The sequence below is a fragment of the Zea mays genome, chromosome 10, assembly GCF_902167145.1.
Source record: "Zea mays cultivar B73 chromosome 10, Zm-B73-REFERENCE-NAM-5.0, whole genome shotgun sequence".
Classification (NCBI taxonomy): Eukaryota; Viridiplantae; Streptophyta; class Magnoliopsida; order Poales; family Poaceae; genus Zea; species Zea mays.
The window spans coordinates 143,570,278-143,640,392 of record NC_050105.1 but is presented as its reverse complement, the minus strand read 5'-3'; the positions used below and the strand labels follow the sequence as shown (position 1 = coordinate 143,640,392).

Below are 70,115 nucleotides of genomic sequence, written 5' to 3'. Positions count from 1 at the left end.
CCAAGATCCCCAACGAGCTATCACATTCGGTAATGGAAACCAAGGTTTGGTCAAAGGTTTGGGTAAAATAGCTATATCTCCTGACCATTTCATTTCCAATGTTTTTCTTGTTGATTCATTAGATTACAACTTGCTTTCTGTTTCCCAATTATGTCAAATGGGCTACAACTGTCTATTTACTGATGTAGGTGTCACTGTCTTTAGAAGGAGTGATGATTCAATAGCATTTAAGGGAGTGTTAGAGGGTCAGCTATACTTGGTAGATTTTGATAGAGCTGAACTCGACACTTGCTTGATTGCTAAGACTAACATGGGTTGGCTCTGGCACCGCCGACTAGCCCATGTTGGAATGAAGAATCTTCATAAGCTTCTAAAGGGAGAACACATTTTAGGATTAACAAATGTTCATTTTGAGAAAGACAGGATTTGTAGCGCATGCCAAGCCGGGAAGCAGGTTGGTGTTCATCATCCACACAAGAACATCATGACGACTGACAGGCCACTGGAGCTCCTACCCATGGATTTATTCGGCCCGATCGCTTACATAAGCATCGACGGGAGTAAGTACTGTCTAGTTATTGTGGATGATTATTCTCGCTTCACTTGGGTGTTCTTCTTGCAGGAAAAATCACAAACCCAAGAAACCTTAAAGGGATTCTTGAAACGGGCTCAAAATGAGTTCGGCTTAAGGATCAATAAAATTAGAAGCGACAACGGGACGGAGTTCAAGAATTCACAAATTGAAGGCTTCCTTGAGGAGGAGGGCATCAAGCATGAGTTCTCCTCTCCCTACACGCCACAACAAAATGGTGTAGTGGAGAGAAAGAATAGAACTCTATTGGACATGGCAAGAACCATGCTTGATGAGTATAAGACGCTGGATCGGTTTTGGGCCGAGGCGGTTAACACCGCTTGCTACGCCATCAACTGGTTATATCTACACTGAATCCTCAAGAAGACATCACATGAACTCCTAACCGGTAAAAAGCCCAACATTTCATATTTTAGAGTTTTTGGTAGCAAATGCTTTATTCTTATTAAAAGAGGTAGAAAACTAAATTTGCTCCTAAGACTGTAGAAGGCTTTTTACTAGGATATGATTCAAACATAAGGGCATATAGAGTCTTTAACAAGTCCTCAGGACTAGTTGAAGTTTATTGTGATGTTGTGTTTGATGAGACTAACGGCTCTCAAGTAGAGCAAGTTGATCTTGATGAGATAGGTGATGAAGAGGCTCCATGCATCGCGCTAACGAACATGTCCATTGGGGATGTGTGTCCTAAGGAATCCGAAGAGCCTCCAAATGCACAAGATCAACCATCCTCCTCCATGCAAGCATCTCCACCAACTCAAAAATGAGGATGAGGCTCAAGTTGATGAAGGAGTAGATCAAAGAGTTGAGCCACCTCAAGATGACGGCAATGATCAAGGGGGAGATGCAAATGATCAAGACAAGGAGGATGAAGAACCAAGGCCACCACACCCAAGAGTCCACCAAGCAATCCAACGAGATCACCCCGTCGACACCATCCTCGGCGACATTCATAAGGGGGTAACCACTAGATCTCGTGTTGCACATTTTTGTGAGCATTACTCTTTTGTTTCCTCTATTGAGCCACACAGGGTAGAGGAAGCACTTCAAGACTCGGATTGGGTGATGGCAATGCAAGAGGAACTCAACAATTTCACTAGGAATGAGGTATGGCATTTAGTTCCACGTCCTAATCAAAATGTTGTAGGAACCAAATGGGTCTTCCGCAACAAGCAAGACGAGCATGGTGTGGTGATAAGGAACAAAGCTCGACTTGTGGCCAAGGGATACTCCCAAGTCGAAGGTTTGGATTTTGGTGAAACCTATGCACCCGTAGCTAGGCTTGAGTCAATTCGTATATTATTAGCCTATGCTACTTACCATGGCTTCAAGCTTTACCAAATGGACGTGAAGAGTGCCTTCCTCAATGGACCAATCAAGGAAGAGGTCTATGTTGAGCAACCTCCCGGCTTTGAAGACAGTGAGTATCCTAACCATGTCTATAGGCTCTCTAAGGCGCTTTACGGGCTCAAGCAAGCCCCAAGAGCATGGTATGAATGCCTTAGAGATTTCCTTATTGCTAATGGCTTCAAAGTCGGCAAGGCCGATCCTACTTTATTTACTAAGACTCTTGCAAATGATTTGTTCGTATGCCAAATTTATGTTGATGATATTATATTTGGGTCTACTAACGAATCTACATGTGAGGAATTTAGTAGGATCATGACACAGAAATTCGAGATGTCGATGATGGGGGAGTTGAAGTATTTCTTAGGATTCCAAGTTAAGCAACTCCAAGAGGGCACCTTCATCAGCCAAACAAAGTATACTCAAGACATTCTAAACAAGTTTGTGATGAAGGATGCCAAGCCCATCAAGACACCCATGGGAACCAATGGGCATCTCGACCTCGACACGGAAGGTAAATTCGTCGATCAAAAGGTATACCGGTCGATGATAGGTTCATTACTCTATTTATGTGCATCTCGACCGGACATTATGCTTTCCGTATGCATGTGTGCAAGATTCCAAGCCGACCCTAAGGAATCTCACCTTATGGTCGTAAAACGAATCTTGAGATATTTGGCTTATACCCCTAAGTTTGGGCTTTGGTACCCTCGGGGATCCAAATTTGATTTAATTGGTTATTCCGATGCCGATTGGGCGGGGTGTAAGATTAATAGAAAGAGCACATCAGGGACTTGCCAGTTCTTGGGAAGATCCTTGGTGTCTTGGGCTTTAAAGAAGCAAAATTCGGTCACTCTTTCTACCGCCGAAGTCGAGTACATTGTCGCAGGCCACTGTTGCGCGCAATTGCTTTGGATGAGGCAAACCCTGCGGGACTATGGTTACAAATTAACCAAAGTTCCTCTTCTATGTGATAATGAGAGTGCAATCCGCATGGCGGATAATCCCATTGAGCATAGCCGCACTAAACACATAGCCATTCAGTATCATTTTCTTAGGGATCACCAACAAAAGGGGGATATCGAGATTGCATACATTAACACTAAAGATCAATTAGCCGATATCTTTACCAAGCCACTAGATGAACAAACTTTTACCAAACTTAGGCATGAGTTAAATATTCTTGATTCTAGGAATTTCTTTTGATGTCTTGCACACATAGCTCATATATTATACCTTTGATCATATCTCTTTTATATATGCTATGACTAATGCGTTTTCAAGTGAATTTCAAACCAAGTCATAGGTATATTGAAAGGGAATTGGAGTCTTCGGCGAAAACAAAGGCTTCCACTCCATCACTCTTCCTTCGCCATCGCTCCAAGCATCTCTCCGTCTTTGGTATAATCTTCACTCATATGTTTTATTTGCCAAAGGGGAGAAAGTAGTTCATGCAAGGGCTTATATTTCACTCAAGCGTCCGTTTTTGGCGATTCATGCCAAAGGGGGAGAGTATTAAGCCCAAAGCGAAAGGACCGCACCACCACCCTAATTTTAAAACTAATGATTTTCAATTGGTAAATTTCAAATTGGTATCTTATTGTGTTCAAAAGGGGAAGAACGTAGTATTTTCAAAATTAATATCTTAAAACCCTCTTGAACACTAAGAGGAGAATTTATTTGAGGGGGAGTTTTGTTTAGTCAAAGGAAAAGCATTTGAAACAAGGGGAGAAATTTTCAAAACTTAAAAATGCTTCGCAAAATCTTATTCATTTACCTTTGACTATTTGCAAAAGGACCTTGAAAAAGAATTTTACAAAAGAATTTGCAAAAACAAAACATGTGGTGCAAGCGTGGTCCAAAATATTAAAAATAAAGAAACAATCCATGCATATCTAGTAAGTAAAAGTTATTGGCTCAATTCTAAGTAACCTTTGCACTTGCATTTTGCAAACTAGTTCAAATTCTGCACTTGTATATTTGCTTTGGTTTGTGTTGGCATCAATCACCAAAAAGGGGGAGATTGAAAGGGAATTAGGCTTACACCTATATTCCTAAATTGATTTTGGTGGTTGAATTGTCCAACACAAATAATTGGACTAACTAGTTTGCCCAAGTCTATGAGTTCTACAGATGCCAAAGATTCACAATAAGCCAATAAAAAGACCAAGAAAAAGGGTTCAAACAAAAGAGCAAAGGGACAACCGAAGGCACCCTGGTCGGGCGCACAGGACAGTGTCCAGTGCCCCACCGGACAGTGTCCGGTGCACCAGGGGACTCCAAGCTGAACTCTTCACCTTCGGGAAAACTCAGAGGTGCTCTGCTATAATTCACCGGACATGTCCGGTGCACACTAGACTGTACGGTGTAACGGCGGAGCAACGGCTACTTCAGTGCAACGGTCACCTGCTACAGCATTAAATGCGCGCCAGCGCGCGCAGAGAAGCAGAGCACGCGCGGGTGGCACACCGGACAACCTACAGGGCATGTCCGGTGCACCACCGGACAGCCAGGTGGGCCCACACGTCAGAGCTCCAACGGTCGAACCCTAACGGTCAGGTGACATGGCTGGCGCACCGGACTGTCCGGTGCGCCCGTCAACAGCAGCCTTCACCAAACGGCTAGTTTGGTGGTTGGGGCTATAAATACCCCCAACCACCCCACATTCAAGTCATCCAAGTTTTCACACTTCTACACCTTACAAGAGCTCTAGCATTCAATTCTAGACACACCCAAGTGATCGAATCCTCTCCAATTCCACACAAAGCTTTAGTGATTAGTGAGAGAGATTTGTTGTGTTCTTTTGAGCTCTTGCGCTTGGATTGCTTCTTTTCTTTCTCATTTGTTCTTGTGATCAAAACTCAATTGTAACCGAGGCAAGAGACACCAATTGTGTGGTGGTCCTTGAGGGGAAGTTTTGTTCCCGGTTGATTTGAGAAGAGAAGCTCACTCGGTCCGAGGGACCGTTTAAGAGAGGGAAAGGGTTGAGATAGACCCGGCCTTTGTGGCCTCCTCAACGGGGAGTAGGTTTGCGAGAACCGAACCTCGGTAAAATAAATCCACGTGTCTCACTCTTTATTCGCTCGTGATTTGTTTTGCGCCCTCTCTCTCGGACTCGTTATTATTTCTAACGCTAACCCGGCTTGTAGTTGTGATTAAGTTCGTAAATTTTAGATTCGCCCTATTCACCCCCCCTCTAGGCGACTTTCAAGGTTGACTATGCGGTGACCCTCACTGTCATTGGTGATTTGGAGCCCCTCTGGGCTACGGACGGCTGGCGTGCCGATGACGTGGTAGAACACATCGGAGGGCAAGGCCTCGCCCCTGGCGGCTGCCTTGGCCAATGCGTCGGCCTCCTCATTCTTGGCTCGGTCTACATGTTGTAACGTAAAACCCTTGAATTGTCTTTCGAGGCAGCGGATGGCGGCGAGGTACTGCATGAGTGTGGGGTCCTTCGCTGCATAGTCTTTCTCGACCTGGCCGGCGACTACCTTGGAGTCTGTTCTGATGATGCAGGTGGTGACACCGAGCGCCCTTAGCTTGCGAAGGCCGAGGATGACAGCCTCGTATTCTGCTATGTTGTTGGTGCACCTATCAGACTCCAAAGCGAAGCTGAGGCGTGCTGCGTATTTGTGCTTGATCCCGGTGGGCGAAGTGATGACCGCCGCGGCGCCTGCCCCGCATGGCACCATGCGCCGTCGCAATGGATTGTCCACACTTTCTCTGCGGACGGGTCCGGCTACGTTATTGGCCCGGTCCAGTCGACAACGAAGTCTGCCAGGACTTGCGACTTGATGGTTGTCCTGGGTTCAAATGTGATGTGGTAGCCGGAGAGTTCGGATGCCCACTTGGCAATCCGTACTGATACCTCCGGGTTTCTAAACAGTTCGTCGAGTCCTCTATCTGAGGTGACCCGGACCTTGAATGCCTCGAAATAATGGCTCAATTTGCGCGAGGCCATCACGACTGCATAGGCGATCTTTTCCAGTTCCGTCATATTACATTTTGATGTTGCGAGTACTTCAGAGACGTAATAAACTGGACATTGCCTGGTCGTGCCCTCTCTGATCTGCTCTTGAACCAGTGCTGCGCTGACCGCATGTGGCGAAGCCGCGACATAGAGCAATAGGGGTAGCGAGGGGTCGGGGCTTGTAAGAATCTCCAACTCCGACAGGTACTGTTTTAATGAAGCGAAGGCCACCGCCTGCTCTGGTCCCCATGCGAAGTCTTTTGCGCCGCGGAGTGTTTTGAGGAAAGGGAGGCTCCGCTCCGCGGACTTGGAGATGAATCTGTTGAGGGCGACCATCCTGCCTGTCAGTCGTTGTACTTCTCTGGCTGACTGCGGGGGCGTCATATTGATGATAGCCTGGATTTTGGTTGGATTGGCCTCAATACCGCGGTGTGATACCAGGTAGCCCAAGATTTTCCCCTGGCGAACTCCGAAGACGCACTTTTCGGGGTTGAGACGAAGTTGTGCGTCCCGCATGTTCGTGAATGTTTCGGCGAGGTCAGCCAGGTGGTCTTCCTTGCTTCTGCTGGCGACGACGATGTCGTCCACATATGTGAATATATTTCTGCCGACCTGGCTCTCGAGCACCGTTTTGGTGAGTCGGGAGAAAGTGGACCCGACGTTCTTAAGCCCCTCCGGCATTCTGATGAAGCAATACGTGTCGAAGGGTGTTATGAAGCTGGTGCTTGCCTTGTCCTCCTCCTTCATATATATTTGGTGGTAGCCGGAGAAGCAATCAAGGAGTGACATGACTTCGCACCCGGCCGCACTATCGACGATTTTGTTGATCCGAGGCAGCGGGAAGTTGTCCTTGGGGCAGGCCTTGTTAAGACTGGTGAAGTCTATGCACATCCGCCATTTGTCGCTCTTCTTCTGCACCATCACTACATTGGCGAGCCATGTGGGGTAGGCGATTGGCTCGATGAATTTGGCTTCGAGCAGGCGATGCACCTCGACCTTGGCGGCTTCCATCTTCTCGTTAGACATCTTGCGTAGCCGCTGTTTCTTCGGCCTCACCGAAGGGTTGATTCCTAAGCCGTGCTCGATGATGGAGCGACTGACTCCGACCAGGTCGAGGGCGGACCAGGCGAAGACGTCTTTATTCTTGGACAGACAGCAGAGGAGCCTCTCCTCGTCATGCGAAGTGAGGTCTTCGCTGATGGTGACCGTCTGCTTGGGCGTTGCCTGGTCGAGGGGGACAGTCTTGGTCCCGTCGTTGCTCTGCAGCTGTGCTTTTTCATGCTCTTTGGCGGTTGGATTGGCAGACCCGGGGACTTCACGTTGGGCCGTGAGGCAGTGTACGTTTCTTTGTCCAAGGACGAAGTCTCTTTCTATGTTACGCGCAACCTGTTGGTTGCCGTAAACTGTGATGGCGCCTTGCGGACCTGGGATCTTCATGCACAGGTAGAGTCCATGGATAGCTGCCTCAAACTTGTTGATGGAGCCCCGACCCATTATGGCGTTGTACGGGTACACCATGTCGACGATGTCGAACGTGACTTGCTCACTTTGGGCATTGGGTGCTACACCGAAGGAGAGGGGCAACTCTATTTTGCCGATGGGGAAGGTGCCCTTGCTGCCGAAGCCGTACAGGGGGTTGTCCGAGGGCTTGAGCAGGCTGTGGCTTATGCCCATGCGATCGAAAGCATGGAGAAAAATGATATCTGCCTGGGTGCCATTGTTGACTAAGACTTTGTGCAAGTCCCAGCCTGCCACGCTGCAGTTGATGACCATGGCATCGATGTGGGGGCACTGCGCAGATCGACGTCTCGGGCGTTGAAGGTCAATGGCACGTGGGACCACTTTGTCTGCACGACCAGGCCGGTGACGGCGACGTGGTTGATGCTACGGTAATGGTCCCTCTTCTGCCGCTTTGTGTCGAAGTCAGCGCTGGACCCCCCAGTAATCATATGTATGACTCCGTGATACGGTTGATCGGCGAAGTCCTCTTGCTTTGGGGCGTGGGGGTGGTTGGGGTGGTGGATGTTTTGCTGTTGATGGTGTGGTGGTGGGGGTGGGGGAGGTACGATTTGCACCTCCTGGTGGTGTTGGTATGCGTGGTGAGGTGGAAGTGGAGCGGGGCCGTGGTTGTATGGCTGAGGGGGTTGCTGATATGTGTGCGCGACAACTCTAGGGTTGTCGGCTGGTTGCGCCCGTGCCATCCTGTCTCTGGTGGCCTTCGTCTCTGGGCAGTCTCTTGTGGGATGCGCGCAGTCTTCGCTGTGGAATAGGCAGTAAAATCTGTGTGGCTGCTGCGCACGCCCCCGGCCCTGACCGCGAGTTCCGTTTCCTCGACCCTGGGGGGGATACTCCTGGCGGCGAGGGGCCTCACCAGCGGGGGGCTGGTTGGCGATATTGTGCACCTGCTGCTGATTGCGGCCGTCCCGGCCGGAGTCTGCCTGCGAGGGCCTTGTCCATGTGCGGCTGGACTGCGGAGGGTCTTTGGGCTTCCTCTGAGACTTGACTTTGCGCTGGTGAAGCTCTTCGGATCTGGCGTATTTCTCAAACAGCTGATACAGCTCTTGGAGGTTCCTGGGCGGATCCCTGATGCAGTGGCTGTAAAGGACACCGGCCCGAAGGCCACTGATGGCGTAGTGGATGGCGATCTGGTCATCGACCAAAGGCAGTTGTGATTTGAGGGTCAAGAACTTGCGGTAATACTCCCGCAGAGTCTCTCATTCCAGCTGCTTGCATAGTGAGAGTTCAGCCAAGGCATCCGTGTCTGGGCGGTACCCTTGGAAGTTGAGCAAGAACTTGTCCCGAAGACTTCTCCAGGAGTCGATGGACAATGGGGGCAACCTGGTGTACCAGGTGAGGGCTGGTCCTTCGAGGGCAATGATAAATGACATGGCCATTGTGGCGTCGTCCCCTCCGGATGATGCAACGACGACTTGATAGCTCATGATGTACTGTGCAGGGTCAGTGTTGTCGTTGTACTTGGGATAGGTACCTGCCCTGAAGTTGGCGGGCCATGGTGTCACTTGCAGATGAGGTGCCAGGGGACTTCGCTCGTCAAGGTAGTTGATGCCTTGGAACGCCGTGGCGTGAGGGGTGGCGTGCCCGCGCTGAGGGATGAACAGGTCTTCAATATGTGCGCGCTGTTGGAGGGGTGGGTCGTGTTGCAGGCCGAATTGGCCTTCGCCCTGCATGAGGGCGATTTCTTGCTCAAGCTCCTGAGCCCTCTACTCTTCGTCGTGTATCATCTGTCGCACCTTGGCTTGCGCAGACACGCGTTGGCGCTTGGCCTTGAGGATCTCTTTTTGCTTCTGGAGGTTGCGGTTCTTGAGGAGCAAGGCGCGTAGCTGTAGCTGCTCTTCGGCCGGAACGCCGATGACTTCGCCGTCCTCGGTGGCGTCTGCGCCCTCTAGTGGAGCGAAGCCTGGGGGAAGTTGGGTTCTCCAGAGCTGCAGGTGCGGAGGCAGCCTTCGGTAGTGGGTTGTTCGTTGCGCCGCCTCTTGCTGTTTGCGTCGTCTTCACAGGGCTCTTGGTGGGTGGTGTCGACAAGGGCCTTGCCCTTTTTCTCGGCCAGCCGTGCTGCCTTCGCAGCCTCGTCAGCCTTCGAGGTGGTTCTCTTGGGTGCCATCGTGGGTGGTGTTTTCGTAGCACGAACGGTGGGCGCCAAATGTTGGAACTTGCTCTCCTGGGCAAGTTAATCCAACGGGGGAGCGAAAACAGTGTAAGCAAGGTTTCAACTACGGCCTCGGTCCCATAGACTAGAAAGAACGGCGTAAAACCCGTGGCGTGGCTCGGCGTCGTCCTCAGACTCCAGACTACCGAGGGTAGCTCTTTCATCCACCGCTTGCCGAACTTGTTGAGGTCGTTGTAGATCCTTGGTTTGAGCCCCTGCAAAATCATACCGTTGGCACGCTCCACCTGCCCATTCGTCATGGGATGAGCTACGGCGACCCAGTCCACACAGATGTGGTGGTCGTCGCAGAAGTCCAGGAACTTTTTTCCGGTGAACTGCGTGCCATTGTCGGTGATGATTGAGTTTGGGACCCCGAAGCGATGGATGATGTTGGTGAAGAACGCCACCGCCTGCTCGGATCTGATGCTGTTTAGGGGTCAGACCTCGATCCACTTGGAGAATTTGTCGATAGCGACCAGCAGGTGCGTGAAGCCTCCGGGAGCCTTCTGCAAGGGACCGACAAGGTCTAGACCCCACACAGCAAATGGCCAGGTGATGGGTATCGTCTGCAAGGCCTGAGCGGGCAGATGCGTCTGCTTTGCGTAGAATTGACACCCCCGGCAGGAGCGCACAATCCTAGTGGCGTCGGCCACCGCGGTTGGCCAGTAGAAACCTTATCGGAAGGCATTCCCCACGAGGGCTCGAGGCGCTGCATGGTGGCCGCAAGCCCCCTAGTGTATTTCTTGCAACAGCTCTTGTCCTTGGGCGATAGATATGCATCGTTGAAGGATGCCCGAGGGGCTGCGGTGATAGAGCTCTTTTTCATCACCCAGCAAGACAAATGACTTGGCGCGCCGAGCCAGCCGCCGAGCTTTGGTCTTGTCGATGGGAAGCTCTCCTTGGAGGAGATATTCCAGGTATGAGGTCTGCCAGTTCGGATCTGGCGTGACCCCATTCTGTTCCTCTTCGAGGGGCAAGGCCTCTTCCTCGATGGCCGAGGGTGCCTCGGGTTCGGCCGAGGGTACCTCGAGCTGGGCCGAGGCTTCCTGAGGCTCGGGCGCATCGTCGATCTTGATGGATGGTTGATGTAGGTCTCTGGAGAAGACGTCCGGGGGAACCGTCGTTCGCCCCGAGGCTATTTTCGCCAGCTCGTCCGCAGTCTCGTTGTACCGTCGGGCGATGTGGTTGAGCTCCAGCTCGTAGAACTTGTTTTCTAGGCGCCGAACTTTGTCGCAGTAGGCTTCCATCCTCCGGTCATGGCGGTGGGAGTTCTTCATGACTTGGTCGGTGACAAGCTGCGAGTCGCCTCGAGCGTCGAGGCGTCGGACCCCTAGCTCGATGGCGATGCGTAGCCCATTAACCAGTGTCTCGTACTCGGCCATGTTGTTTGATGCCGGAAAATGGAGGCGAATGACATAGCGGAGATGCTTTCCGAGCGGTGAAACGAAGAGCAGGCCAGCGCCTGCTCCTGTTTTCATGAGTGACCCATCGAAGTACATGGTCTAGAGCTCGGGCTGGATTGGGGTTGTTGGTAACTGGGTGTCAGTCCACTCAGCCAGGAAGTCTGCCAAGACCTGGGATTTTATGGCCTTCCGAGGAGCGAATGATAGCGTTTCGCCCATAAGCTCCACCGCCCACTTTGCTATCCTACCCGAGGCCTCGCGGCATTGGATGATCTCCCCCAGGGGGAAGGATGACACCACAGTCACCGGATGAGACTCGAAGTAGTGTCGCAACTTTCGCCATGTCAGAATCACTGCGTAGAGCAGCTTTTGGATCTGTGGGTAGCGAACTTTGGCCTTGGAAAGCACTTCGCTAATGAAGTAGACTGGCCTCTGGACGGGCAGTGCATGCCCTTCTTCTCGTCTCTCGACTACGATCGCGGCGCTGACCACCTGAGTAGTCGCGGCTACATGGATCAAGAGGGCTTCTCCTGCAGCGGGAGGCACCAGGATGGGTGTGTTTGTAAGGAGCGCCTTAAGATTTCCGATGGCTTCCTCGGCCTCGGGGGTCTAAGTGAAGCACTCGGCCTTCCTTAAGAGGCGATACAGAGGCAAGCCTTTCTCGCCAAGGCGTGATATGAAGCGGCTCAGAGCCGCAAGGCATCCCATGACCCTCTGTACTCCTTTCAAATCTTTGATCGGTCCCATGTTGGTGATGGCCGCGATTTTCTCCGGGTTGGCCTCGATGCCCCGCTCGGAGACGATGAATCCAAGGAGCATGCCTCGGGGGACTCCAAAGACACACTTCTCGGGATTGAGTTTCACGCCTTTCGCTCTCAGACACTTGAATGTCGTTTCAAGGTCAGAGAGGAGGTCGGAGGCTCTCTTCGTCTTGACAACGATGTCGTCGACGTAAGCCTCGACCGTTCTGCCGATGTGTTCTCCGAACACGTGGTTCATGCACCTCTGGTAAGTGGCACCTCTTTGATGAACCCTGCCGCGAGTAGCTTGTGGATCTCCTCGCCTATGGCCCTGCGCTTTTCTTCATCAAAACAGCGCAGGGTTTGCTTCATGGGTCGGACTCCTGCTCTGATGTCTAGTGAGTGCTCGACGACATCCCTCAGTATGCCGGGCATGTCCGAGGGACTCCACGCAAAGACTTCGACGTTTGTGCGAAGAAAGTCGACGAGCACTGCTTCCTATTTGGGGTCGAGCTTGGAGCCGTTCCGAACTTGCTTGCTGGCATCGTTGCTGGGGTCGAGAGAGACGGACTTGACCGCCTCAACTGGTTCGAAGTTGCCGGCGTGCCGCTTCGCGTTGGGCGCCTCCTGGGAGAGGCGTTCCAGGTCGGCGATGAGGGCCTCGGACTCGGCGAGAGCCTCGACGTACTCCACGCACTCCACATCGCATTCGTACGCGTGGCGGTACGTGGATCCGTCGGTGATGATCCCATTCGGGCCCGGCATCTTGATCTTGAGGTAGGTGTAGTTGGGGACGGCCATGAACTTGGCGTAGCATGGTCTTCCCAACACCGCATGGTAGGTTCCTCGAAACCCGACGACCTCAAAGGTGAGAGCTTCCTTTCGAAAGTTAGAGGGAGTTCCGAAGCAGACGGGTAAGTCGATCTGTCCGAGGGGTAGGATTCGCTTCCCGGGCGCAATCCCGTGGAAGGGTGCCGCACCGGCCCGGACTTCGGACCGATCAACCCCTAAAAGTTCTAGGGTCTCGGCGTAGATGATGTTAAGGTTGCTGCCTCTGTCCATGAGGACCTTGGAGAGCCTAACATTGCCGATGATCGGATCGACGATGAGCGGGTACCTTCCCGGGCTTGGCACGAAGTCGGGGTGGTCGCCTTGGTCGAAGGTGATAGGCTTGTCGGACCAGTCTAGGTAGACTGGCGCTACCACCTTCACCAAGCAGACTTCCCAGCGCTCCTGCTTGCGGTGCCGAGCCGAGGCGTTCGCAGCCTGCCCGTCGTAGATCATGAAGCAGTTATGGACTTGCGGGAATCCCTCTTCCTTGCCGCCCTCCTTCTTGTCGTTGTCATGGCCCTTGCCATCCTCCGCCGGGGCCCCGGTCTTATGGAAGTAGCGCCGGAGCATGATACATTCTTTGAGGGTGTGCTTGACGGGCCCCTGGTGATAGGGGCACAACTCTTTGAGCATCTTGACGAACGCGCCGACCCCTCTAGGAGGTTTCCGAGGGTTCCTGTGCTCGGCCGCAGCGACGAGATTCGCGTCTGCGGCGTCGCGCTTCGCTCGTGACTTGTTTTTAGCCTTCTTCGTGCCCCGCTGGGCGGACGCCTCAGGGGCATTTGTCTTCGGCTCCCCCTGAGGTTGCTTGTCCTTCCGGAAGATGGCTTCGACTGCCTCTTGACCCAAGGCGAACTTGGTGGTGACGTCCATCAGTTCGCTCGCACGGGTGGGAGTCTTGTGCCCCAGTTTGCTCACCAGGTCTCGGCAAGTGGTGCCGGCAAGGAAAGCCCCGATGACATCCGAGTCAGTAATGTTGGGCAGCTCGGTGCGCTGCTTTGAAAACCGTCGGATGTACTCTCGGAGGGACTCCCCTGGCTGCTGGCGGCAGCTTTGGAGGTCCCACGAGTTCCCAGGGCGCACGTACGTGCCTTGGAAGTTCCCCGCGAAAGCTTTGACCAGATCGTCCCAGTCGGAGATCTGCGCGGGAGGCAGATGCTCTAGCCAGGCTCAGGCGGCATCGGAGAGGAAAAGGGGTAGATTACGGATGACGAGGTTGTCATCATCCGCCCCTACCAACTGGCATGCCAGTCGGTAGTCTGCGAGCCACAGCTCCGGCCTTGTCTCCCCCGAGTACTTGGTGATAGTAGTCGGGGCTCGGAAACGGGCAGGGAACGGCACTCGTCGTATGGCCCGGCTGAAGACTCGCGGACCGGGTGGTTCGGGCGAAGGACTACGATCCTCCTCACTGTTGCAGCGTCCCCCACGCCTGGGATGGTAGCCTTGGCGCACCTTCTCATCGAGGCGGGCTCGATGGTCGAGATGGTGGTGCTCGTTGCTGAGGCGTTCCCGGGCAGCGGGCGCCTCGTCTCGCGTATGCTCGGGATGGACCGAGACTTCCCGAATGCGCCGGGAGGACACCGCGTGATGCTCCGAGGGGTCAGCTCGCCTGCGGGAGGCGGAGCTCTTGGCTCATCGAACCGCAGCGCCTTCTAGGAGATTCTTGAGTTTGCCCTAGATACACCGTCCCTCGGTGGTGGATGGCTCCGGCATGGCTCGAAGCAGCACTGCCGCTGCAGCTAGGTCCTGGCCGGACCCGCTAACGGCCGGGGGCAGCGCTGCCCTGGCATTGTCGACGATGCGGCGCCGGATGTCTTGGGGCTGGTGACAGGCTTCTCCGGCGAGTGTTCGGCCTGCCCACTCCTGTTCGGTGTTCTGTCGGAGCTGTACAAGCCGGCCTGCTTCCCCGTCGACCCGGGCCTGCATCTCGCGGATTTGCTTGAGCTGTATGTCCTAACCCTCCGTAGGCACTGGGACCACAGCTAGCTCCCGCGGGATGTCAACGCGAGATGCGGGCCCAGGGGGATCGTCAACCTCTGGCATACCGAGGTGGTTGCCTTCGTTGTGATCTCCTAGATCGACGTGGAAACATTCGCGACTTGGTCCGTAACCTTCATCGTCAAGGTCATGGCCATCGTCAGAACAACCGGAGAGGCAGTGGTCACATGCGGACATGAAGCCCCGCATGGCACAGGGGTCATTGAGGGCAGAGAAATCCCAACCGGAGTCGGGGTCGTCCTCTTCCTCAGAACCCACCAGTCCGAAGGTTGAGACGGTTGTCAGTCGGTCCTAGGTGGACCACATGTGGTACCCCGGAAGGTTTGGATATGCCTTTACGAAGGCGCTCACCATAGCGGGGTCGCTAGGTGGATCGAAGGTGAACCGAAAAGGTACGGGATGGAAAACGGACGGTACCTATTGGTCATTGGACGGTGGTGAAGTCGCGTCGGGGGCGGAGCATACCGTCATCTCAGGTACGAGGGTAACGCCCAGCAGGTCCTTTGCGAGGGTGCTGGCGTCATCAGTCTGCTTGGGGCTGACACGTCGCGGGGAAGTGACACCCGCCGTCGCCTCAGGTGCGAGGGCAATGTCCGACATGTCCCCCGAGGGAGTGCCGGCATCGTCAACTCGCTCTGGTGCGACAGCCGACAAGGTGTCGCCTCCTGCGTGGCCATGGTTGCCTCGTCTCCGCCTCCTCCGACGAGAAGGGTGGTGGAGACGACCGAAGTGCTCCTCTTCTGCCACAGGGAGATGCTGTCATAGAACTCGCCGCCGCCGCGCGAGTCGGAGACCGTTGTTATCGTCACGCCGCGGGGGGAGGAGTACCATGTCGTAGCTGCTGTCGAGGGACATGAACTCGAGACTCCCGAAGCGGAGCACCGTCCCGGGCTGAAGAGGTTGCTGAAGACTCCCCATCTGGAACTTCAACGGGAAGATGTTCGTTAACACGCAGTAGGCCCCTACCTGACGCACCAACTGTCGGCGTTTCGACCCCGGGGGGTCCCTGGACCGACGAGTGAATTATCGCTGCGTGTCCCTGCCCAGATGGGTTGGCGCGGGATGGAACACAAGAGGTGGGACAAGCCTTGTATTATCCTGCACCAGGGGTGCCGCTCGTAGTAGGGGTTACAAGCGCGTCGCGTGAGAGAGAGAGGGACACAGAGCTCGTCCGCCGCTTCCCTCACACGAACCCCCCTCAGGGTGGCCCTGGACCTCCCTTTTATAGAGGCAAGGAGAGAGTCCAGTCGTACAACGGGGGGCGTAGCTATGCGCTAACGTGTCCGTCAGTGGAGTGCCTAAGCCCTGTGTACATGCCAACGTGGCCGTTGGGGGAGAGCTTGGGCCCTGTACATGTGATGGCGTGGCCGCCGGAGGAGCGCCTGAGTCCTGTAGGAGCACAGCTGGCAGCGCGGCGAGGATCCTGCTGACGTCTCCTTGCTGTTGTAAGGGGCTGAGAGCCACCGGCGTCATGGCGCACGCGGGGCACCATCATTACCCGTCGCCGGGGTAAGCCAGATGAGACGCCGGTCTTGTTCTTCCTAGCCTAAGCAGGCTAGGAATAGGGAAATAATGTATCCCCTGTTAGTGCGGTCGGTCTGAGCCCAGGGTCGGTCGAGCCGGAGACTTCTCTTGAGGCCAAGGCCGGGGTCGGGCGAGGACGCGATTCCTCCCGAGACCGGGGTCGAGGCTGAGTCCGGGGGTCGGGCGAGGCGGAGACCTCCTCCCGAGGCTGGAGCCTGAGGTCGAGCGAGGCGGAGCTTCCTGTTGCGCCCGAGGCTGAACTCAGTGATTGATCGTGACTTGTTGTCAGTCGTTGCCGGGGTGGCTGACACAGCAGTCGAAGCGGAGCGAGCGGCGCTGTTTTCCTGTCATATCGGACAGTAAAGAAGAGGGGCGAAGTGTCTGCGGTCACTTCGGCCTGACCGACTGAGGCGCGTGTGTCAGGATACGGCGTCAGGCATCCCCTGCATTTAATGCGCCTGTGAAGCGGTCGGTTGGTGAGGCGGTCTGGCCAAGGTTGCTTCACAACGAAGCCTGCCCGAGCCGGGCCTTAGGAGTGCCGAGGGGGCGCCCGCTGCCTGAGGAGGCCCTCGGGCGAGGCGTGAACTCGTCTGGGACTACTGTTCCAACCCAAGGCTGGGCTCGGGTGAGATCGCGTCCCTTGGGTAGACGAAGTCTTGGCTTGAACCGCACCCGTCAGTTGGTCTGAGGGTGTTTACCAGCCACGATTAGGAGCGTTGGGGGTACCCCTAATTATGGTACCCGACACTTAGGTACCCAAAAGGTCTTGGGTCCTTTCACATTAGAAACAAGCACCTTGGGTATCCAAACACAAGTCTTGGAGCCCTTGTGTTTGCCCCCAACATATTTGGCAACTACTTTGCCTGATTTGTTAGTGAGCACATATAAAGCATCAAAAGTCTTAAATGAAATATTAGGTTCATTTGATGCAATAGGAGATTTCTTTTTAGGCATTTTAACATGAGTAGAACGCCTAGAACTAGATGCCTCACTTTTATATATAAAAGCATGATGAGAGCCAGAGTGAGACTTCCTAGAATGAATTCTCCTTATCTTGTCCTCAGGATAACCAGCAGGATACAAAATATAGCCCTCGTTATCCTGAGGCATGGGAGCCTTGCCCTTAACAAAGTTAGACAATCTCTTTGGGGCATCAATATTGACATTGTCTCCCTGTTGGAAGCCAATGCCATCCTTAATGCCAGGGCGTCTCCCACTATAAAGCATGCTACGAGCAAATTTAAATTTCTTATTTTCTAGTTCATGCTCGGCAATTTTAGCATCTAGTTTAGCTATATGATCATTTTGTTGTTTAATCATAGCAAGGTGATCATGAATAGCATCAACATTAACATCTCTACATCTAGTGCAAATAGAAACATGACTGACAGTAGATGTAGAGGGTTTGCAAGCATTTAATTCATCAATCTTAGCATGTAAAATAACATTCTCATTTCTAAGATTGGAAATAGAAACATTGCAAACATCTAATTCCTTAGCCTTAGCAATTAATTTTTCATTCTCACTCTTAAGGCTAGCAAGAGAGGCATTCAATTTATCAATCTTAGCAATCAAGCTAGCATTATCATTTCTAAGATTGGCAATTGAATCATCACATACATTTGATTTCTCAACCTTAGCAATCAAATTAGCATTCTTAATTCTAAGGTTAGAAATGGTGTCATGGCAAGTGCTTAGCTCACTAGTTAATTTTTCACATTTTTCTACCTCTAGAGCATAAGCATTTTTAACCTTAACATGCTTCTTGTTTTCCTTAATTAGGAAGTCCTCTTGGCTATCCAAGAGTTCATCCTTCTCATGAATAGCACTAATCAATTCATTCAACTTTTCTTTTTGTTGTATGTTTAGGTTGGCAAAAAGGGTGAGCAAGTTATCCTCATCATCACTAGAATTATCCTCATCACTAGAAGTTGCATACTTAGTGGAGGATCTGGACTTTACCTTCTTCTTCTTGCCGTCCTTTGCCATGAGGCACTTGTGGTCGACTTTGGGGAAGAGGAGACCTTTGTTGATGGCGATGTTGGCGTCGTCCTCGTCGTCGGAGGAGTCGGTGGAGCTCTCATCGGAGTCCCATTCCCGACACACGTGGGCATCGTCGCCCTTCTTCTTATAGTACTTCTTCTTTTCCTTCCTCCTTCCCTTCTTGTCGTCGCCCCTGTCACTGTCACTAGAGATAGGACATTTTGTTATAAAGTGACTGGGCTTACCACACTTGTAGCAAATCTTCTTGGAGCGGGCTTGTAATCCTTCCCCCTCCTTTGCTTGAGGATTTGGCGGAAGCTCTTGATGATGAGCGCCATCTCCTCGTTGTCGAGCTTGGAGGCGTCGATGGGAAGTCTACTTGATGTAGACTCTTCTTTCTTCTCCTCAGTCGCCTTGAATGCGATGGATTGTACCTCGGGTACTGAGGAGGCGCCTTGCTCGATGATTTTCTTAGAGCCTTTGATCATCAATTCAAAGCTCACAAATTTTTCTATAACCTCCTCGGGAGACATTAGCTTGTATCTAGGATCACCACGAATTAATTGAACTTGTGTAGGATTAAGAAAAACGAGTGATCTTAGAATAACCTTGACCATTTCATGGTCATCCCATTTTGTGCTCTCGAGGTTGCGCACTTGGCTCACCAAGGTCTTTAGCCGGTTGTACATGGCTTGCAGGTCTTCTCCTTGGTTGAGCATGAACCGACCGAGCTCCCCCTCGATCGTTTCCCTCTTGGTGATCTTGGTCACCTCATCTCCTTCGTGCGCGGTCTTGAGCACGTCCCAAATCTCTTTGGCACTCTTCAACCCTTGCACCTTATTATACTCCTCTCGACTTAGAGAGGCGAGGAGTATAGTGGTGGCTTGGGAGTTGAAGTGCCGGATTTAGGCAACCTCGTCCGAGTCATAGTCTTCATCCCCTACGGATGGTTCCTGCGCTCCAAACTCAACAATATCTCAAATACTAGAGTGGAGTGAGGTTAGATGGTGCCTCATTTTATCACTCCACATGTTATAATCTTCACCCTAAAAAACGGGTGGTTTGCCTAGTGGGACGAAAAGTAAAGGAGTGTGTTTGGAAATGCGTGGGTAGCTTAGGGGGATCTTACTAAACTTCTTGCGCTCATGGCGCTTAGAAGTGACGGACGGTGCGTCGGAGCCGGAGGTGGATGGAGACGAAGAGTCGGTCTCGTAGTAGACCACTTTCTTCATCTTCTTCTTCTTGTCGCCACTCCGATGCGACTTGACGCGTGGAGGGGATTCCTCCTTGTGCTTGGTGCCGGACTCCTTTGATGGAGCCTTCCCGTGGCTTGTAGCGGGCTTCTCGCCGGTCACCATCTCCTTCTTAGCGTGATCTATCGACATCACTTCGAGCGGTTAGGCTCTAATGAAGCACCTGGCTCCGATACCAATTGAAAGTCACCTAGAGGGGGGTGAATAGGCGGAATCTGAAATTTATAAACTTTAAGCACAACTACAAACCGGGGTTAGCGTTAGAAATAAAACTGAGTCCGAAAGAGAGGGTGAAAACAAATCAATCAAAGAAATAGATTGGATGACACGGTGATTTGTTTTACCGAGGTTCGGCCCTTGAAGGCCTAGTCCCCGTTGAGGTGGTCACAAAGACTGGGTCTCTTTCAACCCTTTCCCTCTCTCAAACGGTCACTTAGACCGAGTGAGCTTTTCTCCTCAATCAAATGGGACACTAAGTCCCCACAAGGACCACCACACAATTGGTGTCTCTTGTTTTGATTACAAAGGTGTTGAGAACAAGAATGGGGAAGAAGAAAAGTGATCCAAGTGCAAGAGCTCAAAAGAACATGGCAAAACTCTCTCTTCTAGTCACTATTGCTTTGAGTGGAATTGAGACTTGGAGAGATTTTGATTCACTCTAATTGTGTCTTGTATTGAATGCACTAGCTCTTGTATTGAATGCGTTGGCTGAAAACTTGGATGCCTTGAATGAGTGGTGGTTGGGGGTATTTATAGCCCCAACCACCAAAGTGGTCGTTGGGGAACTCTGCTGTCGACGGGCGCACCGGACAGTCCGGTGCGCCAGCCACATCACTCAACCATTAGGGTTCGACCGTTGGAGCTCTGACAGGTGGGGCCACCGGACAGTCCGGTGGTGCACCGGACAGCCACTATTCACTGTCCGGTGCGCCTACTGGCGCCTGCTCTGACTTCTGCGCGCGCAGTTGCACTATTCACTGTTCACTATAGACTTTTGCAGACGACCGTTAGCGCAGGTAGACGTTGCCCCGCTGGCACACCGGACAGTCCGGTGCTACACCGGACAGTCCGGTGAATTATAGCGGAGCGGCTCCCCGAAAACCCGAAACTAGCAAGTTGGAGTTGATCCATCCTGGTGCACCGGACAGTCCGGTGCGCCAGACCAGGGTAGCCTTCGGTTGTCTTTTGTTTTTTTTATTTGAACCCTTTCTTGGACTTTTTATTGGTTTATGTTGAACCTTTTGGCACCTGTAGAACTCATAATCTAGAGCAAACTAGTTAGTTCAATAATTTGTGTTGGGCAATTCAACCACCAAAATCATTTAGGAAAAGGTTTGACCCTATTTCCCTTTCAAGTGTGCATGCAACAAATATGGCAGCCATTAAATTGATGTACGAACTCCGTGTTCGAGCATAAAATCCTTTAGTTTTTAGTGTAAAAAGTGCACGAGGTAGGCACAAAACACAATAATCGAAGACATAACACGGATTGGATGAGGTAGTCGCTGAAGGACGCCGTCGAGGACATGAGATCGGAGGGAGGTCGTCAGTCGGGGCGCCTGAACTGCGCCAGATCGGAGGATGTCACATGCGACCGTCGCCGCGCGCTCCTCGCGTAGTCTGTGAACGCCACTCGATCCTCGCCCCTCGTCGGTGCCGTCGCTGCTCGCATGTCGGGGGGGACACTGTCGTTCGTGGGTTATGGTGTGTCGCCGTCGCTCGGGCCTGCCCGCCTCAGGAGCACTGTTGCCGCTTGCCCGCCTTCCTCAGGAGTGTTGCCGCCTCTCGCTCGCCTCGGGGTCGCCGTCGCTCACTCACCCCGGGGCCTTGACACCGCTCGCCCTCCAGATCGGGGAGCCACCGCTCCTTCGAATTAGGGAACCGTCATCGCGACTCCGGATCGAGGAACAATCACTGCCACGCATCCGGGTCGGGGAGCGACCGCCACAACCGTAGCCCCAGGGGTCGTCGTCGTCGCGCGCTCCGGGCAACCGTCGCTGTCGCACGCGTCAGGGTGGGCGCCGTCGCTCATGCATCGTGGTGGGTCGTCAAAAACTGAGCACTAGCGCTTTAAAGCTTATTTTATAGACGCAGTGACCTGGTCCATCTCAATCGAATGGTACATGTGGCCAAGCCTTCTTTAGTTATTGAAAGCACAATGTTTTAGATATATAAACTATATATAGTATCTATCATTTATATAACACAAAATCAACAACTGATGTAGTGGTTACGAGGCGGTAATTCGATCCTTGCGACCTGCGTTTAAACGGTGGGAGACGAACGAGTGTGCGTGGTGAGGGGGACAACGTTCGAAGGGAGAAATTTCTATATTATCTATATCACTATATAATTTACCAGTTTATACTTTGCAAAACCCACCCAACCAAATCACATCGCATACATAACCTCCACTAAATCCATCAAATAAGTTGCACTCAAACTTAACACATCATCAATATCAACGATTCTGATTATCTTATTTTTATTGCTCATTCAAATTCAATAGACAATATTATTTAAATTATTCATTATCACTCTGACTATCTTTCCATGTGACCGGTCGCCCTAGCCTCTCCCTCCCCCCACCGCCTCTCCCTTCGCTTGCGTAAAATCAACCTCTCTCGTATTGGTATGTAGTGTTAGACCGAGTTATACACCGCTTAGAGATGGAGATTTTTTTGCTCCGACATTAGCGGACAGTAAACTTATTGTTACAGTAACAGCGGCACCATTATGATTGAGAGGGAAGGAGAGAGAAGATCACGAGGGGAGAGAAGAACGGAGAGATTCAGAGATAATCATAGAGAGAGACTGACTGTTGTAACAGACAGAGAAGCTGAAAGGTGTGTGTGCTCCCTCCCCACCACCCCCACTCCACCCTCTCTCTCCATTGTCTCCATTATTTTCTCTCTCCTCCGTCTCCACCCCCTTTATTCTCTCTCTCCCAGCTCCTCCTCCCTGTCTGCTCCCCTCCACATCCACTGCTGTGGCGCTCTCCCTCTCCCGTCTCCCCTTACCTTCTCCACCTCCCCCATTCCGCCACCGCACAAGCCGACCTCCCTCACCAAGAGGAGAAAAGAAAGGGAGAGCGAAGGAGGCAAACCAGGTGGGACAGCAACGCGACGTGCTTGCTATTCTCTCTAGGTACGCAGAGAGATGTTTCTCCTCCCCTTACTTCAACCCGATACCTCTTGTTCCGGAGATTTTCTTGCCCTCGGGGGAAGTGTTCTTGCATCGAGAGTGGTAGCTTTAGTGGTTGTTGGGATCTAAGAGGGCGCCAGACACCAATCTGCGGGGTGTGGCAATGTGGTTCGTGGGTTTCCGTTGTGTCGGTGGGGCACTGGGGCGACAGCTCGGTGAGATTTCGAGAGATTCGTCCGTACCAGGGCTTGGATCTACGCTCCGGCCACCTTCAGGCTTCGGTTCGCCGCCCACCAACCGAGCCTAGGAGTCCGCCATTCATTCAAACGCCCTCGACGGCGACTGCGCATCGGTTCAGATCCAGGCGTCCTTTCACCGGCAGCTCCGCCTCCCATGCAATCTTGCTCGTTGTTGTTGTCCCCTCCCTGGACTCGGGTGTACTGGAAGTCCATGCGGATAAAAGAAACTCTTTTGTTGGTATGGACGCCATAATGCGTTTTGTTGCGGAATTTTTTTGCGGCTTGGCGTGCTGTCAATACCGGTTTAGTTTTCCAATTTTTTTGCAGGGTTCAACCAAACCTCCTGCTGACAGACCCTTCTCTGTTCAGTTTGCTTACCCAACTGACTTTTTTTTCTTGTTCATATTCTAGTTGGATGCTGAGTGGCATGCCGGTCGATATTTGGGAAAGCAGATTTTTATGTTGGCAAGTGTGAGTGCGAGTTCTTTGCTGAAACTTTAAGCTTCACCTGAGATCTGATATTGTCGGTGCCAAATTGCTGTACATTTGACTATTTGAGGACACGTTCTTAGGTAAATCATTGGAAGACATATTTCACTTCGCGTAGGACACGTACTTCTCCAAGATGATGCCTTCACCTGTCTCAAACCTTTGTGATTTTTATATACTCGCTTGGCAGTGTTGCCCTGCAATACTGCTGCTCTGGTGAGTGGCGGTATTTCAGGGCAGACAGTCTCCATAAATTCTGCACGTTCTGGGGTTTGTCTTTAGCTTGTTTTTGGGGGAAGTGGACCATTCCTTTATTCTGGTATAGGATTTAGCAGCACGATGTTCAATTATCTAAATCTGTAATAGGGCTAATGTTGCGAAACGTTTCCCTCTGCATGTTTTTGTTGTGTTAGTGTGGACAACTGTGAGATATTGCCTTGAATCCTTGTTTAAATTTGGTTTTCAGAAATTATGTTCATTTTCTTCTCTATTTCTAGATAACACACAATGATCCTATAATTTGGTGCCTTCAATGTGGTGCTGTTGTTTTAGGGAAAATATAAGTTCATTCGAAGTAGGTAACAATAACAAGTTTTTCTTCTGAGTACCTCTGCCACAAATAGGATTCATAAGAAGTAATTGATTTTTTGTAGCAATGGATATAAGATATGCGTGCATCTGTTCTCTGGATTTGTTTTTGACGTACCATATGTTAGAGGAGAGTTGGCACGCGTTCCAATTTCTATGTCTCGGAAGTATTGAGATCAATCTGAATTTTGGCTGCCTCATGCTTGTACTATGCCAGAGAGATGTCAATTTTATAATAAAACCCCAGCATGCGTCAGCTGGCGAATTATGACTTGTTAAGTACTTTTCTTCTAGAGTCTTCATCTAAAATCCTTTTTGCATTTCATATCCTGCTTCATTGTTTGTGGGATTCCTACCATCCCTGATTCTTTTATCTATATGTTATTTCTGGAAGATGTTTTTTTTTTCATGATCCCATAGTACCAGAAGTTTATCTGACTTCAATTGTTTTATTCAATGTATACTTTCAGGAGCTCATGCAAGGTGTAAGTCTTACTGCAAGAAGGGCAGCTGTGCATGTTAAGACCCATACATAGCTTCTCTTGATTACACAGCACGGGGGGTGAAAACTTGAGATACAGTTGATCTCCTGGTTCAGAGTATGGGTTCAAGGTTTGCATCGCATCAGCTGAGCAATGGCCTGTATGTTTCTGGTCGACCTGAACAACCTAAGGAGAAGGCCCCAACCATTTGTTCCACTGCGATGCCATATACTGGGGGTGACATCAAGAAATCAGGAGAGCTGGGGAAGATGTTTGATCTCCATGTTGAGAAGTCAAGAAAATCTGGTCCTCTAGGAAATGCTCCTTCAAGGAATACTTCATTTGGAGGTGCTGCTTCCAACTCTGGACCCGTATCCAATGCTGGCGGTCGGTCCAATTACTCTGGTTCTCTTTCATCTTCAGTTCCTGGTGCTGGCGGATCAGCCAGAGCAAAATCAAACTCTGGACCGCTCAATAAGCATGGAGAGCCAACAAAGAGGTCATCTGGTCCCCAGTCTGGAGGAGTGACCCCAATGGCACGCCAGAATTCTGGCCCCCTTCCTCCTGTGCTTCCGACAACTGGGCTTATCACATCTGGGCCTATCTCTTCAGGGCCACTTAATTCGTCTGGTGTTCCAAGGAAAGTATCTGGGCCACTTGATTCTGCTGCGTCGATGAAAATGCGGGCTACTTCCTTTGCTCACAATCAAGCTGTTACTAATCTCAACACTGAAGATGGTTACTCAATTCAGGGAAGCTTTCCGAAGCCAATACTCTGGGCTGTGATTCTGCTCTTTGTGATGGGTTTCATAGCAGGTGGTTTCATTCTGGGTGCTGTTCACAATGCAATTTTGCTGATAGTTGTTGTGGTGATATTTGGTTTTGTTGCTGCACTTCTTATCTGGAATGCTTGCTGGGGTAGTAGAGGTGCAGTTGGGTTTGTTAATCGCTATCCTGATGCTGATCTCAGAACTGCTAAAGATGGACAATATGTAAAGGTTACAGGGGTATGTATAATGGCGACAAAATTGTTTGATCTGTTCTTATTTTCTTCAATCTGTTGTCTTTATTCATCTTGTATGTCAGTTTTATTTCACTGTCATAAATTACACTACCCTGAAACATGATTATTTGACTTTCCATTTTCACTTGACATGTGTTGCATGTTGTCTCTGTCAAATAGTTACCTTTTGTTCTCTTTACAACACTATGTCACCAGACTGTTGCATTTTGATTTATTTTTCCAGGTCAAATGAACATGGTATACGAAAAGCTTTTAATAACCACAATTCAACAACATTATTCTTTCTGATTTAGGAGAATATATTCACTTACAAAAGACACTTTCTCCTATAATTTAGATACCCTCAAAGCATGCTTCACTTCCAAGCAACACTTTCTCCTATAATTTAGAATTGCAATGATAAGTGTTTGAATTCACAGGTTGTTACCTGTGGAAATTTCCCCCTTGAATCCTCGTTCCAAAGGGTCCCGAGATGTGTATACACTTCTACTAGCTTGTATGAGTACAGAGGTTGGGATTCCAAAGCTGCCAATACAGAGCATCGGCGTTTTACCTGGGGCTTACGCTCAATGGAGGTGAGTATTTTCATGACATGGAATAGTGAATACCTACTTTTAACCTTCCTGGGAACCCAAACTGCAGTTGTTGTTGAACTTTAGCAGACCTTGACATCTGATGTTCCTTCTGCATCTATGGCAGCGCCATGCGGTTGATTTCTATATCTCAGATTTTCAGTCCGGGCTTCGAGCATTGGTGAAAACAGGATATGGTGCACGTGTGACCCCGTATGTCGATGAATCTGTTATAATTGACATCAATCCAGACAACAAGGATATGTCCCCTGATTTTTTGAGATGGCTACGGGAGAGAAACCTTTCAAGCGATGATCGTACAATGCGCCTAAAAGAAGGGTAAATTTTTCTCCCTCTTTGGTTTTTGCAGCTGGAATGCTTGACTATAAACTATTTTCTTTTCTTCTGCCACAAAGATATAGGAGTAAAAAAAAAATATCTGCTAATGGTTACATGCCACTTGATCTCGACCTGTAGATACATCAAGGAAGGTAGCACTGTGAGTGTGATGGGGGTTGTCCAAAGGAATGACAATGTTCTGATGATTGTTCCTCCATCAGAGCCCATCTCAACTGGTTGTCAGTGGGCCAAGTGCGTTCTCCCAACCAACCTTGATGGGCTTGTTTTAAGATGCGAAGATACTTCAAATATTGATGTGATACCAGTTTAACTGGCGGTGGAAGGGTAGTTGCCAAAAAAAGTGCCTGTTAAATATTTGAGTCTATTGTTTCATGGAATGCTAGTTGAGAAAAATGTGCAAATGTTGGGTGGGTGTGATTATGGTAGGCTGAGGGTGGTTGGTTAAGCTGGCCTTTGGATGTATAGTTTTTTCTTCTTCTTTTAATTGTGTTTTGTTGTTTCTTTTTAATTTTCAGTTCTGAGATCTGAAACTTGTGTAACCACATGCCTTTTAATCTAAATCTGCGTGGCATTTAGATTGACTTGGCTTTGAAATTAGAAGGACGCTCTCTTTTGTGCTTTGTGTTAAAAAAAAACTCGGCCGGGGAGGGAAAGACCGCCCTCCCGGTATTATATTAAGAAGAGACCGAAACATGGTCCCGGCCGAGAAAATTCCCAAACCTTGGCCCCCCATCACTAGCGGATCGTCACCGCTCACTCTGCAACGGCCCAGCCGGAGGGTGACATGCAGGACGTAACTCGGGAGCGGGCCCCCGAGGGAAATCGAACCCAGGACATGGAGGTGCTACTCGGAAGCCTTAACCATTACGCTAAAGGGGGACTAACCATTACGCTAGAGGGGGACTTGGCTAAGTAGTATTTCGGGTGTACATTTTCCCCTTTTATTGTGTTTGGTAATTTATTTTTTTTTTACTTTTAAATTTTCAACTGACATCAGATACTTGTGTATTCAGACGCCTTTTTCTTTATCTAAATCTTAGTGGCATTTAGTTTGATTTGTTTTTGAAAAAAATTACAAGTTGCTCCCTTCGCAACATTTAGTGCATTTAGAAATATTTGAAAATGACTATACGGATAGAGCTTGAAAAAAAGCTTAAGCTTGCGCTCCGGGTGGAGCTCAGAGCGGCGGCTCGTTGAGCCGAGCTACCTTTTTAAGCTCGTTGGGGCAGCAAACTGAGCCCTTCCCACTCATGAGTTGCACAATATTAATCAATCACATAATAATGATGGATATAGATATCCAACGCGTTTCTTAGTTTTTAATAATAGATATTAGCCGTTAATGATGAATATATGATAATTATAATTTAAAATACATGTAATGTCGTATTAGGATTATTTATTTTAAATTTATAAACTATTAATTCACTATATAATGCATTATTATTTTCTAAGGTGTAGTTCGCTAGCCGTATCGAGTCGGCTCGCGAGCCGAACCGATCCTACTTTTGCAGCTCGTTGAGTTGGCGAGCCGAGCTCAGACACCTAGCGAGCCACACCGAGTTGAGCTCGACTCGTCTGGTTTCCATCCCTATCTACGTATATAAGTTTCAACACAATCAATACTTCACTTTATCATAATACTTCACTTTATCATTTTCTTCGTGTGGACATGGAGTTATCTTATTATATAATGTTTATTGTTCTTGTAACTTATTTGCAATTTTGAGTTGACACTATAATATTTTATAAATTTAATTGTATTTTGTTGGTTTTTTAGAAATAAATTAATATTACACATTCATGAAATTGTAGGGAGACACAATATATATTTACATCACATAGAATTCTAAAAAAAATGTTTGAACCATAAAAACCACAAGGTTTCATACTCACATGTGAAACCACTTTTAAGTATCCACGTTTCAACATAATCAATACTTAGTTTTATCATTTTTATGTGGGGTATTTAAGGCTGTCATTTTATAGAATATTTATAGGTCTTTCTAATCTATCTGTAATTTTGCATCGAAACTAAATATATTTATGAATTAATTGTGTTGATGTTTTTTCAGAAAGAAAATAATAACACACAAATTGCATTAGAAAAAAATTATAAAATTTTAACGATGCGTAATATATGTTTGCATATAATTGTAAAAAAATATTTGAGCTCGATGAGTGGTTAAATGAATATAATAATTGTGATATGTAGAATGGTGTCTTACATTATATCGAAAAAATCGTTACTCATAATCAATGTGCGCGACTATTTGTATATGCATGTGAGAACGTATTTGTATTTTTATTCGAATCCAAAAAGTAAGAAAAACATTACTTGGATGATGTCGTGGTTCCTGGAACCGGAGAACAATAAGAATTGTGTTCGACAGAGGTGTTAGCGTGGATTTTCTCCGAATGGTGAGCTATGGAGGGCTCGAGGGTGAGAGCACCTAAAGGAGGGTGAATAGGTGATCCTGCGAAACTTAAACTTATAGCCACAAAAACTTGTTAAGTGTTAGCATAATTATCGCTATAGGTGTACATTTGGGCCGGGCCCGATGGGCCGGCCCGAAGCACGGTAAAAAAGCACGGCCCAGGCACGGCACGACACGAAATATTTTAGTGCCGGGCCGGCACGGCCCGATATATCGGGCCGGGTTTGGGCCGAGGTCACGGCCCATGGGCGGACACGAGCACAGCCCGTTTAAGGCAGGCACGAAATGGCCCATATAGAGGCACGAAAAGGCCCATATATTTATTAAAATCACACTTCATTCCACACTTTCATGTACTTGATAAAGAACACAAAGCTATAGATAATGTTAGTTAGATGTTTTTTGTAGCTTTGAGTTAGAGTATGTGATGTAATTTTATTTTTGCTATGAACATTAGATAATAAACTGAACTTACGAACTTTATTTAGAGCTGATTATACTCTTTTTCTTTCTAACAAAATGATTTGTAAACGAGGTAGTCATTGCATAGCTCTAGTAACTTAATACAATTATTAAGTTTGCTTTTGGTCAAATTTATTTGTCTTATTAAATTTGTTTTGAATTTCGGGCCCTGATGTGAATTTCGGGCCAAAAATTGAATTTCGGGCCCTAATGTGAATTTTGGACTTTTATAATTTCGGGCCGCCCGAAATGAGCCCGGCACGTTTAAGCAATTACGGGCCGGGCCGTGGGCCGAGGGCTAGGCCCATGGGCCGACCCGGCACGACCCGAAATTCAAACAATATGGGCCTTTTCGGGCTTGGGCCGGGCCGAGCCGGGCGGCCCGAATGTACACCTATACCTACTCACCAGTGCGCTTGAGCTTGAGGTAGTTTTCTCAATATATAAAAATAACAACCACTGGTTCCTGCACCGTATTTTTTAAGGAACAATTGGGTCTATACCATTAAAAGATCCAAACTTTAGATATATACCATGGACCCCACATGTCATTGACTCATGTGGACCCACATGTAAGTGAGATAGTAATAGTATGGATCCAAAGTGGTGATCTTTTAATGGTATGGATCCAAATTTCCCATTTTTCAAATAAAAAACGAAATATTATTACTGGGAGTATAGTTCAACCGGATATTTACCAGTAGGCCCTCCTGCCGATTACTGCGGCCGAAACAGAAGCACACAAAGACATTCGACGCGGGGACGACAGAGCGCACGCGCGAACCGCCGCCGGACCACGGCGACGAGCTCGGATCCCGGCGATCTAGTCGCCGGAGGTGGTCCCGATGGCTCGGCGGTCGTCTTCCTCGTCGTCGGGGGCCTGGCGGTACCTGAACCCGGCGTACTACCTCAAGCGGCCCAAGCGCCTCGCGCTCCTCTTCTTCATCTTCGTCGCGGCCACCTTCGCCTTCTGGGACCGCCAGTCGCTCGTCAGCGAGTACGAGGTGCGCCCCTCTCGCCCCACGGGAGGTCCCCTGATCCGGGCTGGAGAGTTTAGTGACCGGGATCTGATTAGCCCTGTCGCGCCTTGCTTTGCATTTCGATTTGTCGCCAGGCTGATTTGTAGCTGGATCTGGTTAATTGAGAACATGTGGTTATCCGCGGATCTTACTGTTCAGTTCAAGCAGTAGAAATGTTTGGGGGTGGTCTATTGTGTCTGTGTAGGATTTGACTGCTTATTCAAGAATTTTTATTCGGATATTGTAAGATGTGGCTCAGTAGTTCCTTGCAAACAGAGATGGTAATTAGTGGTGACATGATATAGAACTCTAAAACTCTATACTTATTTAACTGTAAGTTCAGTTAGCTTCGACTTTGACTGTAATTTGTCGATGAGGTTTGGGTCTCCTATGAATCTATGATTATGGGATTATAAAGGCTGTAGGAAACTGTAGATTCTAAGTTTTGAGTCACTGGATCACTGCAATTGTGAAAAGTCTGTATATCTCTTCGTACCTTCCTTGTGTTGCTAGTTGTAACTTTGTACCTTCCTTGTACTGCAATTTATGATTTAAAACATTCATCTTTATTAGTTGTAACTTTGATTGCATGGAATATGGATTTGCTTCTTTGTTCTGATCGGGAAATGGTGATATGTACACACACAGACCCCTTTGCTTCCTTTATATCAAGATAGTCCTTAGTTTATCTTGAATCGATGTGTATACTTGGGAGTTGTCCTGCTTGTTTCTAATATTAAGCTTCTTCTCCGATTTTCAGTCTGAGATTTCTCGATTAGAAGATGATATAAATCGGTTGCATGACCAGGTAAATAATCAAACTATTATGTGAAATGCCATGCTGGCTTAGTAACCTCTTTATTCCAGAATCTGTTCCCTTGAAAAAACTATTCATAATTCTTTTTTTTCTGATGCCTTTTCAACAGCTAAGAAGGGCTGGAGTTCATCTGGATGAAAATCCAGTAATAAGCAACAAGAATTCCAGAAAAAATCCTGTAGAAATTGATCATGTCAATAATGAAAGGCGGGAAAAAGTTAAAGAGGCAATGCTCCATGCTTGGAATTCTTATGTGAAGTACGCCTGGGGAATGGATGAGCTTCAGGTTTGTTTAGTCGGTAGTAATTCTGATCTGCAGTTGTTTTTGCATTTCTTAACTGATTCTAAATTTAAAATGTCTTCTGTCTTTTGCTTTGTTCACCTCAATTCCCAGCCACAATCGAAGGATGGCATCAATAGTTTTGGTGGTCTTGGAGCAACCCTTGTTGACTCACTTGATACACTGTATATAATGGGCCTGAAAGATGAATTTCAGAAAGCTAGAGAGTGAGTTTTATTTGTTTTTTCATCATGTAGACCTTATTTATTCCCTTGTTCTTTCCTTTGGCTAGAAAAATTGAGTTAGCAGTGTACTTGTAATATTCAGTTCAATAGAGTAGACCCAGTTCTCCCAGTATTTTTATCCTTAATTTAGAAAGCAATACTGTTGGGGCACTTAGGCTATCCGCACCGACGAATTGTAAAAAATACTCTACCGATATAAGGTGAGATATAGAGTAAAAAATTACTGCAGCGGGAGATTCTATCAGCTACTGTAAATTCATGGAGCCCAAACGAAACTCTATCTTCAGCCTACGTACGTTTTTACCCAATCGAACGTGTGTCAGTGAGACTTTGCACCACACGGCTTAGGCTGTCCGCACCGAAGGACTCGGCACGCTACGCTACAAAGATAGGGTTTACTCTATCTGCTGCAGTGGCCTACCTTTTGAGCTACGCTTTTTCCCAGTAGTAGTGCTGGAATGGCATATGCAGAGTAGTACGGCATAAACCCTATGCACTGCTTGGGTAGTTGGGTGGAATGAAAAAGAAATAAAAAAATGATATAATATATGGTAGTTGATATAGGGTTGAGATATAAAGTAAGTATAACTGGAGGATTATGGTATAGAGTAGAGAATCTTGCTGACAAAGACAAATTATTCTTTTTAGAGTAGAAATTTAGAGTTGTATGCGTGCAGATAGCCTTACACAGCAGCAGCTGGTTCGGCGTCAGGGGCAAAAAAATAAATAATATGTGGTAGTTGATATAGGGTTAATATATAGAGTAAACATGACAGCGGTAGATTGTGGTATATGGTAGAGAATCTTGCTGATAAGGATAGAATATTTCTTTTAGAGCACTAGTTTAGAGTAGTATGAGTGCAGATAGCCCTTACATGCAAAATCCATGATTGTCTCCTTGACCCCTTATTATAGAGGATTATACAATCTCTTATTTACTTCACGTTTCTTCGTTATTTTATCATTTTCATCTGTTCCATATGATAAATGACATTTATTTTGTATGCTTTTATATTGATATTTTTGCATGGTAATACTCGGAATTATTTCAGTGCTTTATTCTGATTTTATGCTGTACACTGAATCTGACTAATGCCTATGTCATATAACAGCTGGGTGGCAGAGTCATTAGACTTTGACAAGGATTATGATGCGAGTGTTTTTGAAACGACCATAAGGTTGCATTATAAGGTTTACCTTTATTACAGTATTTGTTTATCTTCTCATATTAGTTTGTTCCTTGCAGATGTTTGGCTGAAAAAGCCAATGGATGCACCTTCATTATGATCCCTATAGAAAAATAACTACAGCTAGGTTGTCTAATTTTATTTTCTTTGTTTGTATTCAGGGTTGTTGGAGGTTTGCTTAGTGCATATGATCTATCTGGTGATAAAGTATTTCTTGATAAGGCTAAAGATATTACAGATCGTCTATTACCTGCTTGGGATACAACATCTGGCATCCCCTATAATAGAATAAACCTAGCTCATGGACGAGCCCATAATCCTGGATGGACCAACGTGAGTTACTGATATTCTATATTTCCACTGAGTAAACACTTGTATTTGAAATCCCTTCTTAAATATAATGTAGTTCACAAGTTGGTGTACTGATAGTAACCTTATTCAAATTATCCCATGCTGTTTTTTTGTTTTTCAAACATTCATTAATTCAGTTTGTAATTTGAGGCTTTGATTTCCATCTAACTCAGGATTGGAAACAAAAAATGAATTCCACATGCTTTGTTCCTTCTGCAGGGTGACAGTATCCTTGCAGATTCTGGTACGGAGCAACTTGAATTCATAGCTCTGTCACAGAGGACTGGGGATCCCAAATACCAGCAGAAGGTGCTGCTACTTTTCACTCATATTTTCAGATGTCCCTCGTGTTCCATGCTTTTCGATGAACAAATTAAGTATTAAACCTCTATAAACATAACCTGTCATTCTTGTACTATAGTGTTTCCTTTCCTCCATACTTGTTTTTGTGGGTGAGAGAGCTGAATGTTTTTGTGTTGAATGATGAATCCCATTTGATCCAACCAATTTTGGTGATGTCTACCGTTTAAATCACTTACGTATATCAAATAATTATTGAAGGATTAATTTTCTATGTGAACCGAAACATGCAGAGTTATTTTATTCTGGAAAACCCTGAAGAATGTAGCTCTGCTCATTCTTATAGTGTTTAAATGAAACATGTGGATCTTGATCAAATGCACGTGATTTTTAAACTAGGTTAGGGTTGGTAGAATGTCCTGTCAAGGCCTGGCAATGTGCCTTAGGCTGCTAGGTTTGCTAGTAAAATGCCCAAATCCTGTCTTGATGTCTTTCTTGGTTCAGTTATTTTTATGTTGACCTCTAATTTGAGTTGCTACAATCTAATTTTAGGCAGAGAACGTCATCACACAGCTTCAGAAGATATATCCCAGTGATGGTTTGCTTCCTATTTACATAAATCCTCATTCTGGGACAGCATCGTACTCCACTATCACGTTTGGTGCTATGGGAGATAGGTAATGTCATTGTCTTCCAACCAAATATTTTATTCCTGTTATTTGGCAATTAGCTCTGGTAGATTTGTGCTGTCCTATTGAATAATTGCTAAGTTTTTGCTGCGGACCTTAGCTGCTATTGTCTCCAGAGAATTTTAAAAATAAAACTAACTGTCATTTTCTGTTCAGCTTCTATGAATATTTGCTCAAGGTCTGGATCCAGGGGAATAAAACTGAGCATGTAAAACACTACAGGTTTGGGACTATTGTCAACCTGGTTTCACAATGCTAAGTAGGCATTGCAATTTATTTGATTCAACATGGATAACAATTCCATTCATGTTTTTCATTTTAGACAAATGTGGGAGACATCAATGGAAGGTCTATTAAGTTTAACAAAGAAAACTACACCATCTAATTACTACTACATTTGTGAAAAGAATGGTGGCTCATTGTCTGACAAGGTAATGTATCCTCATTCAGTTGAGTGTTCTTTGTTGTTGGCAGGCTGCTTGCTGAAACTTATCCCCCATTCTTCTCTAAAGTTCTAACAAGTTCTGCCTGTGACAAACACAGATGGATGAACTTGCTTGCTTTGCCCCTGGTATGCTGGCATTAGGAGCCTCTGGTTATGGGCCAGAAAAATCAGAGCAAATTATGAATATGGCAAAAGAGGTAAATCCTTGTGGCAATCCTCCTGTTTATCGAAGATTTCAAGTCTTTGCATGACACACTTGATGGGCAAGTGGTACCCAAGAAAGACACTTTTCGTTACTTAGGATCAATGCTTCAAAAGGAGGGAGACATCGATGAGGATGTCAGTCATAGAATTAAAGCCGGATGGTTGAAGTGGCGACAAGCTGCGGGTGTCTTATGCGACCACCGGGTGCCACGCAAACTAAAAGGCAAATTCTACAGGACAGCAATCCGGCCGGCTATGTTGTATGGAGCAGAATGTTGGCCCACTAAAAGACGACATGTCCAACAACTAAGTGTGGCAGAGATGCGTATGTTGCGCTGGATATGTGGCCACACAAGGAGAGATCGAGTCCGGAATGATGATATACGAGAGAGAGTAGGAGTGGCGCCAATTGAGGAGAAGCTTATGCAACATCGCTTGAGATGGTTTGGACATATCCAACGAAGACCTGAAGAGGCACCAGTGCATATCGGAATAATTAGGCGTCCCGAAAATGTGAAGAGAGGTAGAGGCCGACCAACTTTGACGTGGACAGAGGCTGTGAAGAGAGACCTGAAGGAGTGGAATATTGATAAAGAGCTCGCCGCAGATAGGAAGGGGTGGAAGTGTGCAATTCACGTGCCAGAACCCTGATTGATAGTTTCGCTTTTCCTCCTTAATCGTTTGACCTTTTCTTGTGTCCATTTTAGATCTTGCTGGTCCTTGTGGGTTTTATCTCTTTTATGTGTTTCCCCGTTTCGTTGTTTTCGGTTCTCCTTTGCCTTTGTTTCCCTTTTCTGTTCTTTGGGGGTTGAGCTCTGAGGTTTTCATACGGGGTTTCATCTCTAGCCTACCCCAACGTGCTTGGGACAAAAAGGCTTTGTTGTTGTTGTTGTTGTTGTTGTTGCATGACACACTTGAGAATGAATGTGTTTCTTTCTGTTTGCTGGTATGACTTTTTCCCTTTTCCATTCATGTCATAGCTTGCTAGGACCTGCTATAATTTCTACCAAACCACTCCCACGAAGTTGGCTGGCGAAAATTATTTTTTCCATGCTGGACAGGTAGTATGGCACCCCTTTATTTTTTCCTCTTCCAATAATAAAAATCTTGTACCAAACCATCAATTCTGAATGTTATTTTCCTACTAAGCATAGGACATGAGTGTGGGCACATCGTGGAACATCTTGAGACCGGAGACTGTTGAATCACTTATGTACCTATGGCGCTTGACGGGGAATACAACATACCAAGATTGGGGGTGGGACATATTCCAGGCATTTGAGAAGAACTCCCGTGTAGAATCTGGATATGTGGGACTGAGAGATGTAGGTTTCCTCATGACTCCCATTGATGAATTTCTGCGGAATAACATTTGTCTGACACAACTATTGTTGGAACATTTGTCTTCAGGTGAACACTGGTGAAAAGGATAACATGATGCAGAGCTTCTTCCTGGCAGAGACGCTCAAGTACCTCTACCTACTTTTCTCCCCTCCATCAGTCATATCCTTTGACGAGTGGGTTTTCAATACTGAAGCTCACCCATTGAGAATTGCTCCAGTAAATTATAACAAAAGCATTGGAACACCGGTCCGTCCATTCGGGAGAAAACAGGGAAAGCCTGAGTAACCTTGGATATAGAGCAGTGGATTTTTTTTTTAATCCGACGTCTGACTCTGGCCTCCCTGATGAAGATGTGTTCTGACACGAGGGAACTTTCTGCCTGAAGCAGCAAGGGTTAGAAATCACGGCAATAGATTGTTTAGAGAGAAAAATCATAGGTAGATCATGATGCTATATGCGAGGCAGTGACCTCCATGGGTGGTATGGTCGGAGCTCAAGAGCCCCCATAGAAGCTTTTATCTTTGGACTTGCTTACGCCCCCTGATGTGCGTTGTTGATGTGTAGCATACATCTAACTCACTGTTCATATGTTGTTGCTTTCCTGGGACCTCTGCGGAGCTGTATTGTCATTATTTGGCCCATAGTTATTACTTTTTTTCAGATATGATTTATATATATATAAGTTGTTTATGGCTTTCGTTAAGTACTTCGTTCTCCTCTGGAGTCATTTACTGCTTCCAGTCGCTGATACTTGACCCATTAACATTTAACATGCGAATTGTGTAAACTCTGCTGTCTGTTCTGGGCCCTTAGGGGCTGAGTTTTGTGAACTTCAGTTGTTCTTTAAGTTGGGACTTGGGTTGGGGATTGGTATATATTGTGTTACAAAAAGGTTCACAGTACTTTATGAAGTTGTTTTGTTACATTATTCTCTTGTGCGACCATGTCCATTTTGTGCTATTAATTAAAATCTCAACGAACGCAACTCATTCGCATGTTTATAAACAAGGGACTGAAAACAAAGGATGTTTCTTTTTGCGAGTCAAGGTAGACTAAATACAGTACTAGCAAATAAAAATCAAACAGAGTCCTCGATCAACTTACGGTCCCTGGGTCTCTGTACGCCGCTGGTTAATTTCCTTCCTGTTCGGCAGCAGCTGATGTCTCTCGCTACGATCGATCGTACAAAGTCCTCGATCGTGGCTGTCACGGGTGGGGCCAAAGGCCGCAAGGGAGGAATGCACGCAAGCTCACGTACGATCTCCGTGTCCGTTTTCCTTCCATGGGTATATTCCGCTGAATCTACCACGGCGGGACATCTTGTTTCCTTCGCGTTTTCATCTTCCGTCACGTTCAGGCTTGGTACACAGGTTGACGATCGGGTCGATGTGATGTGCATATGGCAGCAGCAGTATCGCTACAAAAGCAGGCAGGGACGGAGACAGAGGCTTTACCATGTACGCCTGTCGATGCTTGAGTGCCCTGCCGTGCTTGAGTGCAGGGTCCGTCCTGCTTTATTCCATACTTGTACAAGCGTCAGGATATATCAGGCTAAACATCATAACTTTTGGTTGCTAAAAAGATATATCACTATATTGGGAAGGATGACACACGGCAACCGCAACCGTACGATACGACTATAGAAATTGACGCTCTATATATTAAAACAGATGTTCTATATAGTAGAGATAGAGATGTATATTTATAAAAAAAGAAAAAAAAAATCTATATGTGTCTGGTCGAATCACGCCATAGAACGATGGAAGGCCCGCGTAATAACGCGGCAAGTGAAGTCCAAACGTTTTAGAATTGAGTACCTGTGCTCCGTTAACTTCATACACGATGTTTCCACTTCCGATTAATCTAATCTCGTTCGGAGCCTAGAGGACGAGTACGACGACGACCGAGCGAACACGGCACACTGACGGCTGACGTCATGAGCCCCTGACGACGCATGGTTGGGATATAACTCGTATCGAGATCGAAAGAACTATGTATATGAAAACTTGTAGAAGGGTATATATTCTTAGGTAAAATCGTAAATCCACCACGCATCGCTACAAGCACACGCGTACAGGATCAGATGGAGTTCGAAACCAGCAACGTTGCGAGATGGCGTGTGTACGTCGTGCTGCGACTTGTGATCGTCGTCGAGCCCGCGCGCCATCATGAATTCAAGACTGTACTCTAGTTAAACTGCTTGCTTCGACTTGTGGTCTACTTAAACAACGTACGTGTGGTCTCACCTCGCCGCCTGCTTCAACGGTTCGGTCGACGTCTACTTCACCCAATCACCAGCAACAACTGTCCTGCATGATGACGTCAGCTTGCAACAGCCATACAATACACATCAGCAAACCCACCCGTGTACTACTACGTCATGCATGCGCCGTCCTCGATCCTGCCACGACCCTACCCTACCCAACGCCCGTGAGGCCGTGCTGCGGCGGTCCCCTCGACTCGACACGCCGACCGGCCGATCCCCCATCGGCGTCGGCTTTGCTGATGCGGTGACGACGACGCCCGGGAGCCGGACGACGGTTTTCCGCGGGCGCCATAAGCTCGCGTGCGTCACCCATGACCCATCTAGTCGGATGCGGTGGGCTTTTAGTAGGCCGAGCCGTCACCAGACACTGTTATTTGAGCATCGGCCTAAATATGATCCGAGTCTATACATACATACAACTAGATATGTGCCCGTGCGTTGCAACGGAACACAAATTGAAGAGCCTCCAATGGCTCAGGGCCCTAGCGACGGGCGCTCACGCCCTCACGGGGAACAGTGCCTTATTGCAGAGGAGCGCGAACCCCAACGCGCCACCACTCGACGCCACAAAAAAAAACTGGGTAACACGGTAATTGAAGTAGGGACCGAACTCGTGGATGACGCTCCCATCTTGCAAAACGTGATGGACAGTGCCATAGTGCTCAAATTTATATGGACAAAAACATGCAAGACACATTTGCAGTTTACCTCCAGTATAATGTGTCATAATAATGGTAACAACAGAAAAATAAAAATGGCATGGAAAATAGACTCTTATGTTGTCTTCAGCAGTTCACTCATATGGTCACCCAAAACACTGTTTTTGCACTGTAGACTGTACTGTTCGCAGAATGGAGTTTGAATATGGGGATGGGTAAGCTGCTAGAGATAGCCTTAACATGATATACAGGGCACAACCAACATCACACAAATCTAGAAAGCCACAAAATTTCTTCACCCGAAGGTAACAACCCCACTACAAGTAAAACAATACAACCACAAGAATCAACATGAAAATAACCAAATTTTCATTCATGTTATGAGCCAAAAAGTTAAGTTACAACATCTGTCATATGGTGTGCAATGCAGCATTGACACTAAGAAATCAGTACCTTAGTTTCTACATGCATTTTTGAAAATCTTATATCTGACCATATGAGGCAAAAAAATCTTTCTTGGATTACTTATATTTTGTGACAATATAGTGAATTTGTGTTAGCAATAGAGATGATTTTGCCATATTCCCAACATTGTCTGTAGTCGAAAGCTTAAATCTTGTGAAACTTCTGATTTCTTAGTGTCAATGCTGCATTGCACACCATATGACAGATGTTGTAACTTAACTTTTTGGCTCATAACATGAATGAAAATTTGGTTATTTTCATGTTGATTCTTGTGGCTGTATTGTTTTACTTGTAGTGGGGTTGTTACCTTCGGGTGAAGAAATTTTGTGGCTTTCTAGATTTGTGTGATGTTGGTTGTGCCCTGTATATCATGTTAAGGCTATCTCTAGCAGCTTACCCATCCCCATATTCAAACTCAATTCTGCGAACAGTACAGTCTACAGTGCAAAAACAGTGTTTTGGGTGACCATATGAGTGAACTGCTGAAGACAGCATAAGAGTCTATTTTTCATGCAATTTTTATTTTTCTGTTGTTACCATTATTATGACACATTATACTGGAGGTAAACTGCAAATGTGTCTTGCATGTTTTTGTCCATATAAATTTGAGCACTATGGCACTGTCCATCACGTTTTGCAAGATGGGAGCGTCATCCACGGGTTCGGTCCCTACTTCAATTACCGTGTTACCCAGTTTTTTTTGTGGCGTCGAGTGGTGGCGCGTTGGGGTTCGCGCTCCTCTGCAATAAGGCACTGTTCCCCGTGAGGGCATGAGCGCTCGTCGCTAGGGCCCTGAGCCATTGGAGGCTCTTCAATTTATGTTCCGTTGCAACGCACGAGCACATATCTAGTTACTATATATAATACAATGGCTAAGATGTCAAGTCCAATTCCCGCCAAGATATCAACAGATCGCTGGAGATACTACGGCTGTTCAAGTTACAAACAGTAACAAATAGCTCCTGAACTAAAATGGGAAGTGCAAATGTTCAGGAAATCATTGGCGAGCCCGCACAACTACGAACATGAGCCCTCGGTATGAACACAGGCCCTCATTTTCAAGATCAGCCTGAACCTTCGTTCGCTTGATCCTTCCCGGCGACTTGCATTCTGCGTCTACACCCGGGTTCCTGTTCTTGGGTGACCGCGGAGAAATGGTGTCTACCTCGGATTCAGTTCTCTTGTCTGACGTCAATTCAGGTGACGACTTTGTTGCTTGTGCTTTGGTTGGAGCTTTTAGTGGCACATTGCCGGCCTTCTGCTGCTCTTCTAGTATTTTCTGCAAGTATCTTGCATGTTCCTCTATCCGTAGCTGCAACTGCCTTTGCACCTGGTGGTGGAATTGAAATCATCAGTGCTGAAAACATCTGATGAATGAGTGCCTGTTACTACATGTTTTCTTACTCACATGACAATGGGTGTAGATATTCATAGTATACGATTAATTCTTTTAGGTACTCATCGATGTATATAAGTTGGCCAGTTCAAGGATAACGATGGCTGATGAACAGAAAACAATTGGCCATATAGAACTGAAACCAAACGCCAGACTAATTCCTACTATATGTCTCAAGCATATGAGCCAACGGTAGTACTTGTGAGATGTGATAACATAGCACCTATTACGGACCCACCTCTAATTGTTCATGAAGCTGTTTCTGAACCTCTATTTGCATCCTTAGAGCTTCTGCCACTTGTTCATGAAGCTATTTGCATCCTTAAATCTCCCACCTGATTGCACACGCCAAACTCGCTTAGAACAAGATGAATAAGAAGAAGAAAACAATGTTCATCTTCGCTGCAATGCCGAACACACAGTTTACCCACCTAAAGGTCCAGAGATTGCAGGACGGCGATTTCCTCCATCTTGGCAGCCAGCGAAAGCGAAAGTGCAAAACACACGCCACCGAGAGGAGTTGCGTCATCCAGTCCTTGTTCCTGGAAATGACACCGGTGATACACATCACTGAACTAAAAAAGTTACTGAAAGTCACAGCATTGGCAAGGTAACTAAGAATGATCTTGTGATTCTTACCGGTAGCTCAGACACTCAGACAGTGAGAGGAAACGATTGAGATAGTTCACTGCCAAGTAGGCAGTGAGAGGATGGAAGCTGTAGTGTGTGTAAGCCTGCAGAAGGATCACGAGTTACTTCACGTGATCTTTAGTACTCCGTAATCATGCCAAAAAAGTGAAGCTATTGTATGGTAATGATTCACGTGAAATATATTTGTCAAAAAAATATAATTTGAGTCTGGCCTAAAAATGTGTACATGTTTTTCTCAAAAATATAAAAAGAACAAGGTTGAATCAGACAGTGCATCTTTAGTACTCCGTATCTCGTGATTCAGGAAGCGAACGAAAGACCAACTTTGGCCGAGATGGTCCCGCGTTTCACCCATAGATGCAGAAACAATAAAAACGATGAATAAAACTCAAGCAATCATGAAAATGGAACAGAATGTGCTCCTACAGGTCTCCTAAGCAATGAGCTAAAATGTGCAGCCACACCTGAACCTGTGGCACTCAGATCAATCAAGAACCAACCTTCCAAATCCAGTCGATGGCCCCCCGGTGGATACAGAGACCACCGCCGCGCAGCCTCTCGCCGTAGCACGCCCTCGGCATGTGCTCCCGTTCCCTCTCCACCAGACCAGACATGCATTCCTCCGACTGCGGCAGGAACAAATCCACACCGAAATCGTCCCCGTAGCCCGGCCACCGGCCTCTCCTTCTCTCGGCCGCCTCCAACTCCTTGATCTATCAGTATAGCATGCTTTGCCTCCCATGCGGCTGGTGTCAGTCGGCAGGACGGGTGGTGGCGGGCGGGCGCGCACACTGAGGTGGTGGTGGTGACACACGGGCGCGACGGGCGCAGTATGCGGATAGCGCGGGAGTAGAGATAAACTTGATTTCAGATTGAACTATCACTTTTGGGTGATAAATGAGGGGCAGCTTGAGCTAACACAACCTACAAATAAATAAATCATCCACTTCACTTCAACATGTCTATTATTAGGCAAACAGGTGAGAAAAATTGTCCAACTTGACCAAATTAGTAACCCACATTAGCAGACCCAAATCCAGTGGGTTTCATGATCAAACTTGAGGTTAGCAAGGAACCTTGGTGCATAACATTATCACCTCCCATTTTGGATGATTTTAGGTAAACTTTCTGATTCTTGAATAAATAAAAACTGTAGAACATGAATCCAATAGAAAAAATTCTGTAACCCAAATCCATACCTCCAGACCATTCTAACCTTGGTGCTGAAATGGACCGGTTTAGTGTAAAATAGCAGAGAGATTTGCTGTCACCCACGCACACCTCCTCTTCACACCAGCAACATCAGTCTGGGAAACCAATCCACCATCTCTTTCCAGCATGGAAAGGGCCTTGTAATCAGTCTAAGAGAGGGCCTTCTTCTTTCTAGCCCCAAACTCCGGCCACCCAATCCGACCCGTGGATGCCCGGCTGCAGAACGAGCCCGTGGACGCGTCGGAGGAGCAGGACGCGTCAAGAGACAGCCCCGAGCACAGCAGCAGCAGCTCCTGCCGACGCATCCCCGCGGGCGCTCTGAGCGAGGGCTGCAATGTGAGCACGGCTGCGGGTTTCTTCTCCCCCGTTGCCCCTGCCGCCACGGCCACATCCCTCCCGGGCCTCGGTGAGGGCTTCCAGCCGCGGGTAGCGGACACCGAGCGCGTCCTGCCCCCCGTGGACCGTGGTTCGGAAGGGAGACTGCGATGGCGTGAAGGCAGGCCTGCAGGGGCGGCGCCTGCGGGATGCGCGCGGGTCGGTGGAGGGAAAATCGACGGCGGTTGTTAGCGGCGGCGGGATGCTGGCGTGCGCGATGTGCGCGACGTGCGCGTGACTCGCGCGCGTAGGGCGGGCGGGCGGGTGACGGGAAACTCGGCGGCGGTTGTTTGCGGCGGCGGGATGCTGGCGTGTGCGCGCGAGAGGAATTGAGAGCGGGGGCAGTCTACAGACGGGTCTTAATAGTTGTAGAGATATCGAACCGACCGACCATCCTGTATTCCTGTCCCGGACTGCATAATGCTCATCGACACATGCTTTGCACGAGTTTGCGCTGCGCTCTCGCCCCCTCCGCGCGCCTTGGCCTCTGCCTCTATATACATACGGCCAACCGGGCGCCGGCCACCGGCCACCACCAGAATCCCAGTTCCACCGTATCTATCACTATCAGTCGACGCCGACGCTCCTCCATCCTCTGCCAGTACCAGGTCGCCTTTTTTTTTGCAGTTCTTCCTCGCTCTGCTCCAAGGCCGGCGCAGCGCAGGAGATCGAAGGGGAAGGATGATGGCGGCGATGGGCGGCGCGGTGCGGGTGCTGTGCGGCGCGGAGAAGGAGCGGGTGGTGGGCACGCGCAAGGCGCCCGGGGCGTGCCCGCGCTGCGGCGGGGCCGTGGTGGCCGTCGACGTGGAGAGCGAGCGCCGCTTCCTCGGCCTGCCGCTGTGCCTCCAGAGCAAGCGCAAGTACTCCTGCACCCGCTGCCTCCGCCGGCTCGTCACCCTCTACAGCTGAGAGCTCAAGAACGAGCTACACTACGCTACACATGCACCCCTCGATCTCTTCTTGCCAAGCGCCCGCCGGCCCGCCCGTCGCCGATGACAAAAGCTCCGGTGGCTACAGCTCGATCGGCCTCTTGGAACTTCGACAAGAATTAATAATCTGCTTCGATTTTTATTGACTAAGGATAACTGTGTAGGATCGTCGATTTCACAATAACGACCGTCAACGAGCCGGAGCCGCGCGCGATGGCCAGTGTACGTGTTACGTTCTTCGTTCCTAGTGATTAGCTAAGCTAATAATCAAGTGCTTTTAACTAGAGTTGTACTGGTCGCCTATAAATGGTGGTAATTAGCAGGCCTCTCTGCCTCTCGTCGTATGGCGACCGGCACCGGCAGTCAGCAGAGGCGGCGAACATGCGCGCGCGATAGAGGGAAGAGCCCGCTAGCTAGCTCGCCGTTATGCTGCGTCCATCTATCACCATCTTTGCTTGGAAGTACTAGTAAATTACTAGTGTACTGTAGTAAAGAGAGAGTGCAACTTCTCCTCACCGGCCGGAGCGACGACTTCCGCCTGCTGCTCACTGTGGAGTGTGGACCGATCCGGGACTCCTCAGTTGAGAACTTGAGATGACTGGCGCAATGGCCATGGACTCTGGCGATTTAGCCTCCATGCATGCTCATAGCTGACACGATCTATGGGCCCGGCCGGTTGGTATAGTTGGTACCAACTCAGATAGGTCGATACCGACTGTCATGTATCGTCTTTTGATTGGTAGTACATGATATTTTGATATCCAAAAAACTAAAAGAATATGTTTATGAACTATGTATCCCTTTAGTTTTAGATATTATATTTTTTATGTTTATAAATATGTCGATTTTATTTATGGTTTGTAAACTATGTAATGTGTATTTATATTTATGAACTAAATAATTTTTTACTTAATTATATACTCACATAAATTATATATATAAACTTTGTGTTTAATTTAAGATAAGAGTCGGTCTATAAAAATAATTGACGTGACGTCGATGTGGTTGTAGACTGACGGTAAAAGATATGCATTATTAAAGCATTGTTGTAGAAAAGGACTAATGACAATCGATGTATCGTATATGTAGGCACTAGGCAATGCTTGAATGAGATATTTATTTAAACACGATCCAAAATCATAGATCTTTAGATCATACCAAAGGGAGATAAACGTGGACCAATGCACAGGTAGTCTGCACACCTCTGGATCGAACCAAACCAATGTCAAGTTAGATGCATAGTGGTGTCCTTTCCTATGAGTACAGGTGGACCCGACGGTACACCTCACGTGGATTTAAACGCGTGATGACGGTACACCTATCGTGGTGCGTCTAGGATATCTTCCTAGAGACGACAAGCGGTGATGTGACGAGGGCTGAGGAGAGAGGCGGAGACGACAAACGACAACAATGTGTGTTGTTTTGGGTGAGACGAGATGAAGTTTTTCTCTTGTTTTTTTATGCTCGCGAGATAAGGGATGCTGATGACGGAGGAACTGCACTATAAATGACTAAATGAATCGTGTCTAGCGAGCACCTTGAGTCACGACATATTTAATAGTGCCACACTCAACTCAACATAATTCAAAGTGAGCATATTGTGGGTCCAGCCCAAGAACCATGTTGTATCTACTATCTAGACCTCCTTATCGACCCATAGTGTTGGTCTAACCCAGCACAATTATTTTTTTATATTTTAAATTATTAGTATATCTATGCTTCGTATAGCAATAATGTTTATGATATTTTGATATCCAAAAAACTAAAAGAATATGTTTATGAACTATGTATCCCTTTAGTTTTAGATATTATATTTTTTCATGTTTATAAATATGTCAATTTTATTTATGGTTTGTAAACTATGTAATGTGTATTTATATTTATGAACTATATATTTTCTTACTTAATTATATACTCACATAAATTATATATATATATATATATTAACCTTGTGTTTAATTTAAGATAAGAGTCTGTCTATAAAAATAATTGACGTGACGTCGATGTGGTTGTATACTGACGGTAAAAGATATGCATTATTAAAGCATTATTTATTTAAACACGATCCAAAATCATAGATCTTTATATCATACCAAAGGGAGACAAACATGGACCAATGCACAGGTAGTCTGCACACCTCTGGATCAAACCAAACCAATGTCAAGTTAGATGTGTAGCGGTGTCCTTCCTATTAGTACAGTGGACCCGACGGATACACCTCACGTGGATTTAAACGTGTGATGACGGTACACCTATCGTGGTGCATCTAGGATATCTTCCTAGAGACGACAAGCGGTGATGTGACGAGGGCTGAGGAGAGAGGCAGAGACCACAAACGACAATGTGTGTTGTTTTGGGTGAGACGAGATGAAGTTTTTTCTCTTGTTTTTTTATGCTCGCGAGATAAGGGATGCTGATGACGGAGGAACTGCACTATAAATGACTAAATGAATCGTGTCTAGCGAGCACCTTGAGTCACGACATATTTAATAGTGCCACACTCAACATAATTCAAAGTGAGCATATTGTGGGTCCAGCCCAAGAACCATGTTGTATCTACTATCTAGACCTCCTTATCGACCCATAGTGTTGGTCTAACCCAGCACAATTATTTTTTTTATATTTTAAATTATTAGTATATCTATGCTTCGTATAGCAATAATGTTTATGATATTTTGATATCCAAAAAACTAAAAGAATATGTTTATGAACTATGTATCCCTTTAGTTTTAGATATTATATTTTTTCATGTTTATAAATATGTCAATTTTATTTATGGTTTGTAAACTATGTAATGTGTATTTATATTTATGAACTAAATCTTTTTTTACTTAATTATATACTCACATAAATTATATATATATATATTAACCTTGTGTTTAATTTAAGATAAGAGTCTGTCTATAAAAATAATTGACGTGACGTCGATGTGGTTGTAGACTGACGGTAAAAGATATGCATTATTAAAGCATTATTTATTTAAACACGATCCAAAATCATAGATCTTTATATCATACCAAAGGGAGACAAACATGGACCAATGCACAGATAGTCTGCACACCTCTGGATCAAACCAAACCAATGTCAAGTTAGATGTGTAGCGGTGTCCTTCCTATTAGTACAGTGGACCCGACGGATACACCTCACGTGGATTTAAACGTGTGATGACGGTACACCTATCGTGGTGCATCTAGGATATCTTCCTAGAGACGACAAGCGGTGATGTGACGAGGGCTGAGGAGAGAGGCGGAGACCACAAACGACAATGTGTGTTGTTTTGGGTGAGACGAGATGAAGTTTTTTCTCTTGTTTTTTTATGCTCGCGAGATAAGGGATGCTGATGACGGAGGAACTGCACTATAAATGACTAAATGAATCGTGTCTAGCGAGCACCTTGAGTCACGACATATTTAATAGTGCCACACTCAACTCAACATAATTCAAAGTGAGCATATTGTGGGTCCAGCCCAAGAACCATGTTGTATCTACTATCTAGACCTCCTTATCGACCCATAGTGTTGGTCTAACCCAGCACAATTATTTTTTTATATTTTAAATTATTAGTATATCTATGCTTCGTATAGCAATATTGTTTACAATATATATTCTTTTTTGGGAATATCCTTCATATAAAACAAATAGGTGTAAGCTGCCGTGGTAGGCCTGAGGGTGTGTTTCGAAACTCAGGGCCAGAGCGTCCGTTTCTTTTTTTTATTATTATATTTCCCTATTTCGCGGTGTTATGATCGCCTCGGTATATTCCTAAGTTCGATGAGCAAGCGAGTGCTAACAGACCGTAGTTCTTACGAAAGGCGTCTTGGACACAGACTGGTGCTAACACCTTCGGATACAAAACGCTTTAAATAATTAATCCCAAACCTCCGGAAAGAAGATCAGATTTCTTCCATACACGTCTAGTTCGAAACATCAAAACTGCATGAATATTCATCCACGATCCAACTTTCTAATATAAAATAAGGATAGCACAAGAAGTCACTTAGAGCACAGGGTACTATCAATGAGCTTGATCGTGAACCTAATTCATCCTTTTGATGAGCTCATTGATGTAGTTCTCGCGGTTACCGGCATCACCGCCCTCCACATAGTGGTTCCTCTTCTTCTTCAGGCCTCCCAGCGGCGCCTTCAACTTGAATGGCCACAGGAAGTTGTTGGCCTCCTTGAAGTGTGGGCCAACAGTCATGATCTCGTGAACAAGATCCTCAATGCAGATGATGTTGTGCTTGCCCAAGCCCTGATAGAACACCAAAAGGTGGAGATCATCATGTAAATTGTCATATATAAACAGAACACAGGAACCAGATGTAGAGTTCCAAGTTTACAAACCTCCTCGATGACTTGGTTGTTGGACAGAGGGATCCTCTGCTTGTTCAGCTTTCCATAGCCCCTCTTGTAGATCAACTCCCTGACACTCTTCAAGTTTGGGTACCTAAACAAGATTTGCCACTTTAGTAAGGTCATCAGAAGCAGATGAGTCACCAAGCTAAGATGCAGGAACTACTCCAGGCACTGTCTGCTTTATGTTTTTTTCAAATTTTATCTATTGTAGTATTGTTTAGCAGGAACTATTTGAATATGCATGCATCACTGTGCATTTTCACTTTAGTAAAAGCAAATACTATCACCAAAATCACTGATGGGAAGTGCTAATGTAACCTAACAATTTTGAACAAGAACTGAAGTACTGAACATAGAAACTCACAGCCTTGATTAAGATTGCAATCTAAGTCCACATTTAGTATTTTAACACACTATTCTATTGTAAAAATTCACTCAAGCAACAAGTGCAACAGTATGATCTGCTTTCAACTCTGTATTTTCAATGGAGGATATATCAAAATAAGCGGCAACGGAAGAATTAAATCAGCTAGAAAACTTACCCATATGCAACATATGGCTCAACCCTGCGTAGCATGTTAATAGTCGCCTTGTTGACTTTGAGGAACACACCATTGAAGATCTAAAATAAACAAATGTTCAGTTTTACAAACAATCAGACAAAATTATAATAGCAGCAATGCAATTGTAAAAACAGACATCAGTGAACACACCTGCCTCAATCGCAGAAGCTGCAAGATCTTCCTGGTCTTAGGGTGCATGGCGTTAATACTGTAGTTTCAACAGAAATGGAAAACAGCATAAGCATACAAATTCATCCTCTGTAAAATACTGGCATATGAACCTGAGACTCACCCCCGGATGCGGACCACAAAGAGCAGCTTTGCTTCAGGACTGACATAGAAACCACCCTTCAAACGGGCCTCACGCTTAAGCTGCACCAGTTCCTTCTCCTGCTCCAAGCATCCCCATAAGCACACAGATAACACATCCGGGTTCTCTTTCATCAGGCATATGAAGAATGCCAACGACCCTAAATGCTAGATGGTCTACTGATAATAACATCATAGGCAACTATAATGACCAAAAATATTCTAGATTGCTTACAGTTGGGACGATCGTACTTGTCCAACGAATAGATTCTAAAATGATTGTGCTCGGACATCTTGCAACAAAAGCATTAACCACATGCGTTCCAAATGCACTAAGCAATATAACAGTTTGTTGTACACTAAGCAGAGCAGCTAACCGGTCCTACTGCTGCTACTTTGGCCAACACATTTCTTACTACTACAACCATTGACAGCAACCGATCATGTTACGTAGTAGCATTCGCATAACTCGCTCCGTATCAGCGTAAGGCCACGGCCCAACCCAATCAAACACAGATTCCACAGGCCATGAGGATGAAAACGGCATGCCGCACATAAGCCCTACCAACCACCCCGCACGAATAGTCTACAGGCAGGTTAGGAGCGGCGATCTGACCTGGGCATCGTATTCCTCGGCGTACTGCTTTGCGCGGGTGAAGATGAGCTTGCGGCTCTCGATGGACTTCTTCTTCTCGACTAGGGCCTTCTCCTTCTTCTCGGTGGCCCACTGTTCCTCGCGCTTCCGCTTGCGGAGCACAGACTCCGGCACCGCCACCTTCGACGCCACGGACGACATCTGCATGGCCACAGGCCAACCAACGCGCAGCTCCTCAGCCACAGATCCAAACGCGAAGTAAACAACGAGGGCGGCAATGGCGTGCGGCGCGCTGGCTTACCTTACCTGGGCGAGCTGCGTATGAGAGGGATACGCGGGGAGAGCGGCGAGCGGAGGTGGACGCAGGCGGCGCAGGGCGAGGGAAATGGGAAGAGCGGTTTATGTAGGAGGGGTTCGGTGGCTAGGGTTTGTGGAGGTGATCCGACGGATGGGGATTGTTTGGGCCCACGGCGTGGCGTGTGTTGGTGGGCTGGTGGAAACAGGTGAGCTTGAGTGGAGGCTATCGTGGGCCGTGAGATTGTTGGGTCCAGCGCTTCGTAAGTTCGGATCGTTTAACACGATTACACGAGTAGTGCCGGAGCGGACCGGAAAACAACGCTCTGCTTGGACCTGGACGTGCATGCACCGTGGGGTGTGGACGCCGTGCGGACTTACAAGTTACAACAACAACTGTCGTGGCCATTCTATTTCTGAATTCTGAGCATTCTCTCCGGAAAACTTGGGCTATGCTGAGCCTGAATGCCCATGGAGCATGGTTGCGTCGCTCTAAAATAAGGTCCACGAAGGATCATTTTCCATTTAATCGAAAGAAATGCATATAACTCTTACACTATCTCCTGACTACCTATCTCACTATCTATCTTAATCCCTATTTCAAACTTCATCTTATAAACAATATCATCTATAATAATCCATAATTCAAACTTCATTTTATAAACAGTATTATCTATAATACAAAACATTTATACGTTTTATTGAAGTTGGTCTAGGCCTTATTCGAAAATATTGTATTGTTTCTGGCTGAAAGTTCATTCCATCCGTAATTCTATTTACACAAGGATACAGAGATAATATTTTTCATTGGTAACACCTGCTATTTTAGGGGTGCAAAGAAAACCAGCTATGCAAACATCTGCTGAATATGAAGTGCGAATATAGCATACACACGCATTCTAATAGATATTCTAATAAACTGTTCAGAACCTTAATAAAAAGTCACAAAAGGTATTATAAAAACTAGATAGCGTGGTTTTTTCATGGCTAATTTATTTTTTAGTGGTGAAAAAAGTATTTGACAATTAAATTTTCTATGTGATCATCATATAATCAAACTATCGGAAATTATTATTATTATTATTATATATACTTTATTATTTATTCTATGAATATATCAAATTACAATTTCTAATTTACACTATAACAAGACATATAAAAAGGAGAAAAAATCACGAATATTTTCATTTTTTCATCTTTTAATTTTAAATGGTTTAGAATTAAATTTTGATATATTGACAGACAAATAATAAACTTATTATAAATTTTATAACCTTTGATAATATGATCGTACGACGATTAGACGAGAAGTTTAGTTGTACAACTGTTTATTACTTTTAGTGTAGTACTAATTACATAGGTTAGAAAAAACCTTCTTCACAGTTAAGATGAGCAACAGTATATTTTTTAAGTGTCAATGAACTTGGCCTGCAAAAGTCAAAGAGATGGCCCGGGAAGCAGCGTCAGGTTCAGGTATTCTGACTACGGTTTTAGGGCATGTACATCCTCGTTAAAGGAAGCCTATCTTAAGAGGTTTATAGGGATTAAGTATAAAAAAATAAAAGATAGAGTCTTGGTGAATAGTCTATGTCTTCACGATTTTCTATATTTATTATCTGTATTTTTATAGGTTTAGTTGTTTCTTGGATTTAGAAAACCATTGTCTCTAGTAAGGTTGTCATAGTTCACTTCTCGATCTGCCGGAATAACTTATATTGTGTGTTTGTTGTCATAGACTCATAATTTATCCCGCAGTCTTTCGATCTGTCACGTTTTGACTGAGGTATGGAGTTTGATCACTCGATAGTGCTAGACTGCCGCCAGCGCTACAGCAGCAGCAGCAGCAATGCCTTGCAGACATCCTTTTCAGGCCGTCCAATTTTAATCGCGTCGAGCCGTCGACGACCATCTCCCCCCGCCTCAGCTCGTCGCTGTCAGCAGAGACGATCCTCTCTGCCCATTTTAATTATTTGTATCATGCATGTGTAAGTGTAACGTCGATGCGCTCCTGTACTTTGTGTACTTCCGTGTCACCAACCAAGCTGGACACGTCACACGTACGACGACCATCTTTGACCCTTTGCATGCCAGAGATGGCACTGCCGGCCGCACGTCGCTGCTGCCACGTGCATCCGACGCGCGGTCGGCGTGCCGCGTGCGTGGCCAGCTCCATACGATCATCACGCATACACTAACGTGTCTGGCTAACCACTCGCGAGTCGCGACCTGTTATTAGCAGCCGATAATGCGCTAATAATAACGCGTGCTTCATGTAGTAGAGAAACCATGCTTACGGGCAAGACATTCTTATTTTAGCGTACAGTACAGTGGCCGGCCACAGCGACGATTCCGTGAGAAAGCCACAGCGGATAGCGTTTCACGTGTACTCTAGTCGACCCGGCCGCGACGACAAGTGCGACGCGTGTGTTCAGCAACCTCCGGAATCCACACCCACGTCATCACGAGATTGGTCCGGTTCATCAAGATCGAAGCTTCCCCAAGTAGTATTATTTTTTCTCTCGGCTGGGAGAAGGAATATATAAAAGTTGATGACGAACGATCTGCATTCTACAAGCGTCTCGAGAGTGCTGCTACCAGCGCATCGTCGCTTTGGACGTTCGGTCGATATGCTGATCTTGCTCTTGCCTTATTACGTGCGAAAAATTCCAACCGGCCCACCACCATCCCACGATCTTTTTTTTTTCAAAGTCGAACGATGCAATTCACTTGCCCGCCTTTTCTGTAGGTTGTATACACGTACTTACAATGCTTTTGAACGTGCGCTTAGTTTGGCTATGCTTTGTCTGTAAGTTTTGGCTACGCCTTTTCTTACCTCTGTTTTCCTACCGAAAAGGCTCTTCGGCTACGGCTCGTGGGGGTTCAGACTTGGGTGTCCTAGCTCCGTTCCAACCGCTTTCGAAAGCAGTTAGGCCTACTTCTTATTTGGAACTCCCGTCGTTTAAAAAGTGGACAGCACTTAAAAGTGGTTCTAAATTTAAGCTATTTTTCTACTTTTAAAAGCTTTGTCGTTTAAAAAAGGGATCTAGATTTTTTTTTTCAGATCTACCATAGAGTAGCTTCACTAATAAATCTAAAATAAACCTGAGATTTACTATAAAAAAGTACTGTAGATATGAATCTAAGATTTACTATAAAAAACACTATGGATAGATTAGAGGTGAAAGTTCCACGTATCATTTTGATAACTGAGATAATTAGTCGACTAAATTTCACTGCAGCGTTTTAATGAACTAGGTTAAGTCTACACCTAAGAGTGAACAGTAACTTTGAAAATAATCTTGGTGGCTATAAAGGATGAACAATAATAGTTGTGGATTATTACCAACAACAGTGATGGTTAGAAACGATAGTTTAATCCTTAACATGGAAAGACAAAAGAGTAAGAATGTGTTATAAGCAAATATATAAGTTACGCTGTTTTATTTTGCCGATCGAGACATAATAAAGTGTACAGTCAGATTTAGAATAGATAATTGTAATATTAAGATAGGAACTTAATTACACAATTTAACATCTAAGTGCCACTAGGTGTTGCCGTGTTGGAATCTAGATCTTGTAGATTTTATCCATTTAACTAACTTTTTTATGAAATAGAGCTATTTTTTATGAAAATGAGGCCGGTAAAACTATCTCGAATATACCCTTGACCAAACGACTTCTGCTCCGGTTCTTTTTACCGGTTGGACAAGGTAGAAGGGTTTAACACAACGGCCGCCGAAAGGAAAATGGAACATGACTTCGATGACAAAATGCATTCAAATCGGAACTAAGGATTTGGACATGGCATCAGACAAATGAAACGATGGAAGAAAATCGAAGGGAGGCATCAGTCCCTATATTACTCTAACTAGTAGCTAGTACAGTGCGTGTGGCGTGTTTTTCAACAAGTCGGACGATCTATCTTCTCCTGAAAATCAGTCTCAATTATTCTATGATGACGTGTCGATTGTTCACCTAAATTCTTAAACATATTGTTTGTTTGTCAATCTATATATTGGTCTAGGAAATGGTGTAGATCTCACGTGCTGATTAGTGCTTACCCTGCCCAAAGATTGGTCACCGATCCTGTATGATGTCCCTTTTATCCCTGCAATTTTATTTGGAAGATAAAAAATGCTAGTATTTTCTATAAGGCAGATATGAGTCGAACATCCATACTCGTGTTTGGTATTTCAGTTAATAGTTCTAAATTTATTCCTGATCAAACTGTATGTGTGCATGACTAGTATGGTTTCAAAATTATAAACAACAGCATATGATGAAACAGAGAAGCTAGAACAGATTATAGATGGGATAAAGCCGTTGTTTCTTTCCTTCCGAGTTTATATAATTCAGATTATATAAGCACCTATTAATTTGCTTTTGGATTATTATAATCTAGATATCTAGATTACATAATCCACCAAATAATCCGTGTTATTTATTTACCTTTTAAATTATTTACTTTGAATTATATAATCGTAATATAAAGTAAACAAATTGACCTAAGGTCTGATTTAGTGGATAGGGAAATGGAGAGGATACATGAGAGTTGAATATCGAGATGATTCCTCGAAAGTCCTCCTCTATAGATACTCTTCATTTATCTGTCCATCAAACCAGCTCTAAGACTGACTTCAACAGAGGCCATGCAAATCGAGCAGTCATTCAAACCTCTGGCTAGCGTCTCTGATTTGCCTGTCCAGCCATATAGCTGCACACGCTTTCAACAGCACAGGCAAGGCAGTGGTAGTATAGTCCAACAAATGGAGCAGATGGTGGGGTCATGTTCTCAGACAGAAAAAGGAAATGGATGTCAGCCACAGTACAAGCTATTATGCCTTTCCTCTCTCTTTCCATCCTTTTTGCCTGGCTCGTTTGGCTGTCCCGTTGGAAGGTGTTTTGTACTGCTACAGTAGCTCGTGGATAACTATTTTAACTTTGACTATCCATTTAGCTGCTCTGTTGGAGTCAGTCTAAAAATTGAGTGGCCATCATACCAAACCAGCTAGTATTGTTGTCCTTTCATCTATATGGCGAGGCGTGTGAGCACATGGGTTTCGCGTGAGGGTTTCTCGTCACCCTTTCCCTGTTAAATACAATTAGCCCATGCACCCACGCAAAGAGAAAGCCAAGATATTTGATTCCTTTAGAGTGTGTTTGATTACAATAAGAAAACATGACATAACGATTCTCTGGACAAGGTTATTTGGTTCATGATCAAGGGTTAGAACACGACCATCCCAGTATCGTCTCAGCTGTCCGTCAGAATTTGATGGACGAGAGTGGCGCTGGGATGGGGTTGGCACGTGCTATTATAGTTGTCCCATAATCAAACACACCCTTATCACTTCACTAAACTCTAGTCACTAAAATACTATGTTTGGTTGTCGTGACAAAAACTGACTAAAGTGGTATTAATTAGTATGCATAAAAACTGCATTACATCTAATAAAACTTGACCTAAATGATAGGACCCTTCAAGAGACCTCATGTTAAATGGGTTATACATGTCTTAAGGTAATGTTCCAAACCTCTAAAACTAATAATTAGCGCCTAAAATTAGCTGAGAGGTTTAAAACAGACCACCTCTCAAATAGTTATTAGTTGTTAGCGGCTTCAACATAGCTAAAAACAACTAATAACTAATTAACTAATTAACAATTAGCTCTATAAGTTTGTACTAGGGTCTAAGCACACATCGATAGATTGGTGTGTGGCTTCACAATCTTATGTGTGGACAAAGCTTTCTACTCGTTTAGGCCTGTTTAGAAGCACCAAGTTTTTAAGAAACTACTTTATGATAACTGTTGGAGACCATAATTAGGGGTACCCTCAAGGCTCATAATTCTCAGCTGGTAACCCCCATCAGCATAAAGCTGCAAAGGCCTGATGGGTGCGATTAAGTCAGGGATCAGTCCATTCGAGCGACTCGATCACGCCTCGCCCGAGCCTAGCCTCGGACAAGGGCAGCCGACCCCGGAGGATTTCCGTCTCGCCCGAGGCCCCCCTCCAACGGCGAACATATTTTCGGCTCGCCCGAGGCCCTGCCTTCGCCAAGAAGCAACCATGACTAAATTGCCGCACCGACCGACCAAATCGCAGGAGCATTTAATGCAAAGGTGGCCTGACACCTTTATCCTGACGCGCGCGCCCCGGCAGAGCCGAAGTGACCGCCGTCACTTCGTCGCTCCACTGACCGGCCTGACAGAAGGACAGCGCCGCCTGCGCCACTCCGACTGCGGTGCCACTTGACAGAGTGCGACTGACAGGTAGTCAGGCCCTACCGAATGCACCATAGGAAGCTCCGCTTCGCCCGACCCAGGGCTCGGACTCGGGCTAAGTCCCGTAAGACGGCGAACTCCGCTCCGCCCGACCCAGGGCTCGGACTCGGGCTAAGTCCCAGAAGACGGCGAACTCCGCTCCGCCCGACCCAGGGCTCGGACTCGGGCTAAGCCCCAGAAGACGACGAACTCCGCTCCGCCCGACCCAGGGCTCGGACTCGGGCTCAGCACCAGAAGACGACGAACTCCGCTTCGCCCGACCCCAGGGCTCGGACTCCGCCCTGGCCTCAGCCGACGGCCTCCGCCTCGTCCGACCCAGGGGCTCGGACTCGACCTCGGCCACGGAAGACAGACTCAACCTCGGCTTCGGAGGAGCTTCCACATCACCCAACCTAGGGCGCAGGCCAGCCACGTCAACAGGAGGCGCCATCATCACCCTACCCCGAGCTGACTCGGGCCGTAGGAAACAAGACCGGCGTCCCATCTGGCTAGCTCTGCCAGATAGGCAATGATGGCGCCCCGCGTACTCTGTGACGACGGCGGCTCTCAGCCCCCTTACGGAAGTGTAGGATCTAGGACACCGGCTAGAGGGGGGGTGAATAGACGGTTTTGACTAAAATCAACAATATTAAATAAATTTAATCAATACAACAAGAGGAATAAATTCTCTAGTGTCAATAAGTAAACAATGTATGAAAAACAACTACGGAGATTGAATACTTGAAGAACAATAAGCAAATCACTAATCAATTGCAAGGCAATAAGTAATGCTAGAAGGAATAGACACCGAAATTTATCTCGTGGTATCGGTGATTTGCCGATCACCCCTAATCCACGTTGAGGTGGACTTCAAGCTCTCACTTGCTCCTCTATCAAGACACGACTTGATCTTTGAGCCAAGTGGACAAGAAATCACTCAATTCCTCGATTCCACTAATGTCACCTTTGCCGCTCCGGCGAGGTAGGCGCGAACCCCTCACAATCAACACCGCGGCTTCTCCACAATCTTCTTGGAGAGCTCGACGGAGACAATCACCCGAGCCGTCTAGGAGGCGGCAACCTCCAAGAGTAACAAGCCAACGACGCTTGCTCGGTGTACCACCTAGTGCCTCAAGAATCACCAAATGATGCAAATGCACTAGGAACCCTCAATCTCTCACTAGAATGCAATCTCAAGCAAAGAGTGTGAGAGAGTGAGTTGGAAGATCACAAATGAGCTCAATGTGTGCAAGGAATGGCCAAGAGAGTTCTCTCACACGAGCTACCCTTCTATTTATAGTCCCCCATCTAAAACCAACCGTTATGTGCAAAAGGGGGCAGTTCTGCGCACACGCGGACCGTCCGCGCCCTAGGGCCGGACGGTCCGCCGTACATATAACGGCTATAATGACCGTTTGAAACATGTCAGAGCTGACTCAAAAGGTGGGTCCGGACAGTCCGCCCTTCAAGGCCAGACCGTCCGCGACCTGGCAGATTCAAACACCGAGCCTCGGATCAAAAGAAGTTAACACACGCGGACCGTCCGGCTATAAATCCCGGACGGTCCGAGACCTGAGACAGTACTGTCCGGACTGGTCCCCCGGACAGTCCATAGTACAAATCTATAAAAACACACAGTCCCTGTCCAAAAACGAGTTTGACACTTGCGGACCGTCCGCCTATAATTCAGGGACTGGCCCAAAGCCACCCTCCTCTGGTCATGACTGCGGACGGTCCGACCCTAAGGCCCGGACGGTCCGTAGTGCAATAGAACAAAGTGTCCACACAAATGGTCAGACTTCGGACCCCTCTGGAGGATCACGGACGGTCCGCCCCCAAGGCCCGGACAGTCCGCGCGACCATGACTTCGCAATTTTCAAACATGCTTTTGAAAGAACTTTTAACTCACGAAATGAGAAGCGTTGTTAGTCCTCATGCAAATGCAACTACTTGATGCTCTATGAGGCACTAAGTTTTACACAGATCTGAGTCATTGACCCCTCTTAATAATACGGCTATCTAGCCTACTAATCCGGTCAGGTATCTTCTCTAAACTCCTCAAGACCGGCAAAAGTGAAACCTATATTATACCTTTCCCTTCATCTGATCCACAACCAATGCGTATGATTCTTCAACATTTCCTGTTCTATGTGGTCCAACCCTGCATTCTTATTTCTCCAAGAATCGTTAGTCCACAAGCAGTTGTCATTAATTACCAAAACATTACCAAAGGGGCCTAGATGATTCACAATCTCCCCCTTTTTGGTAATTGATGACAACACCACATAGTATATTAAAGAGAAGTTTAGTTTCTCCAAATCTCTCTCATACCTAAGGTATAAGATAGATCTTGGAGATGAGTTTCATAAGACTTATCTTGATTTGAAGTTCTGTCCGAGAGATAGATAAATCCCAATGAAAACTCAGTATGTAAGAAAGGCTCCCCCTAAGTGTGTGCAGGATTATTTGAAGCTGAAGATATAACACACATAATATATTGGAGTTTGATGGAGACTTTCCTACAATCATGGTTATCGAGGCATACAAGAGATGATCCGTAGAGTGAGCGCAGCAATTATAATCACACCTCGATTAACCACACACAGAGTAATTTGAACTAAAACATAGTTCATCCCACATAATATTACAGATAATAGTCCACAGACATACGACATAGAGTTAACAGATCAAACCAGTTCCAAATGCGTAAGACATAAACTAATGCGAGCGGCATGAAAAGGTAAAATGCATATGCATGGTCTTAATGTCCACATAGAACCACCAACTCCCCCTGAAGGAGACGCCAGACAACTTCTCTTCCACTTCTCTCCCCCTTTGGCATCAATTGCCACAAAGGAGAGGCCTCACTGATCACTAGGCGGAGGATGCATGTTGTAGTAGTGAGTGCTGAAGGTGTCAAACAGGGAGGAGAACTGGCCAAAATCCTGCTGGAGCTGCTGCTGCCTCTGACTTATATCATGCATGTTGTCATTTGTAGAAAGATTGTCAAATTGACTGGAGAGAGCACCCATGTTATCTTGAAAACTCTGTTGCATATTATTCAGCCTGGACATGATGGGATCAGTGACATTAGTGTGAATTTGATCACGAAACTCAGAAAACTCAGAGTTGAGCGCATCCCAGTTACTGTCAAAACGAGACTGCATGTCATCGAGGCGGTGATCCACATGTGTCATCAAGCCCTCAAAGCGAGTATCAATATGAGTCTCAAGCCCTTGCTGCATATTGTGAAAATAAGGATCAAAGTATCCTGGACCAGGCTCCCAATATTGCTGAGGCTGAGGAGGAGGTGGAGGAGGAGGCATCTGTGCGCCCTCAACATTAGGAGCTGTTCCACCCTCATAGCCAGGGTCTTCCTCATCATCTGGGAAGGGAGTGAGTGGCCTGGTGAGAAACCCTATCTCATTCTTGAAAGGTCTGAATGGTGTGTGAACAATCTCGCATGGGCCCTCAAATCTTGTCTTGGATTTGATGAGAGCCATAATGTAAGGAGCATATGCTAAATTTTGATTCTTGTTCATTTTCAAATCATTAAGCTGCCTCATCATGAAAAGAACAATATTCATGACTTCACCATTCATGATATGCTGGATGATGTTCCAGAACTTATCTCGTATTTTACTCTTATCACCACTCTTGGGAAGAATGGTGACACTGGCAATCTTGTTGATTACAACAGGATGATGTCTGAGTCCTGCTGTCTCGCCAAACCTCCTGGGTATGCCGAGCCTGGCTGGCTCATAAAATTGCACAAAATCCTCAAAATTGTCTTCAGTATAGAGATCCAGCCCAGCAGAAATGGTGCCATAATCTAGACTGTTGGCAGTGGCAAAGTCAGCAAAAGAAGTAGAATAGCGTTTGAAGCCAGTCATCCAGGTGATAGATTCTTCTTCAATATCAATCTCCGAGGTAGCCAGAAACTGCTTAACAGCCATTTCATTGAAATCTGTGCGTTGCCCCATAAACTGATACAGTCCACAGGTTTCAAACTTAGGGATCAGACCCTCCATGACTGATTGACTTAGCAAGAAGGACCAATCAATCACCTGATGCTTATGAAAATTTGTATCCACCAGGGTGCCCCAAAAGACATCAAACTGCAGCTGAGTGTGGAAAAACTGGATATTTGTATCAGATGGCAGAGTGTACTGGTTCACAGTCCGTCTAGAGCAGTACTCAGCCATATAAAATCTCCGCTTTGGATATGTCCATCCTTGGGTATCAATGGGATAATCGGGATGAACATGAGGAAAATCTTCAGCATCCATGGATTCAGTGCCCCCAGCTGAGGATTGGGCCTCTGAATCAGTGGTTGGTGTATAGTCATCATCATTTCCACGAGGGCGCTTGGATTTAAAGCGACCTGCAAGTTTCTTGCGGAGACCACCAAAACCACTGCAACAATGTGACAGACATCCATAGATAAATAATTGATACCAATCACCACTATAAAAAGGAATGGAACTGTAATGCTCTGCCAGGGTCCGGACGGTCCGCACTAGGGGGCCGGACTGTCCGCGCCAGAGGCCTGGACGGTCCGCGTCCACCAGGCGGACGGTCCGCGACCGACCAGGGGCGACTCCAAAGAACCCTAGCCGCCACAAATGTTAAATTTGATGATTTTGCAGAGAATACTCATCCAAACGAGTTCAAAATTTTGCATAGCATTCACATTGAGGAGAACTAACAATCCCACCAATCAGATTTTGAAAACTACTGCTCAATTTCAGATCAGAGAGGAAACCCAAATAATCTCAAAATTTAAGAGATTTGATGAAATCCACAAGATTTGAAGATACCGTGATGAAGACATGTTGATGGAATGTTGCCACAAGCTGTCGGACTGTCCGCGCGCAACTTCACTTCACCGTCCGCGCACACTCGACACAGGAGAGTATTTGGCGAGTGGAGAGCAAGAGAGAAAGAGCGAATGAGCACAAATGACAAGTCTGCGGCCACTGCCCAATTTTACTGCCCTGTCGCGGACGGTCCGCGCTGGGGCGGCGGACGGTCCGCGCCCTGATGAGTTCAGACGGTCTGCGAGGCTGATCGGACTGTCCAGTTCCTGATGCTACGGACGGTCCGCGGTCCATGGGCGGACGGTCCGCGGCCTGATACTCATTTTTCCAATTGTTGTCCACTTTCTGATTTTGAATTTCGAATCCTAGTTGGTGCTTATATATGGACATTTCGACCAATCCAAGAGTTAGTATGCATGCATATACATATTATGTAATTGAGTAATGCAAAATTTTTGAATTAAACTATCTAGAGCAATTTGGAATGAAAATGCACCACTAATACCAAATAAATAGCATAAAGAGCAAATTTAGACCCGAGATGCAATACGACACATGTGTGATCAACTTCAAGCCACATTTGAGAGATCGATCACATTCATTTCACTTCTTAGAGAACAAAATCTTGTTTCATCCAAAGGCTTTGTAAAAATGTCTGCTAATTGATCATCCGTGCCAATGGAATAAATAGAGATATCTCCCTTGCCAACATGATCCCTTAAGAAGTGATGCCGTATATCAATATGCTTAGTTCTTGAGTGTTGAACCGGATTGGTAGCCAATTTTACCGCACTCTCATTATCACACATGAGAGGCACATTCTTGAAAATAATTCCATAATCCAATAAGGTTTGTTTCATCCATAATAGTTGAGCACAACAATTTCCGGCCGATATATATTCCGCCTCGGCGGTAGATAGAGCAACCGAATTTTGTTTCTTAGAAGACCATGAAACAAGAGATCTACCAAGAAATTGACAACAACCGGAGGTGCTTTTTCTATCAACTTTGCACCCCGCATAGTCCGAATCCGAATATCCAATTAGTTCAAAGTGAGCACCTTTGGGATACCATAGACCAATATTGGGAGTATACTTCAAATATCTTAGAATTCTTTTAGCGGCCTTCAAGTGAATCTCTCTAGGTGAAGCTTGAAATCGAGCACACATGCATACACTAAACATAACATCGGGCCTAGATGCGGTAATATAAAGCAAACTACCAATTATTGAACGATAAAGTTTTTGATCAACCATAGTACCTCCTTCATCTAAGTCTAGATGACCATTTGTTGCCATTGGAGTCTTGATAGGCTTAGCATTTTCTAAACCAAACTTCTTGAGCATGTCCTTCAAATATTTTGATTGACTTACAAAAATTCCATCTTTCAATTGTTTGATTTGAAGGCCAAGAAAGAAGCTCAATTCTCCTATCATAGACATTTCAAATTCTTTTGACATCATTTTTTCGAACTCCTCACAAAATAATTCATTAGTAGATCCAAAAATAATATCATCAACATAGATTTGACAAACAAATAAGTTTTTGCCAATTCTTTTAGTGAATAGAGTAGTGTCAACCTTCCCAATTTTGAAGTCTTTGGAAAGCAAGAAATCCCTAAGCCTTTCATACCAAGCGCGTGGAGCTTGCTTAAGCCCATAGAGAGCTTTAGAAAGCTTGAACACATGGTTAGGTCTTTTGGGGTCCTCAAAACCGGGAGGTTGTTCAACATACACTAGTTCACTAATCTTACCATTTAGGAAGGCACTCTTTACATCCATTTGGTAGAGCTTGATATTATGTGCACAAGCATAAGCAAGTAGAATCCGGATTGCTTCTAATCTTGCTACGGGAGCAAATGTCTCCCCAAAATCCAATCCTTCCATTTGAGTATATCCTTGTGCAACTAATCTTGCCTTGTTTCTTACTACCACACCATCTTCATTGTGCTTGTTGCGAAACACCCATTTTGTACCAATAACATTGTGGTTCTTTGGTCTCTCAACAAGCTCCCAAACTTCATTTCGAGCGAAGTTATTTAATTCTTCATGCATTGCATTCACCCAATCAACATCAAGTAGAGCTTCATCTACACGGTTAGGTTCCATACAAGATACAAAAGAGAAATGTTCACAAAACGAAGCTATGCGAGAGCGAGTTTGAACACCCTTACTAATATCACCCACAATTTGATCAACCGGGTGATCCTTCACAATGGAATGATGAATTCTTGATACCGTTTGATAATTGCTTGTTGAAGCATTAGGAGGAACCGAAGGTCTTGAAGTACCTTGATCATGAGTATCCATGGTTTCATTGAGTTGTTGGCTTTGGTGATCTTCCTCATTTATAGTTGAGGATGAAGGAATGACAACCACACTATTTTCATCATCATCTTCCTTTGGTTTTATTTCACCAATGGCCATTGTTTCCATTGCATTTATCAATTGAGTTCCCCCAACATCATCGAGATTATCACTCTCATCTTGAGACCCATTTGTTTCATCGAATTCAACATCATATGCTTCCTCAATAATACCATGAGTTTTGTTGAAGACCCTATAAGCCTTACTATTTGATGAATATCTAAGAAGAAAACCCTCATCACATTTCTTCTCAAATTTAGAAAGCCGGCTCCCCTTTCTCAAAATATAACATTTGCAACCGAATACCCTAAAATATGAGATATTTGGCTTTCTACCAATGAGCAATTCATATGGAGTTTTCTTCAAGAGCTTGTGACAATATAGTCTATTTGATGAATGACAAGCGGTATTTATTGCCTCGGCCCAATAAGAATCCGATATACTATATTCCGCTAACATAGACCTAGCCATATCAATAAGAGTTCTATTCTTTCTTTCAACAATACCGTTTTGTTCCGGGGTATATTTGGAAGAGAATTCATGTTTGATACCCTTGTCATCACAATATTGATCAATTCTTGCATTTTTGAATTCCGACCCATTATCACTTCTAACCTTTTTGATGTCGAAATCAAATTGATTTTGAGCCAATATAGCAAATGACTTGAATGTTTCAAACACATTGGATTTGTCTCGTAGAAAATAAACCCAAGTAAATCTTGAATAGTCATCCACAATCACAAGACAATAAGAATTACCACCAATACTTACAAAAGATGTGGGCCCAAATAAATCCATGTGAAGTAATTCCAAAGGTCGATGAGTGGACATTTGACTTTTATTTGGATGAGTGTTTGCCACTTGCTTACCGGCTTGACAAGAGCTACACAATTTGTTCTTTTCAAACTTCACATATTTTAAGCCTCGAACTAAGTCATGCTTGGTTAACCGATTGAGTTGCTTCATCCCAACATGACCAAGTCTTCTATGCCATAACCAACCTAGTGAAGCTTTTGAAAATAGGCAAGTTGTGAGCTTTGCCTCATTAGATGAGAAATCAACAAGATAAAGATTTTCATGTCTAAAACCTTTAAACTTAAGATTGCTACCATCAACACTAGAGATAATAACATCTTCAACCGTGAAATTGCAACAAAATCCTAAATCACATAATTGAGCTACGGAAAGTAAATTAAAATTCAAAGACTCAACCAATAGCACATTTGATATAGAATGATCATTTGAGATAGCAATTTTACCCAAACCTTTAACCTTTCCTTTACGATTATCTCCAAATGTGATACTATCATAATTTGAGCAATCTTCCTCACTCATTTGGGTAAACATTTTCATATCCCCGGTCATGTGTTGAGTACATCCACTATCCAACACCCAATGATTCCCTCCCGCCTTGTAGTTTACCTACAAAAGGAAATCAATCTCTTTTAGGTACCCAAACTTGCTTGGGTCCTTGGATGTTAGTGACCAAGGTCTTTGGTACCCAAATAGCTTTCTTTTTGTTTCCAACAATTGAAGTACCAACAAATTTAGCATGAACACCTTTTGCATTATGAGAAAGAACATAACAATGCTCAAAACAAGTGGAGGATACATTTTTGAACTTGGGACAATTTTTCTTAACGTGTCCCTTTTTGTGACACTTGTGACACACTTTGTCACATTCTTTCACAAACAATGTCTTTTGCTTTACAAAAGCATTCTTTCCTTTCTTGGGAACATATCCAAGACCTTCACGGTTAAGAGAGCATCGTTGACTTCCCAATATGAAATCCAATTTAGTCTTACCACCATATGCCTTTTCTAGGTCATGAGTTAGAGTATTTATTCTATCTACTAACACTTCATTCTCAACAATAATTTTTGATTCATCAAGAGCAATGTTATCATTGAGAGAAATTTTGCATTTATCACAAATAGAGTTAGTAGGTAGTGGTTCACTTGTAAGACTATCAAGTAAGTCACAAGTGACTCCAACATCCTTAGTGACCACCTCAACTTCATGCACAATAGATGATTTTTGAGCATCCGCAAGCTTCTCACAATTTTCTTTGAGGTCATTGTGAGAGGTCTTGAGCTCCTCAAAAGACACTTGGAGGTTTTTATACAATTCCTTCAAGGTCTTAAATTTTTCTTTTTCTTTGTGCATGTAGTCATCGGCTTCACCTAACATTCTAACAAGATCATCATATGAATAGCCATCATCATCAACATCATCGATATCATCATCATCTTTTATATCATTTAAATCGGTGATGATTTTTACCTTAGCATCTCCCTTTGCCATGAGACAATGGGGGGATGAGAAGAGTGAGGGAGCTTCCTTGATGGAAATTCCGGCATTCAGCTTGGATGAAGTGTCATCATCATCATCATCCGAGCTATCATCCGAGTCTCATTCAACTAAGTAGGCTTTGCCATCTTTCTTCTTGTTATAGTATTTCTTTTTCTTCTTGTCACTTTCATCTTTGCCCTTCTTCTTCTTGCTTGGGCAATTCATGGCAATGTGACCGGGTTCCCCACACTCAAAACATTTTCTATCATTGAAAGCATTTCTTCTAGATGTTTGACCTCTTCTAGGTTGACCTTTTTTCATCTTCATGAATTTATTGAATTTCCTTACAAATAAAGCCATGTCACCATCACTCTCACTTTCATTTTCTTCATCATTGCTATCTTCTTTTTCAATTGCCTTTGAGGCCTTGGCTTTGAGAGCAATAGATTCATTTTTCACCTTCTTTGCCAAACTTAAAGCATCGGCTTGTGACTTCTTAAATATATCTTGAGTGAGAATTTCTCCCAATACTTCGGTTGGAGAGGTTGTAGATAGATCACTCCTTACTAGCATTGTCACAATAGTCTCATATTTCTCCAGGAGTGATCTAAGGAACTTGTGTGTGAAATCCACATCCGGTACATTAAAACCAAGTCCTTTGAGTTCATTTACTATCTCATTCAACCGATTGAACATATCAGATACACTCTCATCTTCTTTCATAATAAATTGCTCAAACTTCCCTTTGCACACATATAGTTTGGCACTCTTCACAATTGTAGTTCCTTCATGAATTTCCATTAGTTTTATCCAAATCTCATGAGCGGTTGTGAGATTCTTGATACGATTGAACTCATTTATATCAAGAGCATCATAAAAGACATTCATGGCTTGATTATTTGTGAGGATATTCTCATTATCACTAACGGATGGTTCATCTTCCTTCAATACAACAAAACCATCCCTAACAATTGGCCAAATTTTTCCACCAATTGCTCTAAGATGCATTGACATTCTTATTTTCCAATAATCATAATTGTTTCCATCAAAGTGCGGTGGCTTCCCAATGTGCACATTGTTGTTACTAGCCATTTTGTCCCACTCCGGGATGATTAGATCCACAAACAATGGAGTCCTCGGCTCCGATACCACTTGTACGATCTAGGACACCGGCTAGAGGGGGGTGAATAGACGGTTTTGACTAAAATCAACAATATTAAATAAATTTAATCAATACAACAAGAGGAATAAATTCTCTAGTGTCAATAAGTAAACAATGTATGAAAAACAACTACGGAGATTGAATACTTGAAGAACAATAAGCAAATCACTAATCAATTGCAAGGCAATAAGTAATGCTAGAAGGAATAGACACCGAAATTTATCCCGTGGTATCGGTGATTTGCCGATCACCCCTAATCCACGTTGAGGTGGACTTCAAGCTCTCACTTGCTACTCTATCAAGACACGACTTGGTATTTGAGCCAAGTGGACAAGAAATCACTCAATACCTCGATTCCACTAATGTCACCTTTGCCGCTCCGGCGAGGTAGGCGCGAACCCCTCACAATCAACACCGCGGCTTCTCCACAATCTTCTTGGAGAGCTCGACGGAGACAATCACCCGAGCCGTCTAGGAGGCGGCAACCTCCAAGAGTAACAAGCCAACGACGCTTGCTCGGTGTACCACCTAGTGCCTCAAGAATCACCAAATGATGCAAATGCACTAGGAACCCTCAATCTCTCACTAGAATGCAATCTCAAGCAAAGAGTGTGAGAGAGTGAGTTGGAAGATCACAAATGAGCTCAATGTGTGCAAGGAATGGCCAAGAGAGTTCTCTCACACGAGCTACCCTTCTATTTATAGTCCCCCATCTAAAACCAACCGTTATGTGCAAAAGGGGGCAGTTCTGCGCACACGCGGACCGTCCGCGCCCTAGGGCCGGACGGTCCGCCGTACATATAACGGCTATAATGACCGTTTGAAACATGTCAGAGCTGACTCAAAAGGTGGGTCCGGACAGTCCGCCCTTCAAGGCCGGACCATCTGCGACCTGGCAGATTCAAACACCCGAGCCTCGGATCAAAAGAAGTTAACACACGCGGACCGTTCGGCTATAAATCCCGGACGGTCCGAGACCTGAGACAGTACTGTCCGGACTGGTCCCCCGGACAGTCCGTAGTACAAATCTATAAAAACACACAGTCCCTGTCCAAAAACGAGTTTGATACTTGTGGACCGTCCGCCCCTCACAGGCGGACCGTCCGCCTATAATTCAGGGACTGGCCCAAAGCCACCATCCTCTGGTCATGACTGCGGACGGTCCGGCCCTAAGGCCCGGACGGTCCGCAGTGCAATAGAACAAAGTGTCCACACAAATGGTCAGACTTCGGACCCCTCTAGAGGATCGCGGACGGTCCGCCCCCAAGGCCCGGACAGTCCGCGCGACCATGACTTCGCAATTTTCAAACATGCTTTTGAAAGAACTTTTAACTCACGAAATGAGAAGCGCTGTTAGTCCTCATGCAAATGCAACTACTTGATGCTCTATGAGGCACTAAGTTTTACACAGATCTGAGTCATTGACCCCTCTTAATAGTACGACTATCTAGCCTACTAATCCGGTCAGGTATCTTCTCTAAACTCCTCAAGACCGGCAAAAGTGAAACCTATATTATACCTTTCCCTTCATCTGATCCACAACCAATGCGTATGATTCTTCAACATTTCCTGTTCTATGTGGTCCAACCCTGCATTCTTATTTCTCCAAGAATCGTTAGTCCACAAGCAGTTGTCATTAATTACCAAAACATTACCAAAGGGACCTAGATGATTCACAGGAAGCAAGAGGACGTCAGCAAGGACCCAACCGCTCCGACAGCTGTCCCTCCGCCAGGCTCCACCGCTCCTCCGACGGCCACGACATCACACCAGCTGGGTGCCAAAATCTCTCCGGCTGCCACAACGGCATGTACTTAGGGCGCTAGCTCTCCTCCGCTAGACACGTAGCACTCTGCTACACCCCCCATTGTACACCTGGATCCTCTCCTTACGCCTATAAAAGGAAGGACCAGGGCCCTCTTAGAGAGGGTTGGCCGCGCGGGGACGAGGACGAGACAGGCGCTCGCTTGGGGCCGCTCGCTCCCTCTTCCGCGTGGACGCTTGTAACCCCCTACTGCAAGCGCACCCGACCTGGGCACGGGACGAACGCGAAGGCCGCGGGATTCCCACCTCTCTCACGCCGGTCTCCGGCCGCCTCGCTCTCCCCCCTTCGCGCTCGCCCTCGCGCTCGACCCATCTGGGCTGGGGCACGCGGCGACACTCACTCGTCGGCCCAGGGACCCCCCGGTCTCGAAACGCCGACAGTTGGCGCGCCAGGTAGGGGCCTGCTACGTGTTGACGAACAGCTTCCCGTCAAGCTCCAGATGGGCAGTCTCCAGCAACCTCTCCAACCCGGGACGGTGCTCCGTTTCGGGAGTCTTGAGTTCATGTCCCTCGACGGCAGCTACGACATGATACTCCTTCCACCGCCGCGCGACAACGACAATGGCGGTCGACAGCCCGCCCGCCGGCGGCGGAATCGACAACGTCTTCCCCGCGTGGTGGAAGAACAACCTTCGAGCTCGTCCCGCCTTCTTCCCTATCGACGGAGGGGAAGGCAGGGCAACCAAGGCCAAGCAGGAGGCAGCGCCTCGTCGGCTGTCGAGCGGGTCGACGGTGCCGGCACCCCAACGGGGGGCGCACCGGGTATCGACTTCGCGCTTGAGACGAAGACGAGCGCCGTCACCCCGCGACACGCCAATCCCGAGCAAGCGGACGACGCCAGCGTGCTCGCGAGAAGCTTGCTGGACGTCACCCTCGTACCTGAGACGACGGTGCAATCAGTTCCCGACGTGACTTTATCGCCGCTCGTCGACCAAGAGGTACCGACCGATTCCCATCCCACGTCATTTGGATTCAGCCTCAACCCGCCTAGCAACCTCGCTTTGGCGGGCGCTCTCGTAGAGGCGAGTACAAACCCTCTGGGGTTTCGCATGCGCTCGCCTTGGGACCGGCTGACGGACGTCTCGACCTACGGGCCCTCTGGGTCCGAGGAAGACGACGAGCCCAGCATCTGCTGGGATTTCTCTGGACTTGGCAACCCCAGTGCCATGCGGGACTTCATGACCGCATGTGACTACTGCCTCTCCGACTGTTCCGACGGTAGCCGCAGCCTCGGCGACGAGGACTGCGGCCCAAGCCGCGAATGTTTCCACGTCGATCTAGGGGGTCCCTCCGAAGGCAATCATCTCGGTATGCCGGAGGACGGTGATCT

The 70,115-nt window shown here is 46.3% G+C and overlaps 4 protein-coding genes and 1 long non-coding RNA gene across 12 annotated transcripts; 3 read left to right on the top strand and 2 right to left on the bottom strand.

Moving 5' to 3' along the window:
• The first annotated feature begins 22,112 nt into the window (after positions 1-22,112).
• LOC103642038 (Ubiquitin-specific protease family C19-related protein) lies at positions 22,113-26,787 on the top strand. Of its 6 annotated transcripts, XM_035963547.1 has the most exons (7): positions 22,139-22,455; positions 23,103-23,162; positions 23,264-23,396; positions 24,239-25,257; positions 25,694-25,849; positions 25,974-26,185; positions 26,324-26,787. In XM_035963547.1, the coding sequence occupies exons 4-7, from the start codon at positions 24,370-24,372 to the stop codon at positions 26,514-26,516; spliced, it is 1,449 nt and encodes a 482-aa protein (XP_035819440.1). In that variant the 5' UTR covers positions 22,139-22,455; positions 23,103-23,162; positions 23,264-23,396; positions 24,239-24,369; the 3' UTR covers positions 26,517-26,787. The 6 variants fall into 6 exon arrangements, with proteins under 6 accessions (XP_008663571.1, XP_035819440.1, XP_008663572.1 ...); XM_008665350.2 differs by lacking the exon at positions 23,264-23,396; XM_008665351.2 differs by lacking the exon at positions 23,264-23,396 and having other exon boundaries at positions 23,103-23,263.
• A 2,963-nt stretch (positions 26,788-29,750) lies between these two features.
• LOC103642037 (mannosyl-oligosaccharide 1,2-alpha-mannosidase MNS1) lies at positions 29,751-36,690 on the top strand. 2 transcript variants are annotated; one of them, XM_008665348.3, is made up of 14 exons: positions 29,751-30,110; positions 30,886-30,933; positions 31,052-31,228; positions 31,337-31,449; positions 32,580-32,645; positions 32,816-32,987; positions 33,225-33,314; positions 33,858-33,982; positions 34,151-34,216; positions 34,317-34,425; positions 34,538-34,636; positions 35,624-35,704; positions 35,798-35,968; positions 36,054-36,690. In XM_008665348.3, the coding sequence occupies exons 1-14, from the start codon at positions 29,952-29,954 to the stop codon at positions 36,270-36,272; spliced, it is 1,695 nt and encodes a 564-aa protein (XP_008663570.1). In that variant the 5' UTR covers positions 29,751-29,951; the 3' UTR covers positions 36,273-36,690. The 2 variants fall into 2 exon arrangements, 1 of the variants encoding a protein (XP_008663570.1); XR_002265581.3 differs by having other exon boundaries at positions 29,829-30,110; positions 32,580-32,658; positions 34,538-35,704.
• Positions 36,691-40,682: 3,992 nt separating this feature from the next.
• On the bottom strand, positions 40,683-41,502 carry LOC103642036 (uncharacterized). The gene is made up of 4 exons (XR_002265677.3): positions 41,413-41,502; positions 41,205-41,315; positions 41,012-41,108; positions 40,683-40,707 (listed from the first exon to the last, which is right to left on the bottom strand). It is a non-coding gene; the product is annotated as an uncharacterized lncRNA (long non-coding RNA).
• Positions 41,503-43,449: 1,947 nt separating this feature from the next.
• On the top strand, positions 43,450-44,792 carry LOC100194041 (uncharacterized). Its single transcript, XM_035963546.1, has 2 exons — positions 43,450-44,162; positions 44,264-44,792. The coding sequence occupies exon 1, from the start codon at positions 43,693-43,695 to the stop codon at positions 43,918-43,920; it is 228 nt and encodes a 75-aa protein (XP_035819439.1). The 5' UTR covers positions 43,450-43,692; the 3' UTR covers positions 43,921-44,162; positions 44,264-44,792.
• A 3,012-nt stretch (positions 44,793-47,804) lies between these two features.
• LOC100281870 (60S ribosomal protein L7-like) lies at positions 47,805-50,166 on the bottom strand. 2 transcript variants are annotated; one of them, NM_001374448.1, is made up of 7 exons: positions 50,065-50,166; positions 49,785-49,964; positions 49,152-49,249; positions 49,010-49,067; positions 48,839-48,918; positions 48,285-48,387; positions 47,805-48,192 (listed from the first exon to the last, which is right to left on the bottom strand). In NM_001374448.1, the coding sequence occupies exons 2-7, from the start codon at positions 49,962-49,964 to the stop codon at positions 47,977-47,979; spliced, it is 735 nt and encodes a 244-aa protein (NP_001361377.1). In that variant the 5' UTR covers positions 50,065-50,166; the 3' UTR covers positions 47,805-47,976. The 2 variants fall into 2 exon arrangements, with proteins under 2 accessions (NP_001361377.1, NP_001148262.1); NM_001154790.3 differs by having other exon boundaries at positions 47,808-48,192; positions 50,070-50,155.
• Between the last annotated feature and the right edge of the window lie 19,949 nt (positions 50,167-70,115).

What these genes read in the sequence shown, in the direction of transcription:
- LOC103642038 (XM_008665349.2), top strand. Translation starts at nt 24,370, where the DNA reads ATGGGTTCAAGGTTTGCATCGCATCAGCTGAGCAATGGCCTGTATGTT. An exon ending in GGGGCTTACGCTCAATGGAG is followed by an intron (nt 25,850 to 25,973) that starts GTGAGTATTTTC and finishes CATCTATGGCAG; the next exon opens with CGCCATGCGGTTGATTTCTA. An exon ending in ACAATGCGCCTAAAAGAAGG is followed by an intron (nt 26,186 to 26,323) that starts GTAAATTTTTCT and finishes CTCGACCTGTAG; the next exon opens with ATACATCAAGGAAGGTAGCA.
- LOC100281870 (NM_001374448.1), bottom strand. Translation starts at nt 49,964, where the DNA reads ATGTCGTCCGTGGCGTCGAAGGTGGCGGTGCCGGAGTCTGTGCTCCGC. An exon ending in TTTGTGGTCCGCATCCGGGG is followed by an intron (nt 49,068 to 49,151) that starts GTGAGTCTCAGG and finishes TTGAAACTACAG; the next exon opens with TATTAACGCCATGCACCCTA. An exon ending in GAGCCATATGTTGCATATGG is followed by an intron (nt 48,388 to 48,838) that starts GTAAGTTTTCTA and finishes AATCTTGTTTAG; the next exon opens with GTACCCAAACTTGAAGAGTG.
- LOC100194041 (XM_035963546.1), top strand. Translation starts at nt 43,693, where the DNA reads ATGATGGCGGCGATGGGCGGCGCGGTGCGGGTGCTGTGCGGCGCGGAG.
- LOC103642037 (XM_008665348.3), top strand. Translation starts at nt 29,952, where the DNA reads ATGGCTCGGCGGTCGTCTTCCTCGTCGTCGGGGGCCTGGCGGTACCTG. An exon ending in GTTTTTGAAACGACCATAAG is followed by an intron (nt 32,646 to 32,815) that starts GTTGCATTATAA and finishes GTTTGTATTCAG; the next exon opens with GGTTGTTGGAGGTTTGCTTA. An exon ending in ATCCCAAATACCAGCAGAAG is followed by an intron (nt 33,315 to 33,857) that starts GTGCTGCTACTT and finishes ATCTAATTTTAG; the next exon opens with GCAGAGAACGTCATCACACA.